Source organism: Arvicanthis niloticus, chromosome 6 (assembly GCF_011762505.2).
Source record: "Arvicanthis niloticus isolate mArvNil1 chromosome 6, mArvNil1.pat.X, whole genome shotgun sequence".
NCBI lineage: Eukaryota > Metazoa > Chordata > Mammalia > Rodentia > Muridae > Arvicanthis > Arvicanthis niloticus.
The window spans coordinates 51,871,208-51,932,513 of NC_047663.1; the positions used below are offsets into that span (position 1 = coordinate 51,871,208).

Consider the following 61,306-nt stretch of genomic DNA (forward strand, 5'->3'; position numbering starts at 1 on the left):
GGGGCGGTTAGGATTCCTAACACGCATGCGTTGAGACCCAGGCGTTTCCTTTGGAGGGTGTGGAGTGCAGGGTTCTGTATTGCGCAGTCGCAGGGGTCGCCCTGTAGAGCGAGCTGTCTATCAAGGGGAGGGAAGAAGAGGTTGAAGGGATTTAAAAAAAAAAAAAACCCGGTGAGCCTGCGCATTGCCGACTGGTTGGAAGCGCTAAGGGCTGGGAAGGGGCGGAGTCACGTGTGTGCGTCATTGGATGGGTAGGTGGGAGAGAGGGTGGAGATCGGGGAGGGTCCATGCGCTTGCGCAGTGCGGGGGTGGACGGTGGTGGAACTACCTAGCACGCTTGCGCGGCTGTCATAGGGCTGCTTGGTTGGTCAGTGGGGAGTTGGCGCCTGCGTACTAAGACCCGTGTGCAGCAGCGGCGGCGGCGCTAGAGGCGGCGGCGGCGGCGGCGGCAGCACAGTAGCGGGTTCGGAGGCAGCAGTTGGGCTCGCGGCGAGCGGACCAAGTCGAGTCAGTGCGTTCGCGCGAGGTGAGAGCGGACAGGGCGCGCCTGCGCGTAACCTCGGTTTGGGCCAGGAACGAGAGACGGAACTACGCGGGGGTCGGGGAGGGGGGCAAAAGGGAGCGGCGGCTATCGCCGCACGGGTTCGGGGAGGGAGCGGCGCGAGGTGTGGAGAAGCGGGCGCAGGGCCCGGTTGGCGCTAGGGGTGACGGTTGGGGCCGGCCGGGTGACGTTGGAGCGACGCAGGGCGGGGGACGGCGAGCCGCGAGGCCGCCACGCGGGAGAGGCCGCCAGGCGGCCACGCCGGGGCGAGGGCCGGGGCCCAGATCGGCCCAGACAGGGCAAAGGCTCCTGTGCTGTTGAGGACCGGCGCTGTGCGGCCACGTGAGGTGGGGGAGGGGGCTGTTCGGTGAGAGGGCATGTGGAGGGGGTTTGCGGCCGGCGGGGGGAGGGGAGACGGCATGGCCCTGGCCTGGCGCAGCTTTGGGGCAGGGGCGGCCGTGGCACCGGAAGTGTTCCCCATTGGCGGCTGCCCTCGGGGTCCGAGGCCATGCGGCCGAACATGGACCGGGGCCGCATGGCAGCACGGGGACCCCTCCCCCCTGGCCACCGGAAGCCCCGGGAGACCACATGGTGGGCGCGAGCCGGCAACCCCCAGCGCAAGGAGGTCTGGTATTTTTCGGGTTTCTCCGGAGCCTTGGATTTTGGTGTGCGGGAGAGACCCTACCCGTGGGTCTCAATCATCCCGCAGGGCCCGTTGCAGGCATATGTTAGTGCTCCCCAGCCTCATGGGCCTCTGGAGCTCATCCCTCAGCCTTCATGTGAACTGAGACGTCCAGCCATATGTAAGTGGTACTACTTTGCTTGGGAAACCGGGAAAAGTGGGGAAACTAAGGGCAGTTGGATTGAAGCCCAACTCTTTCTCGGCCCATGCCGACAGCGCCTGAAAGTAGTGAGCTTCTAGTTTCCCCTGCGGTGATCTTCAATCTTCACCTTGCCAGTACCTTCCCTGTTGTGTTTTGTTTGGGAGTTACTGTGTTTAAGAGTCCTTAACTCTACCAGCCTAGTACGATTTCTATTACTACTACCAATCTTTTGCTTTCATTTTATTGTCATTCACCACCCCTCACTCCCCCACTTTCTACTGACTGTACAGGCTGGGCCTGAAAAGCCGACAGAACTGGTGCATCCTGGGAAAAGTGGGAGGGCCATCGACAAAAGGCTGAGTTCCCTTCGGGAACTGAGATCGAAATGTTTGGCAGTGGGATCATTTAGGAAACTACTTTCTCTCCCTTGACTACATCTGCAAGTGCACGTTGGAGGCGGGAATCCCCCAAAGAGGCCTTGTGGTTTCCTGTACCAATGACTGGCTTGTGTGTGGACAGGGTTGGGGGGGTATAACAGCTGGGTGGGGCCTTGTCCTCCATCTCCACCCCTTCATTAGCCCCGCCCTTCAGCTGGCTCATAGCTGCTCACCTAATTATAGTCCTGGCAGTGTGTGGGGAAAGGGGGTGGTTGGTTTCAGTGGCGAGTAACACCTGAGTCCTACCCACGCCCGGGAAGTAGCCCTTTCCTCATCTCTGGGATTTGGCATCCCAACTCCCAGGAGACTTCCTTTCCCTAGCCACAACTTTAGATTTCATTGTGGGGGCCCAGGGGATCCCCAACTGTTTCCCCCCCCCCCAATACACCAGTTCTTCAGTATGTTTGACTCCAGTTTCAAAGCAGGAAACCCAACTTTCTTTAGGTGGGTAATGGAATAGGGGGAAGTGGAGGAGTGTCTAGGAAGGAGTGGGAGAGATAGCGTCTTGTTAACCTCCATCGTTACTGACCCTAGTTCTCTTCTTGGCTTTAGTGGGAATCGAAGCCTCTTAAAATGGCAGATGATTTGGACTTCGAGACAGGAGATGCAGGGGCCTCGGCCACCTTCCCCATGCAGTGCTCAGCATTACGTAAGAATGGCTTTGTGGTGCTCAAAGGCCGGCCGTGTAAGATCGTCGAGATGTCTACTTCGAAGACTGGCAAGCATGGCCATGCCAAGGTTAGACTCGCCTCCATCTTGCCTTCCCTGCAGCTCCACATCCCTGGGGCTCTGCACAGTGAATTGTTGATTCTAGTCTTGGTCCCTTTTGCTGTTGTAGTCCTTTGTTCAGCACCTAGCTTTTTGCTCCCATTCAAAGCAACTGTACCTAGTTTCTTTCATAGGGCACCCGTCATTCTTTCCTTTTCTCCCTCTTTGGGTTTGTGTATTTAGTTTCTTATTCTTGACCTTTTTATTCCTCGGGATTCTTGTCCAAGATTTCTCTAGTCAAGACCCCCAGGGCAGCAATCTGGGGGTGCTCCAGTTTGAATGCTCAGATCACTGTGCTGCTGCTCCTCCAAGTTCTAGCTTTCCTTTTGGGATTGTGATGTATCTCATATTCTCTACCTGCTGCTGATTGCCCTCTGTTCTTTGGCTTACTTAAGACTTGGCATTCTCTTCGCTTAGACTTTTCCTGTCTTCAGGAGTTGAACCTGACGAGTTGCAGTTTGTGTGGTTTATTCCCTATCCGTTTCTGACTTAACATTAACTATAACTAGGCTGCCTTGTTCTCCTTGCACAGACTCCACAGTTCATTCTGCTCTTCTCCTTGCTCATTGGCGTCTTCAGATCACTTACATTCCTTTGCTTCATTTTCTCAGCCTCTTCCACTTGTCTTTTTAGCCCATCATATGAATGTTGAAGAAACTTTTCCCTAGATACGTCCCCAGTGCAATACAATAGGGTCTTGTGTACTCCAGGTCCTCAAACTTGAACATCCTTCCACCTCTACTTTTCTAGTGCTGGGATTGCAGGCATGTGTCATCATGATTGCTTTATGTGTTAGTAGGCATTGGACCCACTGCCATGTGCATGCTGGGTAAGCATTACTATCACCTGAGTGGTATCCCTCAGTCCTTGCCAGTTGATTTGTATAAATTTCCATGTAAGTGAGTTCCCTAACACTGACTTTTCCCTCAGTTGTTAACCCTCAGGTAGTGGTCTTTTAGCTTCAGGACTTTTAAGGCTTTAGTATGTCTTTCTCACTTTGTTCATTTTCTAATTCCTTAATCTTTACCCCATAACATGGTATGCTCACTTCTGAGGCAGTGACACGGGTATTTGTCTCAAAGACTGATTTACTGGGTTTCTCCCTATGATGTATGTACGCAGGTCCATCTGGTTGGTATTGACATTTTTACTGGGAAGAAATATGAAGATATCTGCCCGTCAACTCATAATATGGATGTCCCCAACATCAAAAGGAATGACTTCCAGGTATGTTTTTAGGATGAAGATGGTTAGTGGCTTATGAAGGGTGGGGGGTGTTAACCTGCACCTTGTGGACCAAGGGAGGAGGGAGCTGGTGAAGGATATGTGTAGTGGAGGAAGTTGCTGTCACTGTAGTCGGTCCATCCATGCTCCATACTTAACTTACCTGTACCTGCTTTTTAACTTCATTCTCCCAGCTGATTGGCATCCAGGATGGGTACCTATCCCTGCTCCAGGACAGTGGGGAGGTACGAGAGGACCTTCGTCTGCCTGAGGGAGACCTTGGCAAGGAGATTGAGCAGAAGTATGACTGTGGAGAAGAGATCCTGGTATGATGCTCTCCCCTGCTTTATGTATGCCGCTTTGCTCCTTAGTTTAAAGTTCCTGACTTAAGGCATTTCTGGGTTGCCCTTTTGCTTTTCCAGATCACAGTACTGTCTGCCATGACAGAGGAGGCAGCTGTTGCAATCAAGGCTATGGCAAAATAACTGGCTTCCAGGTGAGTGAACAGCCTTCACTGTCCCCACACACTGTTGTCCTCATTTTCTGTTGAAGTTACTGTCCTATCTTAAACACGATTTCTTTCTCTTGCCCAGGGTGGCGGTGGTGGCAGCAGTGATCCATGAGCCTACGAGGCCCTTCCCCCAGCCAGGCTCTGCTCTGGTTGGGCCCTTGGCTGGACTCCTATTCAATTTATTTGACGTTTTATTTTGGTTTTCCTCACCCCTTCAAACTGTCGGGGAGACCCTGCCCTTCACCTAGCTCCCTTGGCCAGGAATGAGGGAGCCATGGCCTTGGTGAAGCTACCTGCCTCTTCTCTCGCAACCCTGATGGGGGAAAGGGAGTTGGGTGCTGCTTGTGGTTTAGGTTCCCCTCTCCTTTTTTTCTTTTTAATTCAATTTGGAATCAGAAAGCTGTGGATTCTGGCAAATGGTCTTGTGCCCTTTATCCCACTCATCCCAATCTGGTCCCCTGTTCTCCATAGTCCTTCACCCCCAAGCACCACTGTACAGACTGGGGACCAGCCCCCTTCCCTGCCTGTGTCTCTTCCCAAACCCCTTTAGGGGTGGTGAGGAGGGGGGAGGGGACACTATCCTTCCTCAGGCATCTGGGAAGGCCTTGCCCCCATGGGCTTTACCCTCTCCTGTGGGCTCTCTCCCTGACACATTTGTTAAAAATCAAACCTGAATAAAACTACAAGTTTAATATGAAGCCCCCCAACTCAAGTTGTTTATTTGTTGACTGATGAAAGATGCTTTAGAATCTGCCCTTTTGCCAGGCAGTGGTGGTGCAGGCCTTTAATCCCAGCACTTGGGAGGTGGAGGCAGGCAGATTTCTGAATTCAAGGTCAGGCTGGTCTACAGAGTGAGTTCCAGGCCAGCCAGGGCTACACAGACAAACCCTGTCTTGGAAAAAAGGAAAAATCTGGACTTTTGTGGTTTATGCAGCTGCATAGGAAGCAAATAAACAGCACTCGGGCGTGATGGTGGGTACATTTTGTACATTTTATTAGTTTGGGGCACATAAGACCCCACCCTGAGGGATGGAGGGTGGGCTGGAGTTATCTGGTGGTCACTTGTGATAGAATCGTGGGTTCTGGCTGTGTTGGATGAAAGGGAGTCGAGGGCCAGGTTGGCTGGTGGTGGCAAAGCCTGACTGGTAATGAATGATAAAAGAGTTTTATCAGTGGGTAAGTATTTCCTTGACTCAACACTCAATACAGGAGGGGAGGGGACGATGCAGTAGTCTATGTCGGTTTGATTACTAGCCTTACCTTTCCGGCTGCTTGTATCTGTACGGGGAGCTGGGGAGAAGCCAAGAGTCCAGGGGCTGGATGAAGAGCTTGAGGGTGCATGGGCCGCAAAGAAGACTAGAGGACAAAGCTGGCCTTAGGTATACTGGGGCTTCCCAGTACCAGTATCTTAGTACCTTGATTTCCCAAGGCTCCATACTCACTGAGTCAGAGAAGCTAGTCTGCTGGTTGGCATGTTCCATCTGTTTTTGCAAAGAGAGGGCACTACCAGGCTGGAGGAACCCTAAGGGGAGAAGAGAAGTTTGAACTGAGCAGACAGCAGTAGGAGTTGTGAGGCTGGGGCTTCTGCCCAGGGGTTATCACCTGTCTGGGTGGGCTGAAAGTGGCCGTGCACTGCATAGGGCTGTGGCTGTGGCTGAGATAGGTACTGCACCGCAGGAAATGCTGATGGAGCTGAAAAAGGTAGACTGTTAGCTTTTTGGTGTTCTTGCTGTTCTTCCCCTAATCTGAGGAGAACCAACACTCACCTCTGAGCTGCTGGCTAGGACTATAAGCCGGTTGTGTTGGCCCATAATGAGGTGGGGGCTGAGCAGTCCCATAAGCACCCCCTGGACTGCCTTGGAATTGTCCATGTTCTGGGGTTCCTGCAAAAGCAGCTGCTGATCCCACATAGTGCCTTGTCTAAGGGAAAACGAAAACTCACTGCTTAGAAAAAACCCCATATGTATATACCTTTATACTCAGCTCTGACATACTACATGCTTGGTATGTTTGTACTTCAATGATTGGGATGCCAGAAGATGGGTTTGGTGACAGATAATTGTAAAAAGTACAGGGGGAGACATGGAGGTAGGACCAGATTTCAAGACAAGTCTTGGTTAGTCTAATGACTTCAAAGGCCAGCCTGAAGAGAAGAGGTTAAAAATCCTAGAAGACTTTCCCTCACCGTAAGCACTTGTGGTCCAAACATCTGCTTGGCTCTGTCAGCTGCCATGAGAGTACCTGGGCGGTTGTGTCCTCCAGGACTCCCTGGAAAGGGAGAGACATTTCATGATGCTGAAATAAGCAGCAACCTCCAGGAGACCCCTTCTGTTAGGCGGTTCTTTAGTCCTCACCCTGCATGCTGAGGAGGTGAGTTCCTGTATGGACCGACAGGCTCTGCTGGTATGCAGCTGATGTCAGGGTGGTTAAGTCACTGGAGTGAAAGGAAGACAGGTCAGTTTAGGTGTCCCTCCTGCTATTAGATTCCTTTGTCACTGTGCCACTGCACTTTTACTTCTATCCATCCCATCACACCTCTGTTCCTTTCGCCTCCGTTTTTCTTCCTCATGCAAAACTTTTTTGAGCTGCAAGAAAAGCTGGTGCTTCTCCTCCTGTAGCGCTGAAAGCTTCTCCTGCAGCTTCAGAATCTGGAAGAGGAAGAGCAGATAAAGCAGGGAAAAGAAAGAAGCTAGAAACAGAAGTGATGAGAGGCTACTTACTTGTTCCTTGGTCTCTTCTAATGACATTCTCTCTTCCATTTCCTTTTTCTTTCTTCTCTCCTGCTCTTCTTTCATCTTCTGTTCCATCATCTTGTCCACCTCTTCCTCCTCTGAAGAATCAGAACGGGGAAGTGGCAAGGCGGTGTAAATAAGCTGAGCGTTAGACTGAAGACCAGCAAAAACCAGTTACTCCATCACAGCCACTGGGAGAACTTGGCTTCATTAGGTGCTCTCCAAGGTCCTTCCCAGCCCAGGGTTCTGGAACTTAGACTGGGCCTCTTCACTCACACCCCGAAGGCGCCGCTGCCTCCCTCTTAGCCTCGCCAGCAGGCGCACAGCTGGGCCCATGGATGGGGGCAAGTTCGTGGGTAGCAGAGCCACCCTGGGCCGAGTGTCTGTCCTCCCGCTCTGGCCCAGGCTCACCCTGCCGTTTGCGCTCCCGCTCCATCATGATGTGCCGGTGCAGAGCCCTGGCCATGGCGTTGGAAAGCTTGGGGCGCTCCAGGAGTGCGGGCATGATGCTGTTGGTGACGCCTGGGCAGTGGGCACCCGACTCTGTCACTGACTGCCAGACCTCAGGCGGGGCCTGCAGGGAAGTAGGAGCTCAGAGGGAATGCGACCCGCCGAGGCGGAAGCCCGTCCGCCGCCCGCTCGCCACTTCGATCACGTGTCCCGGGCACCAGCGTCCCTCCCGGGTCTCAGCCTCAGCGCCGGCGCGCGTGCAGGGGTCTTAGGCTCCGTGCCCCCGCCCCTCCCTCGTAGCCCTGGCGCCAACCCCCCTACCCGCCTTCTCGGCGCTTTCTCCGTGGCCTCCGGCGCGCCTTGGGCCCCACGTCATATCCGGCGGCCAGGATAACTCCTTCCGGAGTCACGACGGCAAACGGCTCAGCGGGTTGGACGAAAGGAAAGGCGGAAGCGCTTAGAGACGGGTGCCGGGATGTCCAAATTCCATGTGGGTTTACCGAGAGGCCTGGGAAGATAAAGCCCCTGGAACTCTTCACCTCGCGAGGCCGCAGAGACAGAGGCAGAGGCAGAGGCTCTGAAGACAGTATTTATTGGCTCCTTAGAAATCAGAGTCAGTAACAACTGTACAGAGGGCCCACAGCTTCCTCAGGCCGCCTTCCCTTACCCACTCCCGCCCCACGGCGCCCTGTGGCCACGGAAAAAGCAGCTTCTTGTGGGCAGAGAGACTCCTTTGGGATTCACAGTAACCAGAGACAAAAACGGAAATAAATTAAGTGATATGGGGGAGGGTAATAACGGGGAGTCTTGTTCCCCAAGTCAGTGCATGAAGGGGGGACCCAGAGACCGGAGCTGGGCTCCCTACGAGCTTCCTCTCAGCAGAGGGAGTGTGCTGGGCCCTGAATGTAGAGATGTGCTTCACACCTGGTCTAAATCAAAGCCTGTCTACGTGCTCCTCCTGCCAGGAAAGCACCTGTACATGCCGCAAGTCACTGGAATGAGGTGGAGGCAGTCGTCACTCAAGAGTCCTGGGCTGTGCTTGCAAGGAGTAGTGGTGTCTCGCCCCTTATTCCACCCGTACCAGCAGGGCATAGAGAATTGTGGCTCCCTTCTCCTTAGTGACCCACTCAAGTTCCGATGGGCTGAAGTGCTGGTCAGGAAGTTCTCTGAGGGCCGCAGAGGGAGGCCCAGGAGTATAGGAGCCAGGGCGCACACACACCTGAAAGGCCACCTGAGCCTGGTGTGTCCGCTGGGATTTTGGGTCCCGGAATCTGTTAAGACAAGCAGAAATAAGAGGAGAGTAAGGCTTCTAAGACCCAATGACTGCTAATTCTGCTCTGTCTACCCAGGCCTTGCTGTTTTCTGGGAAAAGCTCTCACCGTGAATGGCTTAGCACCAACTATTTTGTGTGTATACTACTCTCCTCCTGCTTAGCTAACTCCTCCATAGCCCTATTCATGTGGTTATTTACCCTGACACTCTAGTTCATGTCTTCCCAAACACTCCAAGTGCACTTCTCGTCTACTTCACCCACTTTCGTGAGACAGTATAGGGTCTCTACCAGGCTGGAGTCAGTCTCCCTAAATAAGGGGGGGATAACCTTAAACTTCTGATCCACTAGCACTGCCTCCTAGTGTTAGAAATTTATTACAATGCCCAAGCACATTTTATGCAGTGCAATGGGTCAAACCCAGCAACTGGTGCAGGACATTCTGAAAGACTTGGTATCCATATACATTCAGGAAAGCAGGCATACAGATGCACTCATCTAATCTACACTCAGCATGCAGGTGGAGACAGGAGCCAAGGCCAGGTGAGATATACCAAACATGAGTTTGAGACCAGCTTGGAATACCTGACATCCTGTTTTAAGAAAAAAAACAAAAACCACAAAGGGGGCTGGAGAGATGGCTTAGTGGTTAAGAGCACTGACTGTTCTTCAAGAGGTCCTGAGTTCAATTTCTAGCACCCACATGGTGGCTCACAGCCATCTGTAATGAGATCTGTTCCCTGTGGCCCATGCCTTTAATCTCAGAACTGGAATCTCTGGGTTCAAGGCCAACTTGGTCTACAGGATGAGTTCTAGGACAGTTAGGGCTACACAGAGAAACCATGTTCTGTCTCTGTCTCTGTGTGTGTGTGTGTGTGTGTGTGTGTGTGTGTGTTACAGGGAAGGGGGGAGGAATGATCACAGGTCACGGAGTGACAAGCCAGGGTGGGAAAAAGGAGTGTGGTGGGAATCCTAAGCACCCAGAAGACCCTGGGACCTTGCAGACCAAGCCCCTAGTGCTCTTCACATGTACTCACTGCACTTTGGAGGCCAGGGTCTCTGCCCCAGCATACTGAAGGGAGGGGGAGAGCAACACTGGAGGGGGCTGCTCTTCCCGGGGAGGTGCACAGTTCTCACCAGGCTCCTCAAATCCCACCCCAGGCTCTCCCTTCAAGGGTCGGCAACTCAGGATGGAGGTAGTACCTGTGAAGAGACCTGGGTGAGAGCAGCCCCATGATTCCTCCTAGGATCTGTAAGCCCAGCCCACTCTATGATACCTGCTCCCAACTCCCCTCGGTCCAGCACCCTCCGTACAACTGCTACACTGCTTCCATGATATGCCATGTGCCACTTCTTTGTTAGTGTGCCAGCTTCCAGATGAGGATTCACTCTAAAAGCACAGATAAGACAGACAAGTCAAAGGTCACTGGCTCCTCAAGATCATCCCACACACAAGGAGCTCTATCATCTTTTCCCTCTTGGGACTCTTCCTTTCTCAGGGAAAATAGCCCAGAGGAAAATACATGCCTGTGGCCCATATGTACCTAAGATTGAACCTGCACCATCCAAAAGGCAGGGCATATTCCCGGGGAGGCTCTCCTCGGCGCCTATGGGCCTCATCCCCTCGCAACTTCCGGCAAGATTCACAGTAGCATAAGCTACGCTTCGGTGGAGGCATAAAATAATCTTCTGTGGGACAATGATTGACAGACAAACTTGGTGCTCTGGTCCTGGGTCTCAACCGTAATACTGCCCTCTAGCCAGTGTCCAGATCCATGGGAACGAGGCAGGCTCTAGAGGATTAGGACTCACCAGGAAGCAACAGCAGTTCTTGGAAGCGGGAGCAAAGGGCATGGTATTCGCAGCTCTTTAAAGGGCTAGCAGCAGGCGGTGGACCCCAGCACACACTTTCTTTGATACCTGGAAGAGCAAGGGGAGGAAGTCATAGAAGGTGGGCTGGGAAGTACTGGATGGGGCATTGATGAGCAGACAAGGGCAGGATACCATCCCTTTGGGTTAGCGCACCGTCTACCATATCGGCTTTTTCCATGTCCCCTTGGGTTCCAGCAATCTTCCCACTGGCAGTCCCTGGATCAGGGCTCACAATTGTCACCTGCAGAGCAAAGTCCCGATTGACACATTCCCAGATTCCTTTGTGAACCAGAAGCTTCCCAGGCTCCCAAGACTCCCTTTTCCTCTTCTCTGTTGCCACTAACCTGCTCACACTGTCCATAGAGGTCCACAAGTGCATGGCACGGCTGGGGCACATCTGGTACAGCTACCCCTTGGTCAACCCCGTTGATGTGGAGATGGAGCCCTCCAGAGGAGTCTAGCCGCAGTCCCAGGATGGTGCCTTCAGGGCAAGTGTCAAGATTTGGCCCAAACTTCTCACAGATCTGAGAGGAAAGACCTACTGTCTTCAGACATCAGCCCCTTACCACCACCACACCAGTAGCCATCCTGCCCATTCACTCTTTCTAGCTGCCAGTCCCTAAGCTTTGCCTGTATCTTTGCCCATTGCCTAGGCTCTAGTCCCAATTCATTTACCTAGAGTGCCCCTTCTTACTTCCAACTTTAACACTCTCAATGGCAGGAGCACAGGAGGAAGCAATAGGCCAAAGGTTGTCCAGGTAATGACATGCACGTCTCCCTTTTGGCCAGCACCTCTCCATTCAGAAGCTTGGGTCACTTCATTCTTCCTGGCTCCCTCCTCACCTTCAGACCATTGTGGAAGACACCACGGCCCCGCAGGAGCCAGGCTGCCCGTTTAAGGGCACAAGCAGAGGCAGGGAAGTTAAGCCTTTCAGGTGGGCAGGTGATGACTCCCAGAACAAGAGAAGACGTCCACTGTCGGTTCAGGAAGTCTATTCGAACCTGCGTGAGAAGGAACTAGTCCATATGCACAGCAAACAGACAGAAGCCACCCACCTACCCAAATCAGTCTGTACCAGAGTGTGTGACCTGCCTGACACACTAACCCTTCTTGATGTTTGTAGAGAGCACAAACTATCAACTCACATATCTCTTTTCTTCTTTTGCTGCTGGGAACAGAATCCAGGTCCTTGTACATGTCAAACAAATGTCCTACACTGAACTACACCCCCAAAAAACATTCTTTCTCTTTGAACCCTGGTCTGCTCCTAGAGACTACTTTCAACTAGCTTTTGTTCTTTTAATTATTTTTGTTGTTGTTTTTGTTTTTCGAGGCATTTCTCTGCATAGCCCTGGCTGTCCTGGAACTTACTATGTAGACCAGGCTGGCCTCAAACTCAATAAAGATCTGCCTGCCTCTGCTTCCAAGTGCTGGGATTAAAGGCAAGTGCCACCACCACTCAGCTCAGCTGGCTAACTTCTTGCCTCTCACCCTGGAGTAGTAATAGCAGCTAGGCAGGAAGAAAGGCACACCTGAACAAGCATATGGGGCACCAGGGGCTGGCTGATGACAACGATGCCCTGGTTGTAGCTGGCCACCCGAGTGGCTGTACGGTTCCCGTTGGATAAGAGGATATTTTTCCCATGGTTCTCCAGGAATTCAAGGGCTGTGGGCATAATCCCCACTTGATTCTGGACCTGGTGTGGAAATACAGACTGAACTGCACAGAGTATCAACAGCAGGTTTTACCCACCACATTAAGTATACACAGAGTTCAACTATGAACTCTGCTGGACTGGTGAACATAGATCCCACTACCCTGGTAACTGGTAGCCTAGCAACGCAGCAGGCCCGACTGCAGCCTCTTACTCTCAGCCCATGATCCTCGCCCTCATCTTCTTCCTCGCCCTCACTGCCAGTGTCTGAGCTGGGAGAGGGTGGCTGGGTGCCTTCTGATTCCTCCAGCCTTGTGGAGCTCACAATGGCCACACTGCGTACTGGCCCGTATAGATCCAACACAGCCCACACATTCTGGGAACAGAGATCAAGAAAGCAAGTCAGAAATCAGCACAAGAACTCTAACCAATTAGTCCCTCTCCAAATCCAAAGAAATTCTTAGACCTACCTTGGCAATGCCAGTGGCAGCAGGCCCCATATCTTCTCCATCTACCAAGATGTGCATTGTGTCATCTGCACACCGACGAATGCCCACACGGCTTCCCACCTAGATCCAAGGTTCAACAAAGACATCGGCTCAGTGAGCTGTTTTTACTCTCACTCCCAGCCCCCAGTGCCTGCTCCAGTGCCAGGCGCTTTACCCCTAGTCTCTCGAGGTTCCGGCCATAGTTCATCCTTTGGAGGTGGCCATCACGTCTCACTTCACAGCTGGACACCATCCAGGTGGTCTTTGTTCGGAGTTCAGGCAAGGAAGGAGGCAGCCCCGGACCACTGCCTGCCCCAGGCCCCATGTCCTCAGGTGCAAGTGTGGTCAGTCCCAGCCGGAGGGAGCCTGCCCACTTTTCATCTAGCTCTTCCACTTTCACCTGTGCGAAAGGAAACAGTGGGTGGCCCTGTCTGATGGGCTGGTAAACCCCCTTCACTTTCCCACAGCCCACCTCAAAAACTTCTTCAGCCTTGAGCTCCTTGGTGCTGAAAACGAGGCCATGTGCATAGCCAGCCACACGGACTGCCCGTGTGCCATCCTCCTCCAGAGTGACATTCTTGCCACAAGTGCTATGGAATCGGTGAGCTACACCTGCCACTGTGGATAGATGTTTGAAAAGGGGGTAGGATTAGGGTAACTGCCTTCAGATAGGCTGCTGGTGAAGCTTCAGCTGAAAGCTAAAGGCCCATCTGCCATTATCCATCAAGTCCTCTGGACACCTTTCACCATAGTAAGACCCAAGATGCCCAGTGTGTGATCTTAGACTCTGGGAGTCAGGGAAAAAGTACCCCCCCTGCTCAAAAACATGTACTGAGTACTTGCCACCGAGCCTTTTCCCTCCTTAAGCAGGTACCTGGGGAATGCAAGGGGAATGACTTCTCAGTGGCAGTGTTGCTAGTTGCCAGGCTGTTGTCCATGGGGCCAGTAGCATTGGTGATAGACACTTGGACACACTGGCCATAGAGATCCACTACTGCATACACATCTGTGTAGGAAACAAGGCATCAGAAGCCTGAGGTCCTGATCGATCTGAGCAAAGTGGGGCAGGCTGGAAGCCAGAATAGTCACCTTTACCCGGAGGCAAGCCTGAGCAGGCAGCGCCTTGGTCCTGTCCATTAATGAAATAGTGCAGGTCGCCCTTAGCAGTTCGCATCATGCCAATGCGTGCACCTGTGCCCAGTGCGTCCAGATCACACCCATAATTGTTGCGCATCGTGTTGCCATCTTGCATGATAGCTGTGCCACTGAGAAGACAGGAGGAGGGATTTAGCTTCTCTGCTTTATCACTAATTGGCTCCTACTCAGTCTCGGCCTGTCAAAACCATACAGTGCTGTGGACATCAGGCATAGAGACTTGATCTTGGTCTGAGGCCCAGTCCTGTCTCCTTTGCCCCAGAATTCACACAGAGAAAAGCAGGAACTACTCCATGGGCTACTTTGATGGGAATTCCCAGAACGGAGGAGAAAGGGTATTAGGTCCCAGAGTCTTCCAGTGCTTATGGCCACCACAGGCCCAAACCATGCTTAGTTGTCTGATATATTACCTAGCTCCACCCATCCCTGCCAAGCTGGATTCAAGGGTAGACAGCCTAACCTCAGCATCCATGTATCATAGTCAATGTCAGTCATGGTGTTGGGAAATTCTAGGTCTTCCGGCCGAATAGCAGTCACTCCTGGGAGAAAATGGAAGGTGAGAAACGATCCCCAGGACACAGGCATCCGGTACCCTAAAACCCCTGCATCGATGGTCCCTCACCAGCTTCAATGGAGCCTGACCAGCGGTCTACCATTTTCTGGATGACAATCTCAAACAGTTCTCCGTCCCGCAGGGCTCTGTCAGGGAGAGTGGGGATCACTAAGGCCCTATGTAAGCAGGGCAGTGGGACAGTGGGAACACAAAGGTCTAGAGACTGACCGGTTAGAAATGACAATGGCATCATTGAACTCGCTGCGGCAGTTATGGCGGAGAGCAGTGCGGCCACCATTAGTGATGACTGCATTACTGCCATGCAGCTGGTGAAAGCGCAGGTCGGAGCCCCCAACTGCAGAGGATGGAGAACTGGGAGACATCTGATTGTTTCCTTCAGGGAGTGGCTCAGAGACTGGAGGTACCTCTGCAATAGTGATTATCACCCATTAAGTCTCTAGGTGTCTTTAAGGATTCCCAAGAGCACCCTAATCCTTTACCCCAGCCCTGTCGGGCCCTCACCCACGTCATCCACAATAGTAGCCTGGGCAGCCTGGCCATAGAGATCAACGACAGCATAGACGCCCGGGGGTACATTCCAGGCAGCAGGACCCTGAGTCATTCCATTGACGAAGAAGTGGAGCGTTCCATCTTCCCGCCGAACCACGCCCACTGTGTCCCCTGCCTTGGAAGAAGGGGCTGGAGTGAGAAGTCAGGCAGAGGTCCTGCCTGAGATGGTCCTGCATCTACCGAGTCTCCCTGACCCTCCACATGATATCCAGTTAGTATGACTGCTCTCTCACCTTGAGGCGGTCCAGGTTGTGTCCATATTCATCAAGGATGGTTGTCCCATTGTGCATTACCCCATTCCCAGTCATCATCCAGGTCCCTAAAGAAACGGAAGTGGCAGAAGATGAGGAACAAGGAACAAACCAGAACCTTGGAGCAGCTTCTTCTCTGGGACCCTACATCAGCCCCGCCCTTCTTGGGAGCTCACCAGAGCGTAAATTGGTCATAGTAGAGGGCAACTGGAGGTAGGCAGGGTTGTGGGTAGTGACACCAATCTCAATGGAGCCAGCCCATTTGTCCACCATCTTGTCAATGCGCACCTGGAACACCTCTCCATCCCGGAGGGCTCTGCTGCTCAGTACCACGCCATGATTGAAGTCATCAGTGGCACTGAGGACACAGCGAGTGGAGACTCAGCTCTCAGCACACTGAGTGTGTCAAGCCTTAAACCAGCAATGTTAGTCTGATACCCACTGCCCAAGACAACTACCCAGACCTCTTACTCCCGGAAGTCTCCACCTTTCTGTCCAGGACTTCCATACCAGACACCCTCCCATGTTCCCACCTCAGTGCTCCTGCACCCTTTTAGGGGCCCCTTGCAGGTATCTCCCCATTCCATGGGTCATACTGGGGCCTCAGGGCAGTGCGTCCCTCGTGGGTGATGGCTGCCTTCTGGCCACAGTTAGGATGGAAGAGCAGGCGTTCAGGTTCTGCCTGGGCTGCAGGGGCAGCACGGCGAAGAGCACCCTCAGGGGACAGAGCCCTCAGGATGGCATTGTTCCGGCGGAGACGGTCACTGTGGTTATTATTATGGACTATGGTAACTTTCACAGCCATTCCATACAAGTCTACTACGCCATATACAACTGGTGGTGTCAATGGAGTAGCTACACCTGCAGAACAGAATGTATGAAGACTCAAACAGAAGAAGAGCAAGCATCACAGACAAGGATGAGGTGTGACCCACTGATGGCCCTGGGCCAGCAGTCTTTCTTACCCTGATCGATGCCATTAATGAAGAAGTGCAGGGCAGAGCTGGACTTCCTGGTGAGACCGATATGATCGCCCTCCTAACCAAAGGAGAAAGACTCTAGAATTCAGCTACATTCGGGCTCAGGCTTCAGCAGTCCTGGCACTTTCTACCTCCCCACTCCACAGGGGCACCTACTGAAGAAGTTCACATAAAACCACTCTTGGGCAGGAGCCGGGTCCCAACAATTCCACATTTCCCAAATACCCAATGTAAAGTAGGTACTAAATTAAACTATTTTAAAAACAATCTTTTTTTGTTTTCCTCTAAAATGCCGACCTACTTAGTGGTACTTGGGCTAGAGATGTAACTCAGTGGTAGAGTACTTGCTAAACATGTCTAAGGTCCTAGGTTCCATTCCCAGCACAAAAGGGAAAAAGGCACAACAAGCATATCTGAGATCCTGTTAGATAGCCTTGCTTTCTCAGAAGAAGCTTCATGCAGAAAGGAACTTGTTCTTGGTTCCGGGGACACTGCCTCATGCCCTGCTTCCCTGGACTGGCCCAAACTCCTGTGCTTCACACTCACCTGCAGTTCATCCAGACTGAACTCACAGTACTCTCGGCGAGTACCCTTGCCATTGGTCAGAATCCCACAGCCACTCATCATGATGGTGCCTGTAAAGAGGGACACCCAGTTAGGGAAAGGCTGCCTTGATCTCATCACATCTCATCAACTCCAAGCCTGTGTTCCTACCCCTCCCCTGCTGGTACCTGACTGCAGGTTGGTCATGGTGGCTGGGTACTCCAGGCTATTGGGATTGTGGGTGGTGACACCAATCTCAATAGAACCAGACCACTTGTCTACCAGCTTGTCAATACGGATCTGGGGATGAGTGAGAACAGACATGTCCAAGAAATATAACAACAGAAGACAGAACCTCAAACCCTTGGTTCTTCACCAGTCATTGCTTTAGCTCTAAATCTTTGGCAGGAAGCTCAGCCAGACTCCAGGATTCTACATACCTCAAACATTTCATTATCTCGAAGTGGGCGGTTGGTCATGACAACCCCATTGTTGAATTCATCCAGGGGCCTCCGGCGCTCAGCCGTTTTATTATTGTTGCTGAGTTTGATGAGTGTTCCACACTTCTCATGAAAGAGCAGGGCGTCATTGGAAGTGAGGATGGGAGAGGTGGCAGGTCCACTGGGTGCCAGTCCATCCCCTGCTGGTGGGGAGCTCAGGTTCACATTAAGGAGGCCCCCATTGTAGGCAGACAGGATGGCGTTGCTCACCACCTCAGACAGCTCCATGCTGGCAAAGTCTGTAGCAGCAAGAAAAAAGGAAGTCAAGACGAAGTGCTATCCCCCCATAGCTAGCTTGGGACCCTCTTCTCCCTACCCATCTCTTAAATCCCACCCTTGTCCACCTTTCTACCCATTCCCCTGGGCCTCCCCGAAGCCCTCACCGTTATGCGAATCAAGGCTGTTAGGGAACGTCTCCGGCCGTGCCTGCGCTGGGGACACCATGAAGGCTAGGGACCAGGTAGGATGGAGGGGAATAAGGGTTCAGCCCATGCTTCAGGGCCCAGTCAGGAGACCATCTCTTCTAACCCCTATATTCCCCTGTAATAGGCTCTGGACTCAATGGCCCTCCCCTCCCCCAGCTGACTTGTGACTGCTTTTGCCCCATTTCTTCAGCCAAACCTCATGTTTCTCGGAAGTTGTGTTCTCACCTTCATCCACAGAGGTCCCCTGTTCCGACAGGGCAGAATCTTCTGGAGGGGCCAAGGGCTCAAGGGGAGGTGTGGGGACAGGAGTAGGAGGGCTGAAGCCTGGCTCAGGGGGCAGCACAGTGATCTGGGTGCACTTGCCATAAAGGTCCACAACAGCCCAGACACGAGCAGGCAGGCCTGTGGCTGCCACACCACAATCCCGCCCATTCACCCAGAGCCGGAGCTCCCCAGTGGCTGTGCGTTCCACACCCACACGGTCCCCTTCGACAAGCTGGTCCAGGTCCTGGCCATATTCCTCCAATACAGAGCGCCCGTCCCGTAGCACTGAGCAGCCTGACACTACCCAGGACCCTCCCTTCAGCCCAGTGGCACTGCTTGGGAAGTCCAGCACACCGGGATCCAGTGCTGTCACTCCAATTTCAATGGAGCCACTCCAGGAGTTGACCTACGAGAGGGTGGTGGACAGAGTTTCAGTATGGAATCCCATTGTGAGAAGCCTCTCACCCTGACCTCTGAGGCCACTGACATAGACACACAAATAACGTTTTGGACCTAGCCTCCATAACGATCTGGACCCACAGGCTCTCAACATCTGTGTGCTGTTGTCTGCTGTCAAGTGTCTTACCACACCACCCCTTTACCCATTGAACAAGCTGGTTAAACGCCCTGGTTTTAACCTGACTTCCTCTTATTTTTCAGTCTCTGTGGCTCCTCAACTGCTCCAACCACATGCTTCTTAGGTTCACATCACTCTTATTCCCAGCCCCAACCCTCTCGTAGGGTAAGGCTCCACCCAGATTCATTCTCTTCTCTTTCCAAATTCGTTTTGGAGTCGAGCAAGTCATACACATTTTTTCCCCACATCTCCTCATCTATCTTTCTGGCTTTGGACGTTTGTTTGTCAATAGTTTGTGCTTTTTACTCCTTCTCTACTCTCCCATCACATCTTGGGCACCTGTCTATCTTCCATCACTGAGATCGTGATAGACGTGTTCACTAGCCATTCTAATAACTGGGCCCTGTATCCCTGTCCTGCTTCTGGGTCCTGAGGAAACTCATTCTCCTTCAGAGTGAATGTGTCTGCTCCATGTTCTTTTCCTTTCTCTTCTCGGGTGCACTGTAGTCTGCTGGCTCGCTAGCGGTACCTGGAGACTTGGTTGGAAATGCAGACTTTCTGGCAGTTCTACCGCTTCTCCTTCTCGTCCACTCCCGCCACCCTCCACACCTCGCTTCCGCGGCCCCAGCTTTGCACCTTGCGGTCGATGCGGACGGTGAAGACGCGTCCATCGCGCAAGGGTTCTCGGCTCAGCACCAGCCCATGGTTAAACTCTTGGCCCGGCTGCTGCCGCCGCGCTGTGCGCCCACAGGCCGACAGGCTTACCAAGCGCCCAGTGCGCGGGTGCAGCTCCCCGCCACTGCCGAGACCCCCGCTGGACCCCAGTCCTGGTCCGCTGCTGCCAGGGCCCCCACCCCCACCTGGCCCCGGCCCTGGCCCGGGGCCTGCCCCAGAGCCCCCACTCCCACCCGACCCCGCCGCCATCGCCGCTGATACCGCGGCCGCGCGACAGCCGCGCTTGGCGGCACCGTGGCAACCGCGGTGGACAGACGCCCCGGGGGAATACGGCCGGGGGCTGGGGCCTGATCTGCTTTACGGCACTGAAGCATCCAAAGCTAAGGAACCAAGGTCTATCACGAGGGGAACGGAAGGACGACGGGGTCGGGGGTTTGCTTTACGGCACAGCGGAACGACAGCGGCTAGGAGAGACTGAGGATTTAGGCTGCTTTTGCGACAGTGAATGGAAGAAACGCCCGCCGCAGGCGTATTTGCGACGGAGGCGTGCGGCGCCCAGATACACTTTGCGACGTCGCCCGGCGCCGAGGTCCCAACCCTTGTTGGGAAAAGCGACATATTAAAGCATTCGCTTTAACATGAAGGATGGTGGCTTCCCCTCACACTGCACGCTTTAAGGCGATGTAAACGCTATCTTCGGGACAGAAAATGTATAAGTCCACGTCTCAGCCCTTCACAATACCGAGACCGGAAATGTCGCAACCAATCACGCATCACACCACTCCTTGTCCCAGTCCTGCACCACTCGTCGCAGTCTCCGCGATCCGACCCCACACACTTTGCATCACACCTCTCCTATGAAGCACAGCGAGCTGACTGTGGGGGAACCCGCACATAGTTCAAGACCAACTTGAGTCAACGAAACTCTTGGATCTTAAAGTTACTGATAAAAACCCTAGAGATGTCCCGATAGGTACATCCCAAGGAACAGAGCTGATACATCCAGGAGATTACCTGAGAGCTATTAACAGAACCCAAACCCACACAGAGGGCCTCGCTGGTGTTGTGGGGCTGTGACGTCACAAGGCTCCTCGCCTCTGGCCAGGCCCCTTGACTGTGATTGGTTGATTCAGAGAAGGGCGTGATGGAGAAGGGCGGGAACAAATTACAGAGACAAAGAAAGTCTTTGGGTGTAACAATTAGAGAAGCGTGTGCGGAGAAGCTCCCAGGCTGAAGTCTATATAGTCCTCCTTTCACCTGTCCCAGCGCCAGGGAGAGGAGGCGAAGGAGGTCCGGTCTGACCCGGAGCCCCCAGCGCCCACCGCCCACCGCGGTGGGGGCAGGGCCAACGGGCGGAGCTATGTGCAGCTAGAAGGCTAGGCAGAATAATTGAAGTGGTTACCAAGTTGAGCTATGGAGAAGCCGGAGTCTCTCGCACCTGTTAGTGGCCTCAGTACGGAATCCCCTGGCGGGGTTCCTAGGGCAGTACCTGGAGGTGTCAGAGGTATACAAACAGACACCGGATTACCCTCCGGAGTAGCCTTGTTTCGCGGTCCTGGCTCCCTCTTGCATTCCGGGAACCCTGTAGTCCGCAGTCCTGGTCCAATCCAACCCTCTGAAGGGCCAGGGACCCTCAATTCGGGACCCTGTCCGAAGTCCAGCACAACCCCTGGCACTGGAACTGGTGCAACTAAGACATCTACTCCTGGGCCGGAGGAACCTAAAGTGTACAACTCGGAGAGTAGTACACACTCCGGGACATCTTTCACGGAGCGGCCTCGGAGCATCCTAAAAAACAGCAGCTCCATTTTGATAAAGAAACCCTCCAGTTCAGAGAAGTAAGCAACTCAGCTTTTAGCCAGCAGCCCTGAGATGGGAGGGAAGGGGGGAGGAAGGAGTTCAGGACACCTTGAGCGGAAGCCAAGAAAAAACGAGCGGAGTCCCAAGGCCCTGGTTAGGGAGAGGTGGTGGGGTCAATTGGGTTAGAAATCTGAAGTTCCATGACTTGGAGAGGGCAGCAGGTGTCACAGAAATCCTAGCCACACAACACTGATTATCACTGGGTATCTGGCTCCCATCCTAGCCTCTACGAGGGAATATAAGAAGACATTTTTGAATGCCGGGAAGAATGAAGGAGACCGCTCTGTTAGGAGAGGGTCGCCAGAAGACCTTCCTCCTTTGCTGTGTCCTTCCCTCACCTTAGGAAGTCTCAGCGCTGGGATGAGATGAATATCTTGGCTACCTACCACCCTGCTGACAAAGACTATGGCTTTATGAAGGCGGATGAGCCCAGAACCCCCTACCACAGGTGCTAAGCCCTTAGCCCTAGCTTTTCCGCCTACACTCCTGTATTCTAACACGGGAATATGAGAAAGAGGCAGAGAAGCCTTGGGATACAAGCACTGCCTCCTCCACTGCAGGCTGCAGGACAATGATGAGGACCCATCTGCAGAGTCATCTCTCAAGGTGACTCCTGAGTCAGTGGCAGAGAGGTGAGAGCCCTCATAAGTTGAGCTGTGCCCTCTACCCTCATACCTTTGAAGGCAGTCTCAGCTTTGTTCTTTGGACCCTAAAATGGTAGGTACTACAGTCCTCCTCAGGCATAACCAAAACTGATCTGGTGAATCAGCAGCTTGGTCCCCCCACCCCCAAACACCTACCCCCACTGTTGTTTTTTTCCCTTCTGTACCCCCAACTAGTCTCCCTCCCCTTCAGGTTTGCCACAATGGACAATTTCCTCCCCAAGGTCCTCCAGTATGGAGACAACAAGAGCTCAAAGACCACAGACAGCTTTGCCAAGACATGTATGTGAGATGTGGGGTGGGCCTTGATGAACAGGGGAGCTTGAGTGGGGGTGACACTTCTGTGAAAGCCTGGGGGGAAGCCAAGCTTTCACACTGACCCACAGATTCCAGTGACTTTGACAAGCACCGAAAGATACACTACAGTGAAGGGAAGTTCCTGAAGAACCCGAAAAACCTGCCCTTGACCACTGAGGAGGACAGCCCTGGGGCCAGTGCCAGCATCAGCAGCAGTAATCAAGGTGTGGCGATGGACCTGAGGCCTGTGGAGAAAGTCTGGGCAGGAAGAGTGGCCACAGGAGTCAAAAATAACACTGTCCTGATGACTGATAGCCATGTCTTAAACACCAATGGTTAGTCACAGGGGCCTCCTCGGACAGCAGAATGGAGACAAGAGACTGTTCCAGAGCCCAGATCTCCTTGAAATTTGTGTTTTTTCAAATCTGTTCTCTTTGGCTCTCTGCTTCTCACGTCTCTGCTGTGTCCTGCTTTCTTCAGAGAGCATTGGCCTACAGTCCTGCTCGGCTGATACAGAAGCAGTGACTGGAGGGGACTCCAGGGAAGAAAGGGGGACAACTGGAGCTGAGTCTGTACTGGGGGCCTCTAGAGACAGGCTGAACACAGAGATTAGGAGACCCACTGGGGAATGCAGATTCACTACCAGTGTTCCAGCATGGGGGAGGGTGTTGGATGAGAACTTGAACTCTCACCTGGTAGTGGCCCACCAGGCACTCCTAGGACTCACAGGCACAGCAGGTGGCCACAGACTCAAGACTGTCTGGGGTGATTTTTCAGATTCTGCTACCTGTAGAAACCAGTGCCCCTCAGCCTCAGACTGTACCATGGGGGAGCTGGCTAATCTACAGCGCAAGGAATACTACAGCAAAGGAAGGTATCTGAGGTCCTGCTCCCATCCAGAGCTTGGAGAGGACATAAACAATGAAGAACAGGACAGTGAGAGACTGCGGAGACAGCCTGGGGGGGTCGGCTGGGGGGGCAGCCGGGGGGGGGGGGACAGCCTGGGGGCAACCTGGGGGGACCCCCAGGGGAGGCAGCGCGGGGCTGGGGTGGGGGGGGGAAAGCCTGGGGGGAGGGTGGAAGGATGGAACAAAAAGCCTACTGGGTGCCCCAGCCCTCATCTCGTGTTACTTCCAGGTCCTTCAGGTTTGACCTGGGTTACTGAGAATCCCAAAGGTACTGTTGGAAGCCCCTTTGGGTATGACAAAACCATTTAGGGCTCTCTGGGCATAAACCCTGACTCTAGTGCACCTGGTGAGGGCACCATCTCTCTAGGCCTGGCTCTTACAAGCTCCCACCTCACAGCCTCTCAGTCCCTATTAAGCCAGTGCTTCAGCCACAGGCAGCAGAAGAGGCCTTAAACATTCTGGAGTTGAACACCTCCATTATAGAGAACAGGCACTGGTGACTGATGCTCGGAGGAAACGAGAGCCCCTCCAGCCTGGCATAGCCAGCAACAACTCCATGCCCTCTCTTCGACTCCTCCCTGCCACCACCCCACTCTAGTTAGTACTATGTCCTCCACAGTCAATGGTTCACAGGCATCCAACTGTTTGACTAAGGGGCTGAGGTGCCGAAGCCCAGGGAGCTCAGAAAAGGAACGTGGAAGTAACCAGAACCAGAACCCTCCAAGCTGGAATGGACGTAGACGTGAGCCTGGGCCAAGGCAAGGGGGTAACTTGCAGTGCTCAGGGAGGCAGAGGGGTTAAGTGGGTAGGTTCTAGAGATGTGAGGGTCACATGGACAAGAGCTTACCCCTGCTGCAAGAACGCCTAACCTCTTCTTTCTCTAGATGAAAGCTTGCGACTCCAGTGGACTCAGGAAAAAGAACCTAGACCATGGAAAATGTAGTCAACTGGGGGTGGGGCGAGGGTAGCCTTCCCTCCTCTCACCTCTCTAATGGACAATAAAGAACATCAGGAATCTGAGTGCTGGGAATTGGATGTCTAGACCTGGCCTGCTCTGGGAGACTGGGAGAGTCGGAGGGGTGTCCATACACAATAACCCAGGAAAGCAGAGCGAGAGAAGGAACAGAGAACAACCCAAGGAACTGTACTCCTAGGAGCAAGCTCTTAGGGGCTAAAGCATCAAGGTCACTAAATTGAGCACAGTTTGTTCTATGAAATGAGATCCTGTCTCAAAACACAAAACCAAACCTAGGGTTTTTAAAACTCACTATTGGTTTATTCCATTAACATGGTATACCTGTGGAGGTTGGAGGTCAGAGGAACTTTTCAAAATAAGTTCTACTGTGGCTCCTGGGGTCAAACTCAGGTTGTCAGACTTGATGTGTGATAAACACTTTTCTACAGTGAGCCACTTCGCTGGTCCCAAAATCTAGGGTCTTGAAAAGGCCCAACCTCGTGGCAGGATGTCAATGTCTGATAGAATCGATATACTATACATTTATTATTTATTAACACTATCTTTGGGGCAGGGGGTTGAGACAGAGTTTCTCTGTGTAGCCCTGGCTGTCTTGGAAATAACTCTAGACCAGCTGGCCTCAAACTAAGAGATCCACCAGCTGAGTGGACCTTCCTTCCCCCTCCTTAGTCTGATGGACCTGCACACACTTACCGGAAGCAGGGTGAGTCCTTGAGACATTCTTCAAAATCTAGCTTGACCGTCATCTCAGATGACTTGCTTTGGGCACCCCCCCCCCCAACCAGCATTCCCCAGGCAGGACCAGCCTTAGAGCCTAGGCCACAGAGACCAGAGGGAACTGGTGGAAAATAGTGCCTCTGCTATTCAATCCAAGCTCTCAAATCAGGCATAGTGTCTCTGGCCTGTAACCTCAGCACTTGGGAGGCTGAGACAGGAAGGTTGTGAAGTGCCCCAGACTAACCTGGGCTACAGAGTGAAACCCTTTAAAAAAACAAACCCACATGCTCTCCAAAGCTTGCTAGGATGAAAGGCGTGTGCTACCCCTGTCTTTGTTTCAGGGTTTTGGCTCCCAGATGAGGGAACTGAAGGGTCAGAGAACTTGTCCAGCGTCATACTGTCTTTTGTTTGTTTATTTTTTGTAGACAGGGTCTCACTGTGTAGCCCTGGCTGGCCTGTAACTTGCTATGTAGATCACACTGGCCTTGACCTCTCAAAGATCTGTCTGCCTCTGCTGTAATTAAAGGCATGTGGTACCATGCCCTACTAATCACACCAAGTCTTAAGTGACAGGGACACTATCTGACTCTAGATCATCATTTCCCCCTCAAAAAATTTATTCACCAAAGGAGAAGGCAACATAGAAACACTAGTGTCCCAGAAGGAAGGTGACAGCAGGCAGTCTCTGGGGGAGGGACTGTGGTTTCTCTGATCTCAGCACCCCCCTCCGCCCAGGCCCCACCCCTACATCTCCCAGAGCTGCCTAGAAGTGGTGAGGTTAGAGCTCCTCCCAGGTCACCCCTTTCCCTTTGGGGAAAGAATTACAGACCCAGGCCTTTCCTACCACAGGACTCTTCTCCATCAACACCCCTCTTGGGGGGTGGGGAGTGCATCTGCCTACATCCCCATCTACCTGACCTCCAGGGCCCGGGGCCCCCAAAGCAAGTCATCTGAGATGACGGTCAAGCTAGATTTTGAAGAATGTCTCAAGGACTCACCCCGCTTCCGGTAAGTGTGTGCAGGTCCATCAGACTAAGGAGGGGAAGGAAGGTTCCACATGCCCCCACACACACCCAGCATTCCCCAGGCAGAACCAACCTTAGAGCCTAGGCCCCAGAAACCAGAGGGAACTGGTGGGAAATGGTGCCTCTGGTATTCAATCCAAGCTCTCAAATCAGGCATGGTGTCTCCAGCCTGTAACCCCAGCACTTGGGAGGCTGAGGCAGGAAGGTTGGTTGCTAAGTGTCCCAGACTAACCTGGGCTACAGAGTAAAACCCTTTAAAAAACAAACCCGAATGCTCTCCAAAGCTTGTCAGACACTGCCTTCTGCACCTTCTGGCCTTTATAATTGTCATTCCTTCTTCCTTCTCACTGGAACCCCTCCCCCAGCACCTGCCCAGGGGTGGTTAGCAACTTCCTGCCCAGGCCACATCCACCCTCCTACTCTTCCTGCTCTGGTCTGGGTTATTGAAGCTTAGAATGTGCACAGTAGCACAAGAGCAGAAACTGGCTCCACTCACAGCTTGGTCTGTCTGTACCCACCACCCCATGACTCCAACCCCGACCCTGACGCTAAGCAGAGGGCCCTGTGGACCTAAGCGCTGTTCCGATGACCCTGTCCCTCCTTTCCCAGAGCCTCGATTGAACTGGTGGAAGCTGAAGTGTCAGAACTGGAGACCCGCCTGGAAAAGGTGACCAAGTCATGGAGAAAAGATCCAGAATCAGATTACAAAAAAAAAAAAAAAAAAAAAAAAAAAAAGATTAGAACAAAATTAAAATAAAAGATCAGGGAGACATCAGGAGACTGGGAATGAGTTAGTCACTGAGAGTTAATTGTGCCTGGCCACACTCGAGCATGCACATGCACATGCATACACAATCACATTTAAAATCTGGATGTACTGGCTCATGCTTTTAATCCTAGAAGTGGTGGTATATACCCAGGTCCCACCACTTGGGAGGCAGAGGCAGGTGAATCTCTTATGAGTTCAAAGATAGCCTGGTCTGCTCTACACAGTAAGTTCTAGGACAGAAGAGAGACCCTGCCTCAAATTAATTATTAACATTATGTTAATATATCATATATAATATCTTTTTTGAGGCAGGGTCACATGTAGTCCAGGCTAGCTTTGAATTTACCATGTATGGTCTTGAATTCCTAGTCCTCTGACCTCTACTTCCATCCTGGAAATGGAATTCATCCTTGTGCATGTTAGACAGGCCCAACCCTACCACCAGCTACATCCCCAGAGCAAATACTTCTTAAAACATTACTTAATATTATTTTATTATATATGCATGGCTGTTTTACCTGGGTATATGTCTGTACACCATGTCCACACCCAGTGCCTGCAGAGACTGGAAGAGGGCATTGGATCCTCTAGAATTGGAGTTACAGTTGTGAGCCACAATATGGGTGCTGGGAATTGAACCTGAATCCATTGCATAAGCAGCCAGTGTGCTTAGCCACTGAACCATCTCTTGAGCCCATCAAATGTTTCTAATTGAACTTTTAAAATTCAGGGTAATCATACGCTTGCAGTAATTGCAAAATGAGGCCATGTCCCTGCCAGCTCCCCTGAGTGGTAATATTTAATGCGATTTTTCCTCATTCTCACAACCAAAAATTAAGCCGGGCAGTGGTGGCACACACCTTTAATCCCAGCACTTGGGAGGCAGAGGCAGGCAGATTTCTGAGTTCCAGGCCAGCCTGGTCTACAGAGTGAGTTCCAGGACAGCCAGGGCTACACAGAGAAACCCTGTCTCAAAAAACAAAACAAAACAAATTAGCATTGGCACAGTCCAATTAACAACGAAGACTGCAGGGACCAAGGGCTGGTCAATAAAGTGCACCCCTTGGAAGCATGAAACCCAAATGTGATTCCCTCCTAGGTAAAAATGACAAGGTATATGTATGGTATACATTAATAATACTAGTATTGAAGTAGAGACAAGAATCATTGGGGCTTTCTGACCACCCAGCCTAGTTAGCTCAGAGGCGAATGAGAAATCCTATGGTAGACCTTGTTCTTTTTTTTTTTTTCTTTTTCTTTTTGCAAGGTCATACTATTTATCCCCAGCTAGACTGGAACTTGCTATGTAGACTAGGCTAGGCCTCAAACTCACAAAGACCTGCCTGCTTTTGCCTCAGGAGTTGGTCTGTCTGTCTGTCTGTCTGTCTGTCTATCATTTATCTAATCTAGTGTGTGAGTGTGTGCCTGTAAACGTAGTGTGTGTGAGTGTGTGTGTGTGTGTGTGTGTGTATGTGTGTGTGTACACCCATGTGAGTGCATATTGCTGTAAAGTATGTGAGGAGGTCAGTGGACAACTTTCAGAAGTCAGTTCTCTCCTTCCACCATCAGCTCCAGAATTGTACTTAGGTTGCTTGGCTTACCTGTCACATGTCTTTATCAGGTAAACCATCTCACTGAAGCTGGCTTTTCTAAAAACCTAGAAGTCCCGTGTGGACATGCCTTTAATCCCAGCACTCAGGAGGCAGAAGCAGGGGGATCTCTGTGAGTTTGAGGTCAGCCTGGTCTACAGAGGGGAGAGATTCAGGACAGCCAGGGTTACACAGAGATACTCTGTCTTGCAAATAACAAAGTGTTTCAAGTCTATTCAAGTTGTCTGGTACATGGACAGTTCCACTCTATTGCTGACTCCAATTCTATCTTAGAGATGTGGTAATTACTGGCTTTGATTTGTTTGTTTGTTTGTTTGTTTGTTTGTTTGTTTGAGACAGAGCCCTTCTATGTAGCCTTGACTGGTCTAGAACTTGCTATGTTGACCAGGCTGGCCTCAAACACACAGAGATCCACTTGTCGTTGCCTCCTGAGTACTGGAATTAAAGGCTTGTGCCACTACACCCAACTAGTTATTGGTTCAGTTTTATGGAAGGTCTTTTTTCATGTTGGAGAGGGGTTTGTAGACATAGGAGGGCTAGGCAGTCTACTGATTCACACTGTGAGTTATAGCCATTTTCCCTCCTTGTCTTGGACTGCCAGGACTTGATCTTGGTCAGTTTCCTGACCATTGCTGATCCCTCTAGCCACTTTCAACCCAAGTTATATTTCTCAGACACCTCCACAAGCCTCCAGAAAAATGTACTGGGAAGACATGGAGCCCGGGCTCCCAGCACCCTGCCACCTCTTCACAAAGCCTCTCTGTAGCCTCTCACCCTGGACCACTTAGAAAGACTCCACCAACACTTGGTCTATTCAAGATATGACAATTCCTGGCCAAAGTCTAGCATAGCATCTTTAGGGTGATGCGACCACAGCCATGTTTGGGATTCTAGCTCAGTCACCTGGCTTTCCCTTCTCAGATCAGTCATAGCTTGACCATTACACGGGCACTGAAAAATGGACAACTGAGTACCCCAACATCTTACTTAGCCCTGATCTTGAGGCCCAGATGACTAGTTAGTATTTGAAAGGGAATGTTTAGAGAATAGAGAATGAGACACACTCCCCACCCCAACCCACAACAAAGGCCACAGTCGTGAACACAGGCAGACAGGGACTGGGTACGAGTAACAAGACAGTGCAGGAGGATGGGGTTACAGGGGTGCCACTTATTTAAACAGGACACAGAAGGGCAGGCAGGATTGGACAGGGAAAGGTATTTGGGAAGTAGAGATGGCAGTGACTTTGGGAGCAAACTTGGAGGAATGGCAGGAACTTTGAAACAAATGGAAGAGGAAGCTAGGAAACAGATAATGACATTGTTTGTAGCTGGGAGTTTGACATGGAGGTGGGTGGAACAGTAGATGAGGTTGGGAAAGGACTGTACAGCCTTGGGTTAGGAGTGAAGTGGAGCAGAGGGGACATCACTCAGTGTGCTGGCCACTGGTGGTAGTCTCTCTTGTGCTTCATTTTTCCCAGCTACTCAAGCTGGGCTCCTGCCTCCTGGAGAATGGCCGTCATTACCTTGCTGCCAGCCGTGCCTTCATTGTCGGCATTTGTGACCTGGCTCACCTGGGTCCACCAGAGCCCATGATGGCGGTATGTGATAATTCTGAACCAGGGGTGTGGTTGCTAAGGAGCAGAGGACTGGGGTACAGAGATGCTGTAGAAGAGGAGGGCTGACTTGGGGTCTGCAGAGTCCAGGCCAAAGCAAAGCTGGGGTGATCATCCAAGATAGGTCCCTCTGGCCCGACCTACCTAGAGTTGGATGGAACCTTGGTGTCTCTGTGTTTTGTTTTGTTTTGTTTTTTCTTGCCCAGGAGTGTCTGGAAAAATTCACTGTGAGTCTGAATCACAAGCTGGACAGCCATGCTGTGAGTGGGGAGGCCTGACGGGGAGGGAATAGATGGAGTAGGGTTGATCACCATTCTGACTGTCACTTGTCACCTTCCAACAGGAGCTCCTTGACGCTACACAACATACATTGCAGCAGCAAATCCAGACTCTGGTCAAGGAGTGAGATGGGAGAGAAAGGGGCGGGGCTTATCCCCCAGAAACTAGCCCTCCACCTCTCTTCCCACAGGGCCTCCCTCCCCCACAGGAGGAGCTATGAGGGTGGGTGGGAAGTAGCCTGATTTTGGTCTTCCCATCCCAGGATTCCCTGGATTTCCCTCTCTACACAGGCTGACAGGATATAGGTGGGCCTTATCCTGAGATTTCTCTTTCCTAGAGCAGAAGGGTAAATCTGTGGTTTTGTTTTGTCTCCCCTAACTCTAGAGGTCTCCGGGGCTTCCGAGAGGCTCGCAGGGATTTCTGGCGAGGGGCTGAGAGCCTGGAGGCTGCCCTTACCCACAATGCAGAGGTCCCCAGGCGCCGTGTCCAAGAAGCAGAGGATGCTGGAACTGCTTTGAGGACCGCTCGAGCTGGGTATCGGAGTCGGGCATTAGATTATGCCCTGCAGGTAGGTGCCTACCCCAAGTCATCCTCCAAGATAGCTGTATACCTTGAGGTTTCCTGGAGAAGGGGAGTCCCTAGGGTGCAATGGGAAATTCTGTGACTTCTACACTGACCTGAGGTCTTTTGGGGCCTTCAGGTCAATGTGATCGAGGATAAGAGGAAATTTGACATCATGGAGTTCGTGAGTTTCAGGAGCAGCCAAGATGGAAAGGAACTGGCTGACAGCGGGAGGGAAGAGGGAGAAAGAGGGTTATCCTTCCTCAGTTCTGCCCCCTGACCACCTTGTCCATCAGGTACTGCGTTTGGTTGAGGCCCAGGCTACCTATTTCCAGCAGGGCCATGAAGAACTAAACAGGCTGGCTCAGTATCGGAAGGAATTGGGTGCTCAGGTAAGAACTCTAGAAAGTCGGTGCAGAGAGGTTAGGGTGCACAAGATGACTCTTCTGGGATGGTTGGGGCAAACTCAGACATCTGAGAGGACCCTCCTATGCCCAGTTGCACAACCTGGTCTTGAACTCAGCTCGTGAGAAGAGAGACATGGAACAGAGACATGTGTTACTGAAGCAGAAGGTGAGGGCTGATATGGGGGCAGGAGGAAAACCAGCCTGTGGCTTTGGCTCGCTCTGTCCCAGTTGTTTTTGATCCTCTCATGCTTCTAGGAGCTGGGTGGTGAGGAGCCAGAGCCAAGCCTAAAGGAGGGGCCTGGTGGCTTGGTAATGGAAGGACATCTTTTCAAACGCGCCAGCAATGCATTTAAGACCTGGAGCAGGTAAGAAGACAACTGTCTCAGCTAAATCCAACCAATTGAATATTCTTGGATTGGTAATAATTGTGTGTTGTGTATGAAGCACATCAAGATACAACCCTCAGTCAGCAAAGACAGACAAACAGAACACCTAAATAACTTCATATTATGTTAGAAGGTAATAATAAAACATCTGGCACAATGATACACTCCTTTAATCCCAGCTGGCGGGGGAGGGCGGAAGCAGAAATAGGCAGATCTCTGTGAGTTCAAGGCCAGCCAAGTTCTAGGACTGTCAGGGATACACAGAGGAACCCTATCAAAATAATAATAATAATAATAATAATAATAATAATAATAATAATAATAGGTGTGGTGATACATACCTGTAAGCTCAGCCCTATGGAGACTGAGGCAGAAAGATTTGGAATTAGAGGTTTCAAGTCAGGCAGAGTTTCATAGCAAAAACCTGTGGGTTTTTTGCTATGAAAAAAAGTAGGGGTGGGTGGAAAAGATCTTGGGAAGAGAGGGTGAAATTTAGAGGGTTTTTGTTTTTGTTTTGTGGGCTGAGGATTGAACTCAGGGCCTCGACCAGGGATCTACTGCTGAGCTACATTCACAATATGGGGTTCCCAATTCTAAACAAAATGTAAGGGGCTAGGCTTGATGGATCATGCCTGCAAGCCTAGCACTTGGGAGCAGCAGGCAGGAGGATTGGAATTCTGTCTGCAAACAAATATGGAACAGAACAGTCACTTTATTTTTTGACACCCACTCTTTTGGGGGAGGGGGGACAAAATCTCTCAGCAGTATCCAAGCTGCTGATGTTAAAACTTACAATGTAGCCAAGGATGACCTTAAACTCCTGATCTCTCAGCCTCCACCTCCCAAGGGTTGAGACTAGGTGTTCACCATCCTGCTGGCTAAGAAAGTAACTTCCGAGTAGATATCTGGGTGAAGGATGCTGCAGTCAGGGGATGAGTTAATAGGAAGGAAGACCCTGAGTTCCCTGAGGGTTTGCAAAATGAGCTGTGGGCCTGCACAGAGTGAGGGAGGAAGGAGGAGGAGCTAAAGGGGTTACAGAATCATGCTAGAACTTTGCAGACATTGGGCAGGGCTTTTAAGACTACTCTGAGGAAGATGGGGAAACCCTACGGGGCTTGAAGCAGAATGCTGAGGAGTCTTGATCTTTCAGAACCACCCCCAGCCCATAAGGAACCTTGGTACAAATTAGAAAATGGACCCCCTTCCCCAACATAGTTTCATTGGCCAATCACTCTAGCAATAAGCCTGGCGTAATGCCAGCAGTCAGGAGCCTAAGGTGAGAGGATTACAGACTTGTGGTCAGCCTAGACTACAGAGCAAATTTTAGGCTTGCCTGGGTTACGTGGCAAGATCCTAACCCAAACAAATACTTGTAGAAGTAGAAGGGGTTCTCATTCCCTCAGGAGATGCCCAGAAACAGTGCCCATCATTGTTACACATCTTCACAACCCTTATGGCTGTCTCTCACTGCTAACATTGGCTACACTGGAAAAAAAAATGCTGCAACAATGAACTTAATTTTAAAAGAATCGAAAGAAAACTGGGTGTGGTGGCATATCCTTGTGAGCCTAGCTTTTGAGGTGGAGGTAGGAAGATCAGGAGTTGAAGGCCTTACTGCCATCTGCTGGAAGATATGTCCAATCTCGGTTGTCCAAGGTGTGCAGAGCACCCCTTAGCTGTCCCATTCTGCATAACTTCCCACCATTGTCTGGAGTGTCCCATGGGACTGTCAGCCCACACCTCTCTCCTCAGTAAGCTACTTAAGGGGGCAAAGAGCACAGTTTCTCTTCTGTCCACTCCTGAGCCTGTCCCTGTGCTGAGCCTGTCCCCGTGCTGGGCATGCATTTAACCACTTCCGTCTCCTCCAGACGCTGGTTCACCATTCAGAACAACCAGCTGGTTTACCAGAAGAAATATAAGGTGGGTAGGCCCTGGGTGCCTGGGCTCTAGATAAACTCAGCCTTTGTTCACTATGGCTGGTTCATGGCCTCCTTATCACTTTCTGCCAGGACCCTGTAACTGTGGTGGTGGATGACCTTCGTCTCTGTACAGTGAAGCTCTGTCCAGACTCAGAAAGGCGTTTCTGTTTCGAAGTGGTGTCCACCAGCAAGTGAGTACAGTTCCTGGGGCGATGTTCTCATATGTCTGAATAATATTTATAAACCCAAAAGGCAGGGCCACCAAAATGAGTCTCCCTGTGCCTGGCCAGGGCTTAACCCTTTGGTGGCTGGGTTGAAGCAGGGAGCCTAGACTGAGAGGACAAGGTGATAGCAGATATTTTGGAGGCTGCTCCCAATCACTACAGAAGTACAGGTGCTTATGATGAGACTTGCATTCCAATAATTTCATTATCAGTTGAAAAGATACTGGAAAACCTACTTTACACATAGCTTAGCCTAGACTTAGCTTACCTTCTAGAAACTGTTAGCCTACAATTACAAGGGTCTTTTATAATAAAGTGTTATTGAATACTTTACTGAAAACCCAAGCCAGTTGAATAAATATACTTTTGTGCATTAATATTGAAAAATATTGTCAAACTACCATAAGTTAGGGACCACCTGGATTTCAGTGTAGCAGATAACCAGGTATAGAACACACCTGTAATGCTAGCACTTGGGAGCAGAATCTTAAGTTTGAGGAACATAGGGCTGGAGAGATGGCTCAGCAGTTAAGAATATTGACTGCTCTTCCAGAGGTTCTGAGTTCAATTCCCAGCAACCACATGGTGACTCACAACCATCTTTAATGGGATCCAATGCAGTCTTCTAGTGTGTGTCTGAAGACAGCTGCAGTGTACTCGTATAAATATAAAATAAATAAATCTTTAAAAAAAAAGTTTGAGGAACATAGCCTGTTCCTGTCTCAAGAATAAAAGAGGCTAGTGAGATGGCTCAGCACTTGTGCCAAGCTTGATAATCTGAGCTGCATCCCCAGGACTCACATGGTGGAAGGAGATAACCAACTTCATAACATACGGTGCATATGTTTGCACAGATACACACACACACACACATATTTGAATATAATGTAGTCTCTCTCCACCCCAAGAAGGGGTTTTTCTGTGTAGCCCTGGCTGTCCTGGAACTCACTCTGTAGACCAGGCTGGCCTCAAACTCAGAAATCCACCTGCCTCTGCCTCCCAAGTGATAGGACCAAAGGTGTAACCACCACCAGGTTAATGTCATCTTTTTGAAAAGTTCAAGGCCTGACAGGTCTACTAGCAAGTTTGAAGTCAGTCTAGACAGTTTATCAGACCCTATCTCTAACTAAAATAAAAAATGGCGTAGACGTAACTCAGAGGCAGCTTGCTTACTTAAGCACGCACAAAGCCTTGGGTCCAAGTTCATTAGAAATAGATAAATAAGGAAACATCTTTCAAAATCTATATATCCAGTTGGGCATCCACAGACTGTCAGCTTGCCCCCCCCCATCACCAGCCCCCCCCCTTCACGGCTCTCTGGCCTCAGACTCCTAGTCTTGTCACTCTCAACACCACTTGCAGGTCCTGTTTCCTCCAGGCTGACTCTGAGCGTCTCCTGCAGCTGTGGGTCAGTGCTGTCCAGAGCAGCATTGCCTCAGCCTTCAGCCAGGCTCACCTGGAGAACAGCCCCCGGGGGCCAGGCCAGGTACCTTAATATGGGCACTTGGGCCGCTGCCCTGGGAGGTGAAGCATCCTTTACTCTTAGGCCCTTGCTCATCCTTTCTCCTGTCTCCCTCAGGTCTCAGGATACCACGCCCCAGGCTCCGCTGCTACTCTGGGCTGTGGTGGGACAGCCAGAGGACGGGAACCTGGGGGAGCTGGGCAGGTGGCAGCCCAGGTACAAAGTGTGGATGGAAATGCACAGTGCTGTGACTGCAGGGAGCCGGCCCCAGAGTGGGCCAGCATCAACCTTGGTGTCACTCTCTGCATTCAGTGCTCCGGCATCCACAGGTCATTCCCTAAGACCCCAAGCAGAAACCCTGCTTCCAACTGCAGTATGGCCCCTCTTATGCACCCTACCCTGGCTTTTTCTTACGTCCTTCTTCTCTGTCACTAGTCTCCACGTTTGCTGCACAAAGTGCACATGGGAGTTGGGTGTGGACAGGCTTGGGGGCCTCCTTGACGAACTGATTGTCTTGATCAGAAGAAGCCTGGGTTACAGTTGCTAAGGGTGGGACAGCCATCAAGAGGGGGGGTGGGGTGGGGAGGGGGGGGGAAGGTGTTGTGAGATCCTAGCAAGTTCTTAAGGTCTCACCAACAGTCTGAAGTATACAGAGGGAAAAGAGATACATACAAAGAATGTTCCAGACCAAAGCACTATTAGCAAAATGAGGAGGCTAGAGAGTATGAGGTCTTAAAATGAAGTGGAAGACAACAGCCGCCATGGTGAGCAGGCCAGAGCCAGGTAGAGGCTATATGACCTCTGCTGCCTTGCTTCCTGGCCTGGCTCTGCTGTGCCCCAGACAGGCCTGGCCTTTGAGTCTTCAGAGGCAATAGCTTTCCTAGGCTACTGCCCACACAGGGCATGACTCTCTCTGGCCCTCCAGGAGCCTCGGCGTTCATTTCTCCAAAGTCCGCTCCCTGACCCTTGACTCCTGGGAACCAGAGCTAGTGAAGGTAACTAGGGATACTTGGGATATCGTGAAGACAGAGGACTGAAGAGTCTTGAGGGCTCTGATACTCACCCCATTACCCCACCTCTTTCTTTTGGCCTCTTTCGGGCCTCCTGAAGCTTATGTGTGAGCTGGGGAATGTCGTCATTAACCAGATCTATGAGGCCCGGGTGGAGGCCATGGCAGTGAAGAAGCCAGGGCCCAGCTGTTCCCGGTGAGGTTGGGGTGGAGGTGCCCAGGGCTTCCTTACAGTGGAGAGGAGCAGCAAAGGGACCGAGGGACCAAAGGCTGTCTCCTCTTATGTCCAGGCAGGAAAAGGAAGCCTGGATTCATGCCAAGTATGTGGAGAAAAAGTTCCTGACCAAACTTCCTGAAATTCGAGGGCGAAGAGGTGGCAGGGGACCCCCAAGAGGACATCCTCCTGTGCCCCCAAAGCCATCCATCAGGCCACAGCCAGGAATTGTCAGATCCAAGTCAGGTAGAGAGTCTGACTCATTGCTGTCTGCTCAGTACTGGCCGGGCCTATAGGGAGGCAGAATATGAGGTCCAGGATGTCCCTTGGAGGAGGTTGGGAGGACCAGACCAGAGTCAGGAGGTTACAGTAGGGCATGACATTGACATGAGGAAAAGTGTGGGGTGGAGTATGTCAGAAGGAGCCATAAAAGGGGGCATCTCCAGAGAGAGGTTGAGCTTGGTATCGCCAAAGGTTTGAAAAGAAGGGTTATGAGCCTGGGGGGCGGGGGGAAGGTAAGCACAGAGTCTGTCAGGGAGTTGGCTCACCTCTGGCATCCAGCCAGTCTGGGGAGATGAGCAATACTATCTCTTCCACACCCAGGGCCCTGCACACACACATACCAACACGTATACCATAGCGCTCGCATTTCTCACCACAGCCCTGAGTCACAAGGGCCTCCCCACAATTTGGACGTGACTTACTCCACTGCAGCATCCGGGGACTTTGCTAAAGATTTTCTTTCCAGACATGGCACTGATTCTCTTTAACAGAATTAAATCCCCTTAACAGAGTCCCCATCTGATGACATAGGGAGCCTGCACCCTGGGGCCCTGCTGTTTCAAGCTGCTGGACAGTCTCCATCTCTTCCCACCATGGCCGATGCCCTGGCCCATGGAGCTGATGTCAACTGGGTCAATGCAGGCCAGGGGAATGCCACACCTCTGATCCGGGCCACAGCTGCCGTGAGGACCATGCTGCCCTCCCCTACTCTCCCCTAGAACTCCTCCTGTCTCTCCCTGGGGTCTCAATCCCATAGGGAAAGATAAATAATATAGACTAGGTGTTGGAAGTGTGATTTGGAGGTGGTGAATTGGATTTTAGACCCACCACTTACATGAGATTTTAAACAAGTTGTCAATATCTCCGTGGCTTAGTCTCCTCAATGTAAAATAAGAATAGCAGGAGACCGGAGAGATGGCTCAGAGACCAGGAGCACATGCAGTGTTTGCTCAGGACCAGTTTCCAGCACCTGCAAGGCAGCTCATAACTGTAACTCCAATGCCCAGCACCCTCCACTGCCCCCTCATTCACTGCATGTGGTACACAGACAATCTCTATTTTTTTTTTTAAAGAGGAATAACATGCCTCATCAGGGTGCAGGATATGCTTTGGGGAGAAACAGAGCTTCTCTGTGTAGCCCTGGCTGTCCTGGAACTCACTCTGTAGTCCAGGCTGGCCTTAAACTCAGAGATCTGCCTGCTTCTGCTCACACCTGCTGGCCTTAAGATTAAGACATATGCTACCACCGCCTGGTTTTTTTTTTTTTTTTTTAAACAAATGCTATCTTATTTTATTATTTTTTTTTACGTGCATTGGTGTTTTGCCTGCATATATATGTGGGAGGTTGGGTCCTCTGGAACTGGAGTTGCAGACAGTTGTTACTGTGTGGGTGCTTGGAATTGAATCTGACTCCTTTAGAAGAGTAGCTAGTGCTTTTAACCACTGAGACATCTCCTCAGCCCTGAGATAGATTTAATATACGAGCATATAAAGATGGATAGCCAAGCCTGACACTTCGTTGTACCCTGAATACCACACTCCACACTCCCGTTGTCTCGATTACACCTCCCTAAATCATCCCCAAACCCACCTCTAAAAATGCCATCCCCTTCTTGATCTCTCCATGCAGAATTCTCTTCTGGCCTGTGAGTTTCTCCTCCAAAATGGGGCGAATGTGAACCAAGCAGACAGTGCTGGCCGGGGCCCACTCCACCATGCCACCATTCTTGGCCACACAGGGTACAGGGCTGTGGAAATGGCACCATGGGGAGGATGCTTTCTGGGAATGAAACTGGGGGATGGCTGCAGCTGACTTTAGCTATCCTCTCTAGGCTCGCTTGCCTGTTCCTCAAACGGGGTGCAGATCTGGGGGCTCGAGACACAGAAGGCAGAGACCCTCTGACTATCGCAATGGAAACCGCCAATGCTGACATCGTAACCTTGTGAGAATGCTGGAGGGCCAGACTAATGCTTGGACAGTCCATTCATCTTTGGGGTGGGACTAATGCCAAAAACCAGACTTGGGTGAGGTCGGGGAGGGGTGTGTGGAGTGGGGTGTAGAGCAGGTGCATGGACCAGTAGGGTGAGATATTGAGAGTTCATCTCAGGAGCCATTATTAGGACACCCACATTGGATAGAAAGTTCGTGTGTTTAAGCTTTCTTAAGGACTAGTCGTGGACAGGCATTTTTAAAGGAGTGATGCAGCTCATGGGAGTTGGACAGAGGATGGGGAGTTGCAGGAGAAGAGTGCAAGGTCTTTTACTTCTTACTTCCTAATTCCCACCCTTCAGGCTACGATTGGCAAAGATGAGGGAGGCTGAAGCGGCCCAGGGCCAGGCAGGTAAAGTAACCACGCATTCCCTCCAACCCCAGGTCCATACCGGAATGCTGGCCCTTGCATACCTGCCCCCTTAATACCCAACTGCATTAATACCATTGTTGATTCAACATGTTTTGGGCACAGCGAGCGTGCCTGACCTTTGGAACAAAGGAAAAGGTGCTGGTCCTGTGCTTAGGATGCACCCACACTTAAAGGACTTACCCTGCCAGAACCACCCCTACTGCGTAGCCCAGCTGTCTAGCCTCCCAGCCTTTCCTCTGTCTTCTTTAGGAGACGAGACGTATCTCGACATATTCCGGGACTTCTCCCTCATGGCGTCTGACGACCCAGAGAAACTGAGCCGTCGCAGTCACGACCTCCATACTCTTTGATTCCAGGCCCCTCCCCACCCTGCTGTGGCTCGTTCTCCATTAAAGTCTCTTAGCTTGGCTTCTTTCTCAGTTCATTTACTGTGCGCCACCTGGGGGCCTGGCAGGGTGTTTGGCACACTGGCCACCCGGGTGCGGGTAGCCGTGGTTACTCAAGAGGTTAGGGTTTCTCTAGAAAAGGAGGAGGCTAACTAGCACCCGGTGGCTGGAGGGACTTTCGAGCCCAGGCGACCAGGGAAGCCACCGCGTGGGAACCTGGGCTCGCTGGGATGGCCCGAAGGCATCCCGGGAATGCCATGGCTCAGCATCCGCCCCCTCGGGAGTTCCCGACCGGGATCTAACCACCAGACTTGGATATTTTTGAGAATAGAGGGATGGACTGGAGACTCCAGCCCCAACCAAGTTGTACTAGTGAGGTCATGCACACCTGCAGGGAACGCGAGGCCGTCGCAGCCACATCCGCAACGAAGCCTGTGAATCATCCCACCCCCGCTCGGGTCGGCCGGTCCAGCCCGTCCGCCCCATCTCTCCCACTGGCAAGGCCCGGCTCCCACCCATAGCAGAGCCCAGCCAGCCCACGGGGGCGTAGGGCGGGGCGCTAAGGGGCGGGACTGTCGTTTAAAGGGCCACTGACCGCTGCCCTTAGGCCACTTCCTGGGGGTGGAGAGGACCTCAGTGGCTGCTGCGACAACCCAGGAAGGCGGTAACGCCCGAGTCCTGAGACTCTGTTTATTCCCAACAGAGTCCTGGGACACTCTCAGCTCTGACTGCGGGAGCATCGTCTCTCCTCAACCATACAGAACTGCTGGCCACCGGCTCCCATCAGTTGCGCCTCCATCTTTTGGGACACGCGCCCCTAACCCTGGCTGGGCCTTTGGACAGGTCCTCGAAACTCAGCGTGGACTCTACTACTACAAAAGTTCAGAAACTCAGAAGCTAAACCCTTCAGCGTCCGACCGGTGCTCGCCACCGTCACCTGCTGGTTGAATTCCGGAAACCCACTGTCTGAAGTATACAGGAGGGAATTGCTGACCACGTACAATCAGAACTATTTGGACCAAAAACTCCCTGATCCTGTCTGGCTGCCTTCTGTTCTTTACATCGGTTCTTTCATCCTCTCGGGGATTTCTGTGTTCTGAAGCCCCCAACCACCACCAAAGTAGCTTGGGTGAGCTACAAACTTTTCTGTCTTGTTCTCCAACCTCTGCCTTCAACTTAGCAAGTCTGAACGTTACCACCCAATTCTTTCCAAACCCTAAAAATCTGCTTTTTCCTTCTCCTTGTCTGCCTCCTATATTCCCCAAAATTTCCCCCCCTCCTGTGTCCTCTTCACCCCCTTCCTTTGGGGGCCCCGTGACCCTAAATGTGGGGGGAACATTATATTCCACTACACTGGAGACCCTGACACGCTTCCCAGACTCCATGCTGGGAGCCATGTTTAGGGCTGACACCCTAATGCCAGCCAATCTCAATCCGAAAGGAGATGGCCATTACTTCATCGACAGGGATGGCAAGGCTTTCCGGCACATCCTCAATTTCTTGCGCCTAGGCCGTCTGGACCTGCCCCGTGGGTATGGAGAAACTGCTCTTCTTAAGGCAGAGGCTGACTTCTACCAGATCCAGCCCCTCTTGGATGCCCTTCGGGAATTGGAAGCCTCTCGGGGTACACCTGCATCCACAGCTGCCCTGCTCCATGCAGATGTAGATATTAGTCCCCGCCTGGTGCACTTCTCTGCTCGAAGGGGCCCTCACCACTATGAGCTGAGCTCTGTCCAGGTGGACACCTTCCGAGCCAACCTCTTCTGCACTGACCCTGAGTGTCTGGCTGCCATGCGCAACAGATTTGGTGTGGCCAGTGGGGACAGGGCAGAAGGAGGTCCACATTTTCGGTTAGAGTGGGCCTCTCGCCCCCAGGAACTCCCTGAAGTAGAGTATCAAAGACTGGGGCTGCAACCATTGTGGACTGGGGGACCAGAAGATCGGCGGGAGGTAGTGAACACAGCTTCATTCCTGGAGGAGGTATTACGGGTAGCTCTGGAACATGGCTTCCGCCTGGACTCTGTCTTCCCAGACCCTGAAGACCTTCTGAACTCTAGATCCTTGCGTTTTGTGCGCCACTGAGGGATGCTACCTTCACTTGACTATGGAGAGGAGGGGGAATGGGTCAGCCAAGGGACTGATGGCTTGTCTAAAACCTCTTTCTAATTCTGGCGTGGGAGCTATGAGAGTCAGGGATCCCACCACACCTGGCTGGAGCTTAGAGCTGGGATTTCCAAATCGAGCTGCCCTCACCCCCCCAAGACTCATGAATGGTCCAGAAGATCTACACTGGGGCTTATCCCAGGGAAGCACCGTGGACTCTCTAGCCTGTTCTTGCTGGAGGATGGGTCCTCTGTATTCAGAGGTGTGGAAAAGTAAGGAAGCACCTCTTTGCCCAGGCTAAAGCTGGCAGAGCTCTGGAGGGCGGGGCACTATGTGGAAGGATATTTTTGGAATTATCAAATGTAATCTGTTCTCTAGACTGGTTTCCCTACTGGAGCTGGCACCTTATCCTACCATGACCATTAAGAGGCCAGGACACTCTGGGAGGTTTCTTTACTATGTCCCAAGCCACCTACTGTGGGACACCCTATCCGAGGATGACATAGGGGAGCTAGGAGAACCTCCATCAGCATGGCGACTAGAGCTCCCTTCTGGAATTCCCAGTGTTTTAGAGGATCCCGTATGGAAATGGGGCCAGTCCATGGTGTCCAGAGGCCTCTTTGATGTGTATGTGTGTGTGTGTATGTCTGTATGTGTGTACATGCCAGCTAATGGCTCTGACGATGCTTGGCTCCCTGGTGTCTTGTTCCCATCAGTGTTGCTGACTCCTGTGTTTGTGTGTTGGTCCTTCTGTGATCTTGGCATGTCCAGGCCTGTTTGGGGTTGCTTAGCAACCCTCCAGGCTCAGGTATGTGTAAGAGCAGATTCAGATTTAGTTTAATCATAGGGTGTGTGTGTATATATGTTTGCATGTGTGTTTATGTCTGCATCACCACGTAGGCAGGAGGGCCTTGTTTGAGTTTGAGTCACTAGGCTCTTCCTATGAGAGGTAAAAGCCACTGGGCTTAGCTGGGCCTCTGAGACCTCTGGGAGCTCTTGGTTGCTGAGACAACCATGAGCCTGTTGCTAGGAAATAGCTGGGTAAAGCCTAAGGTTGTCCTGGGCAGAGAGGAGATAGAATTGGGAGAGTTGAGGGGGATTTTGGAAGGGTAGTATTTCTGGGTTCCTGGGTGGATGGGATACACACATAAATGCCTTCATCATTGGGTGGAGTCATTCATCTATCACTGTGACTTACAAGAAGAAAAATAAATTGCTTTCAGAACCACAGACGTGTAAAGGCCACTATCCCCTTGGAACAGAAACCCTGATTTATTCTTCTAGAGATATTTTTTTTTTTTTTTTTTTTTTTTTTGGTTTTGTTTTGTTTTGTTTTGTTTTTTCGAGACAGGGTTTCTCTGTGTAGCCCTGGCTGTCTTGGAACTCACTCTGTAGACCAGGCTGGCCTGGAACTCAGAAATCCGCCTGTCTCTGCCTCCCAAGTGCTGGGATTAAAGGCGTGCGCGTCCACCGCCTGGCTCTAGAGATACATTTTAACCTCCAGTTCTTGGGGTCCCAGGGGCAGCTCTTTGGGAGCCCAGGGATAAGACAATGGCATTGTTCTAGATCAGTCTAGAACCTCCTAAAAGAAGGGCGAGAATCCAAACATCAGAGAATTCTGAATCTTCCCTGGTCTGAGGGGTCCAACTCCTACCCGCTGCTACCAGGCCTAATGTGGGCACTGGCTGTCGGTGGGGTTTTCTTGGCTGTGGCCAAGGCTTGTATCTTTTGTCGTCTCCCAGATCATGCCTTGCCAAGCCGACTGGCTCAGCTCAATAGCCAGATAAAGCCACAGTGGAAGGAATGGGCTTCCCCTGATTTCTCAGCCTTTGCCTTAGGTAATATCAGACAGACAAGGTTAGCTCAGCAATAGTCACCCCTATCTCTTAAGGGGGCTGGCATGTGAGTTCCTAGCTGTGCTCCTCAGTCATTGCTTCAGTCCATAGCCCTTTGTGGACACGCTAGCTTCTCTCTTTGGAAGAACTCTGTTCCCTAGGAAATAGGAAAAACAAAAGAAAACAAAAAACCAAAAACCCTGGAGCCTACTCTAGCTCACTCTTGTCCATCTCCACAGATGAGGTGTCCATGAACCAAATCACAGAGAAAACTCACCGAGTCCTGAGAGTCATAGGTGAGGTCTGGGGGGAAACTGACACCTTGGGACCTAGGAAGATCCAAGACGGGGGTATGGGAAGAGAGGGGGCCGATCTGGGAGGAGACATGGAAGCCAGCTCTGATGAGGTCTAAGGCGTTATGGTTGTGCTGTGCCTCTCCAGAGATAAAAAGATCCATCTTCTTGCTTCCATCATATTGGCAATGGCTTCAGAAGACCAAGATCCCCCAGTACACCAGGGAAGGTATTGATAGGGGCGGGCATCAAGGGGGTGTCTAGGATTTGTAGCCAAGTGGGGCGTGACTGAACAGGTCAGCCACTCCTCCTCGCCTTTCATTTCAGATCTCTGTGCTCCTATCTGCCGTGAGTAAAAGAAAAGGCCGTGGAGCCTCCTGGGGAGCGAAGAGAGTAGGGCGACTGCCTGAGAAACGTGGGTGGCTGGGAGGAAGGGTTGGAGGCGGCCGTGGCTTCGCTTGCCAGCGCTGCTCTTGTTGTCTCCTGCAGGGGGCAGCACCATCCTGTACAACTGCTCCACCTGCGAGGGCAAGGAGGAGTCTTGTTGGCCCCAAAAGCGCTGCTTCCCAGGTTCTTTAGTCCTTACCCTCTTAAGATCCCCTAGGTTCCTTGGTGTGATCCACAGGATCATCCACGTCCTCCTGGGTTCCTTGCAGGTAGTCACGATCTGTGGGACGCTAGGATTCTGCTTCTATGTATCTTCGGAATTGTCCTGCTTTTGGGTGCTCTGAGCCTCCGAGTGGAGTGAGTTGTGGGGAACTTCCCAACCCCCCTCCCTGATTCTCTTCAGGCCTCCCATCCGCTGTTTCCTTTCAGGTACCTGCAGCTGCAAGCAAAGGACTTGTGACTGACGTCGACAGCTTTCCCAGTTCCCTCCGCCCCCCCCCCCCCCCCAACAAATTTGTGCCCACAATTTCCGCATCCATTAGGGTGGGAACCAGCCACTTTTTAGACCCAGCCCCAAAGCCTGTTTTTCAGACCCTAAACCTCAGACTTCTGCTATCAATATCCGTGTCGAACGGCCTCCAGGAACCCAAGCACCCAAAGCTGAAAAGTCCCTCCCCTTCTGTGTTCCACCAATCAAACCGAGCAGTGGATGATGCCAGGAAATTATCTACAGAAGGAAAGAATCCCTTACCATCACCACTCCCACATCCCCTCTGTCCATTCCCGGAAAGCGGGGGACTGTTGGCCTGTAGATGTTGCTCTAGGCCCTCCAATGACTGATCCCGAATCCGGGAATGAGGGTTCTGGAAAACTCTCTCTGTCTGGGGTGAGACCACATCAGTCAACCCGCTGGCATACAGTCCCTCCATTGTATTAATAGTGTGCAGCCTGGGCTTCCCCCTCCTACTGGGCCTGTGTAAATCTGCTGTGGGATGTTTTCCCATCCCTGCCTGGCTCTATCAGCAACTTGGGCAGGCAGATGGGATGGGGATTCTTAGGAATTCTAGTTAGGGGTGCCCCCCCCCCCCAATATATATTTAGCAATGTCTGGAGTCAGTTTTGTTTTAATTGGAGGAATGTGTGGCTGGCACTAGTGGGTGGAGACCAAGGCCGCTTGCTAGACATCCTGGGACACACAGGAAAATCCTGTCCTAATGTCAACAATTTATGGTGGAGAAACTCTGGTGGTGCCAGTCCTCTTTGTATCAGGGGCTTGGGGTTTGGAAGACCCTCTAGAGGTGCTAGGATTAAAATTGTGTGCCACCATACACAGTCCCAAATTTTGTTTTTAAATTTTGCTTGCTCTCTGTGTGTGTGTGTGTGTGTGTGTGTGTGTGTGTGTGTGTGTGTGTGTGTGTAGGCTTATGTGCACCATATAGCACATATGTGGAGGTCAGAGAACAATTTGCAGAAATCAAGTCTCTCCTACCATGAGGGTCCTGGAGACTGAACTCAGATCATCAGGCTTGGTGGCAAAGCGCCTTAACTGGCTGAGCCTTCTCTATTGCACATTGTTCTTGTTTTTGAGACAGGTTCTTGTCAGCTTAGCCTGGCTTTCAGCTTGCTATAAGGTCAAAGATGTCCTTGAGCCTCTGACCTTCCTGTCTCTGCCTCCCAAGAGCTGGGATTGTGGGAATGCACCCCTATCTGGCCCTCACATTCTAGACAATCCTGTTTTTTATACAGGAAGATACGAGAGACAGAGGCCCCATGAGAGCACAAACATGTCCAAGATCATAGGGAAACCTATCCTTAATTTGACAACAGTGAATGCCCACCAGTTAACAGGCAGCCTCATTGCCCAAAAGGAATAAGAAACCTCTCTCGATGTCCTGACCTTAGAGGCGGCACGCCTCTGCTCTGGATGGAAGCAGCCCCGTACATCCTGTGCTCAGCCTCACTTTCCAGGACCAACACTTTACAGTTGTTCCTGTTCTCCTGCCCCAGTATTCATAGATCAACAACACCACCCATTATTCAGGGACCTGTCTTCCCCTTCTCCTCTGGCGATCTCCAGCCCACCACAAACCTTTTAGAGTGGACATTAGGCTCCCAGATGCTCCACCTGGATGAGAACGCTCCTCTTGAACCCAAGTCACTCTCCATGGTTACATGGGTCCTCCTGAAGCAGCACACCTCTCACTGCCTGTGATGAGCTTGGTTTTTGGAGTTATGCCTGACTTCAAATCCTTGGTCAGCTCTTACTGGGCCTTGGGCACTTTTAACCTCTCTAGTTACCATGCCTTTTGTATTTTGTTTTTGACACAGTCTTGTTGTATAGTTGGGATTAGAGGCAGGTGCCACCAGCCTTCCCAGTCCCAAGCATTTTATATGAATTTGTTATGACTGAAATATTGCTTTAAGGTAAGTACTATTGTGTTCCATTAAATATATGATATTAGGGACTAGAGATGGCTCAGCAGTGAAGCACTCTTGCAGAGGACCCAGGTTCTGTTCCCGGCATCCACATGGCACAACAACTGTTCAAAAACTACAATTCTGGGGGTCCAGTACCTTCTTCTGGCCTCTGTGGGCCCCAGGCATGCATGTGGTACATATATCTACATGTAGACAAGACATTTATTTATACACATAAAATGATAACAATCTTAAAAATAAAATAAATATAACATGTATTTTTATTATATGTTAAAGAAAAAATACCTATCACTAAGCTGTAGCCTAACTAAAATTGTCTTGACTTCAAAGATATTAAAATGTAAAAAAAATCAATAGAATTTTTTTAAAAAATATTTTTTTGTATTGTTTTTCTTGATGTTGTTTTTGTTTTTCCAGACAGGGTTTCTCTGTGTAGCCCTGGCTGTCCTGGAACTCACTCTGTAGACCAGGCTGGCCTCGAACTCAGAAATCCGCCTGCCTCTGCCTCCTCAGTGCTGGGATTAAAGATGTGCGCCACCACTCCCCAGCAAATTATCTGCTTTTAAACAGTAAGAGGGGAGTTGTATATGGCGGCTCATGCTAAAACCCAGTGCTTGGGACTAGGAGGGTAGAGAATCAGAGTTAAGGTCATTCCTGATTGCACAAAAAGCTCAAGGCCAACCTGTATTCTAAGAGCGCCTGTTTTCTTTCTTCCTTTCTTTCTTTCTTTTTCTTTCTTTCTTTCTTTCTTTCTTTCTTTCTTTCTTTTTTTAAAGATTATTTTATGTATATGAGTACACCATTGCTCTCTTCAGAAACACCAGAAGAAGGCATCAGATCCTATTACAGATGGTCGTGAGCCACCATGTGGTTGCTGGGAATTGAACTCAGAACCTCTGGAAGAGCAGTCAGTGCTCTTAACCACTGAGTCATCTCTCCAGCCCCGAGACTCTGTTTTCAAAAATAAAACAAAGCGGGGTCTAGAGAGATGGCTCACTGGTTAGCACTTGCTGCTCTTACAGGACCTGGGCTTGGCTCCTAGCACTAATCTGTAACCATAGTTTCAGGGGATCCACACCTCCTCCTGCAAGATTCCTGTGTTCGTATGTTACACAGGTGCACACACATAAATAAAGTAAAATAAAATAAATGTAAAAGGCAAAGAATTAAACATGAGAAGGAGTTTGGCAGTGGTGGCGCACACCTTTAATCCCAGCACTCAGGAGGCAGAGGCAGGCGGCTCTCTGAGTTCCAGGCCAGCCTGGACTGGAAGTTCCAGGACAGCCAGGGCTACATAGTGAGACCCTGTTCCCTATCTCTTCCCTGTCTGCGGAATACAGACTGCACTTGGTTACTCCAGCTCTCAAAGCTCTCTGTCAACATCTCTCACATCTTCATCTTATCTGCTACTTAGGCCAGAGCTTTCTAAACAGACCTAACTAGAATTTCCAAAATGGTCCATGAGCATCTCAGACTTCACAAGCAAATCTTCCCTCACTGAGATCCCCAGTGCTCTCTTGCGATCTCTCTCATGATCCATGGCAAAGCCCACGCACCCTTGTCCTCCTCCTTTGTAATCAAGCACTCTTCTCACCAGTAACCAAGTGGCTTCTCCTTGTACTGTGTAGAATCTGGCTGCCATTTGTTTAGCGTGTTATCTCCCATGACTGTCCACTCTATAACACTCTCCACCGTCAAATCGAATCACTGCAGCTTCCTAAACACATTCTCTTTCTACCATTGCCCGGGCCTGTCCTCCCTCTGGACTGCCTTTCTGATTTGGCACAGGTCAGACTCATGCAAAGCCACTCTGAGTTATGCTAGAGGAGAGTGGACCCCTTCCCCAGGCATCTCTCAGCTATGGCACCTGTTACATCAGGATGGTGTGTATGTTTGGGGGAGGAGTGGAGAGAATGGGGGAAGAGTTGAGACAGGACCCCATCTAGTCCAGGCTGACCTTGAACTTACTATGTAGCTGAAGATGATCCCCCTGGTCCTCCTGCATCTACTACTGGTATTACAAGTGTGACCACCACTTCCGGCCTGTGTGTGAGTGTGTGTTCAGTATTTATTAAAGTTATTGCTATTGGAAATACTGTATGCTAATAAGATACACAACCTGAGAGGTGGGGTGTGAGTCTGTAGAGAAAACAGGGCAGAAGTCACGGGCAAAGACTAAGAGCTTTTTGGAATAGACTGGATCTGCTGGTTTTGCTGACCACCTTCTTTGTGGGAACAGAACAGGCCTGCCCTAAGGCCTGCTGGGAGCATATAAACCCAGAGGGAAGATTCTCTGTTCACACAACAGTGGAAGGTGCAGAATGGTTTCTAATACCTAACTCCTGCCAGCATCAGAGTGAACTCAGACTGCCCCATTAAGGGTTTGATGGCCTCATTGGACCCAAAGCTGCTTGCAGTTTTGTGTCTGCCAAGCAAGGTCCAAAAGTGTTTTTGATGATGTGGACACCTTCCCGGGGAGAAGCTTTCTGAGTGACATCAGCCTTAGTCACGGCTGTAGTCAGCCAGGCTGGTCACAGTGAACACCAGAGGAGACTCTGACTCGGTGGTCTTTTTTTTTTTTTAACCCCTCTAGATCATGTTCTTCCTATGAAGCTATTATAGAAAGGGTCTGTGATCTCTATTTCCACTGTGCCTGGCACATAGTTAAAAAAAACAAGAGACATCCATGATGGCCCCAGGCCTTTCTCTGGCTCTTATGATATACACACTCTTGAAGCAATTCATGAGCAGGGTGCATAGGAGGCCATGTTGCTTTTCTCGTGTGTGTGTGTGTGTGTGTGTGGTGTGTACATGCTCATGTGCATATGTGGGTACACATGCATGTATAGAGGCCAAAGGTCAGCTTTGTGGGTCATTCTCTATAGCTGTCTACCTTATTTTTGTCACTGTGTTCTGTGTGAATGCTGTGAAGGCCCATATGTGTACCACTGTGAGCTCATGAAGGCCAGAGGAGGACCCTCATAAGTCAGCTCTCCCTTCTGTCCTGTTGAGGCAGGTCTCTCTTGTTGTTTGCCACCCTGCCTACTCTAGGGTAGCTGACTTTTAAGCTTCCAGGTGGATTCTCCTGTCTCTGCCTTCCATCCTACTGTGGGGTTGCTGGTCTTTTATGTGGGTTCCAGGGATTAAACTGAGTCATCTGACTCACCTTGCCAGTCTCATTCGCCTATTTTTGAGACAGAGACCTGGAGCTCACTGATGGGCTAGGATGGGCTGGCTAGGGGCCTCCAGGCATCTGCCTGTCTCCATAGTCTTGGAGCTGGGCTTTCAGAGGCCTGCCTGTTTATGAAGATGTTTGGGGATCAAACTCAAGTTCTTATTCTGGTGCAGCAAGCACTTTCTCCACTGTGTCTCCCCTGCCCCAGGGCTGGCTTCTCTGAACTCTTCACCAAACAAGAATACTATTTGTCAGCTGTAAACAAGGAAGATGGTGCCAAAGGCCCTTAACCACAGTGTACTCAGGGTACACAAACAGGCAGATCTCTCTAAGTTTGAGGCTAGCCTGGTCTACATAGTAAGTTCCAGGCCAGCCAGAGCTACAACATAAAATTAAAAATGAAAGAGCTGGAGAGAATGCGCACATTTGGAGAAGCTTTTGCACGCGGTCCTGGAGACCCAGGTTCTGTTCCTAGCACGAACAATCAAGTATTTGCAATTACCTATACCTCCAGCTCTAGCTAATACAACACCCTCTTCTGGCCTCCGCGGGCACCAGACATGCATATATTTCACAAACATATGTGCATGCACTCACACATATATGTTTGTATTAAAAATAAACACATCTTAAATATAAATAAAAACAAAAAAAACAAAGAAAGCCAAGTGTGGTGGTGCATACCTTTAAACCCAGGCAGAGACAGGCAGATCTCTGTGAGTTTAAGACCAGGCAATCTAAAGAATGAGACCCTATATTGTGGTCCCGCCCCCCCAACAATGGATTGTCATCTGTTAAGGTCCACAAGGACAGTGGGAACAAAGGGGATGACCAGGATGTGTGCGGTGGGTGGGGGATGGGGTGTTCAGAAGCCCCACATGTACTTAAGGTGAGTGACCACACTGAGAGCGGCTAACAAGAGGCAGATCAACTTTACATAGGGTGATTCAAGGCTTATAAAATAAAGTTTTGGGGGACTGAGGGTAGGAATATCCAGGATGGGCAATTGGTTGAGGGCTTAGGGCACCAAAATGGCTCATCAGCATGGGGAAGTATTTCAGGAATCTCAGGTGTTAGCTGAACAGGCTTTATCAGGAGAAAGGACATTAAGCCTGTAATCTAACTGAAGCTACATGACCTTCCTCAGGAAGAGGCATGTATGGGGGCTTAGAATTCCCAAGACAAGGTCAGAGGAGAGACCCCACGAAGGAAAGGAGTCTCCCATGTTGCTCGGAGCACAGAGGCTACCCAGTCACTGTAGACTTCGACCTTAATTAGCAGAGTTTTCTCACACTATATAGAAGAAGAAGAAGAAGAAGAAGAAGAAGAAGAAGAAGAAGAAGAAGAAGAAGAAGAAGAAGAAGAAGAAGAGGAGGAGGAGGAAGAGGAGGAGGAGGAGGAGGATGAGGATGAGGAGGAGGAGGAAGAGGAAGAGGAAGAGGAGGAAGAAGAGGAAGAAGAGGAAGAAGATGACGACTCTCGGGCAGGCAGTATAGCTCAGTGGTTAAGAGCACTGGCTGCTCTCCCAGAGGACTCTGGTTCCATTCTCATCACCTATATGGGGCTCACAGTCATTAGTAACTCCAATCCCAGAGGCTCTAACTCTCTCTTCTGGCTTCTTCAGACACTGCATGCCTGTGGTGCATAGGTATACATGCAGGCAAACACATACACGTAAAATAAAAACAAAAGAAATAACTTTTAAAAAGAAGAAGCCCAAATTCTTTTTTTTTCAAGACAGGGTTTCTCTGTGTAGCCCTGGCTGTCCTGGTAGACCAGGCTGGCCTCAAACTCAGAAATCCACCTGCCTCTGCCTCCCAAATGCTGGGATTAAAGGCGTGTGCCACCACCGCCCAGCGAAGCCCAAATTCTTGGATGCACATGCCAAGGAGAGGCGAGTCTCTGCAGCCTCCTTCAGTCCAGGCTCCCCGGTGGGCTGTTGGTAGAACACTGGACATGGCACCGCTCTTTGAGCCCAGGCCCCAAGGATCTGGCATCTTCTACTCCTAGTTTAGTTCCCAACACCCACAGGGAAGTGTCCAGGGACCAAATGGGTATCCTTAACATGGCTACCTCCTCCCAAGACTACTAACACAACAAGAAGTTTGAAGCCACACTATTTTCATGGCCTAATTAGATAGTCACACACTTGACTGATGACACACACGTATTCTCCTAATACCTAGGAAACTGAGGCAGGAGGATTGAAAGTCTGAGGCAAGTCTTAGATACACAGCAATTGAGTTCAGGCCAGCATGATTTATATAGCAAGTCTCTGTCTTAAAAATAAAAGAAAACACAAAGATATCACACAGCATTCTTTCTGAAATATCCTGATGATTATATGGATGAACTCCTGTTAATTTTGGGAAGGGACTGTTCAACATGTTGAATGATGGGGGTGGGGTGGGGAGGGGGAATCACTAGAAGCCAGTTCAGAGGCTAACTACTCCATGCAGACACACAGTTATCCAGTGATGCCTTCAGGTAGGTGCTCCTCAGGTAGGTGCTCCTCGGGTAGGTGCTCCCGGAGGTTCATCCTGAAAGGGTAGAAACAGATCAAATGACAGAAAGTAACTTACTCATGTTCACAGCCTTGTAAGCGATAAATCTGAAGTTCTAACTCAGTCATCACGGGCCTGGGAGAGACGGCTCAGCAGTTAAGAGCCCCTACTGCTCCTGCAGAGGATCCAGGTTCATGAAGTTCCCAGCATCTACAAGGTAGCAGAGTTTTGTATCTCCAGTTCTAGGGGATCCAAATGCTTCTTCTAACTTCTACAGGATCCTTCACACAGGAAATCTACATCCATATATCAGACACGAGCATCCATTCACACACACAATTAAAATGTTAAAAAGAAATAAAAAAATAAAAACAAAAAGCCAGTCGGGCATGGTGGTATATGCTTTTAATACCAGCACTGAGGAGGCAGAAGCAGGTGGCTCTCCCTGGTTCCAGACCAGCCTGGTCTACAAATTAAGTTCCAGGACAGCCAGGGCTGTTACACAGAGAAGCCCTGTCTCCAAAACCCAACCAACCAACCAACCGACCAACCAAAAAACTTCCTCAGGCAGACTCTAGGGCTGAGGTCTAAATGATCATATTGTGATGGTTTTTATATCTGTTGCAAGCTTGAGGAAACAGTAACTGTGAACAGAAGGTGTCTACCCAGTAGTGGGCAGTGATAGGTTATTTCTCTGCCGCTGGTGAAAGGAGCCAGTTTAAACCAGATTAGATCAGATTAAAGTCAGGTTTATTGGGAAGCAGGCGAATTCACTGGCCAGAGAAGTCGCCATGGGGAAACAGGGGTGAAGGGGTGGGGGAGTGAGGGAGAGAGAGAAGAGGAGAAGAAAAGAGAGAGGGAGAAAACAAAATGTCTAGTTTATATGGGGAGGAGCCTTTGGGGAAAGGGCAGCCCAGCTCCTGGGTTGGAAAGTTCAAGGTTGGGGGCAGGGTATGCCGAGTAGGGACTGAGGAATGCTGGGAGAACAAGGAGGTCAGGCTGCTTTGATATGTAAAGTATGCACCTCTGCCGCTCATTCGGGGTCTTGAACCAAACAGGTGGAAACTCTGGAAAACAAGTGAGGCAAATGTAAATTTGAAAAAGAAGGGGCTTCTGGGTCCTAGGAGGTAGTAAAATGATAACAGGGAGGTTAAAAGCCGGCGGTGTGCACCCAAGGAGCGCCAAACTGGGGAACGGGCAGTGGCTGGATCCGAAAGAGAATACGTGTTGTTAAAGGTTGGAAATCCCCATCTGTACCAATTCTAGAGAAGGAGCACTTGATCTCCTTGGCTTTACCAGGAGATGCTGTGTCCCACCCAAGTGTTCAACAACAGTTATTGAGCACGTATCATACAGGAGCCAGGCACGGGAAATGATAACGCCCTAGCAAGACAAAGCATTTGTTATCAAACGAGGGAAGTTACTGGCAGGTTGGTGAGGCAACCGTGGAAGAGAACAAAGGTCTTGGGATGCAAAGGAAGAGATACGATAAATTAGGGACGGGTTTTTGGCGCACAGTTAAGGCCTGGCTGGAAAAACAATTCCAAGTAGGGGGACTAACCTCAGAGTGGTGAGGCAGTCTGTCGAGGTGCGTCTCCCTGGTGTGATACTGCCACGGGTGAGGTGGCCTGAATAGAGCAGAGGAGAAGCTAGCAGCGCAGCGCTAATGCAGTTCCAGGAGCAAGGGTCTTGTGGATGGACCCCACTCAAGCTATGTTCCTTTGGCAACCAGCCTCAGTCAAGCCAGGGGCTTAAGGGAGTATTCAAGTGCCCTTTCTGTTACTCTTCCTGGATCTTTGTCCTCTGCAGGATGGTCCTGCTGGTGTAGATAGATGTAGATCCTACTCCGAGGGTCTGCAGGGAATATAGAGGCTGGGGAAGGGGTGGTGCCCAACCTGAGACTCTGGGTTTCAGGTGTTAACCGGAAGCCCATCCTAGCTGGGAGGAGAGGCTTCCTAAGGGTGTTTAGATGGTCAAGCTCCCATATCCCATTCCCCTTTACAGGCAAAGGTGAGGATGAAAGGGGTAAAAAATTCTAAGTCGGAAAGGAAGAGATAAATAGGATGGGGACGTCAGGGTGGGGGTGGTGGTAGGCACACCAAGAGGCTAATTCTCTGGATTTTTTCCCTCAAGCTAAAGATGGAAGTTGGGGGGGGGGGTAGTAAGCCTCTGTCTGTGTTTCCTGCTGAGGCATGATGGAGTGTGGAAGACCTAGGCCAGGAGTCCAAGCTATAATGCCCCCAATTCTCAGCCTCCTCTCCATCTGTCATGTTGGGATATAATAAGAAATGTATATTTGGTCTTTGTCCCAGTTCCTGCCACAGAGATCCTAAAACCTTCGGAATTTCCCGAGTGATAGCAACGCCAGGAACATCTGTTGCTGTTCGGATTAAGCCCCTTTCAGTCCTACCTGAGTTTATGTTAATGAGGAGGCTCCAGAGAATGGGGTCTGTGGCCAGATGGTTGGGACTTTCAGCCTCAGTCCCCAGCTGCTGAGATGGGAAGGATGGTTAGAGGCTGAGTGCATCACTGAAGGCCAAAATACGATGCCTGCACGATGTCTATATAATGGAGCTGCCATTATGAACTCAGCACAGTGCTGCTCAGCCGGCTTGGTGAACACAGGAAGGCTGAGAGGAAACCTGCTACAGAGACCACAGGGAAACTCCTGCTCCAACCCTGTACCTCACCTGATGTGTCTTTCCAATTGACTATTCATCAGTAGCCTTTACAGTGCTATTTGCTTATTTGCATATATTTGCATAAATCATACAAACACATGTTTACATATTAATTTATGTAGACTAGGGTGACCTTGAAGCTTCTCCTTCCTCCACCTCCCAACTTTGTCTAGTCTGGAGGAAGATCTCCGTAGCTGTACTTTTGGTTTTGAGTGAGCAATCTTATTAAGTACATAGCAAGCAAAAGTAAGAGCACAAATAGCGAGTGGAGTAGCAGGCAGATCGAAGCTGCGGATGGACAGCAAGACATCAGTGCGGGAGTTTATTACATCCAGCAGGGAGGACTAGAGTAGCTTTAATTGAGAAACCAATTAAATCTGGGGCTTACAAGCTGCCAGCAGAAGTCACCTGGGAAAGCTGAAGCAGTTGGCTAGTGTTCTGCCAGTGAGCTTCTAGCTTCCACCACCTCTTTCCTATTGCAGGTGTCTCTATAACACGAGGCAAACAATGGTAATCTCTGCTGGAAACGGGTCGCCTTCCAGTTGTTCTCAAGGGCAGGATGCGTTATTTATATTGATGTTGTTACTTTATGGAGACAGGGTTTCTCTGTGTAGCCCTGGCTGTTCTGGAACTCACTCTGTAGAGTAGGCTGGCCTCGAACTCAGAGATCTGCCCCCCACCCCCACCCCTCAGCCTCCCAAGTGCTGGGATTAAAGGCGTGCGCCACCACCACCCAGCCAGCACATGCCTATTTACCAATATAATTTACATTAAACCAACCAAGTGCTGAGATTATAGGCACATTGTACATCCAGTTTTCTTTTACTTCTCTTGCCATGACTACATGTCTCTACATGTCCCTTATGTGTTAGTTCAAGTCCCAGAGGAACTCGATGATGACCAGATCTTGGACGACATTGAGTGTTCAGAGGAAAAATCTTATTTTCCCTCAGGAAGCTCATGAAACCATCATGTTTCTCACTGAGAACATGGACATTATTTTTTTTATTACATTTTTTACTTGTTTAGTTATTTTGTGTGTGTGCATGGACACGTGTGTGCAAGTTTCAGAGGACTCCTGTGGAGGTCAGGAGACAGTGGTAAGAGTTGATTCTCCCCTTCTACTATATAAATCCCAGAAACTGAGCTAAGCCCATGGAGACTGGCAGGAGATCACCTCTCACCATAGTCATTTCGTTGCTCCAGCTTAGACTGGGATGGATGCTCTGTCTCTTTGGTCTGGAATGCCTTTTCAACATCTAACTGGTACTTTGGGGCTCAGCTCATACTTGTTCTCCCACCATGCCTTCATAGCTTTATCCAGTCCAGTGAGAGCATTCACTCAGGGTCGTGGCTATAGTTCGATGGGAGAGTAGTTGAGGAGAGTGCATGGGGCCTTAGGTTCAATCTCCGGCACTGGGAGGAAAAGAATATTCACATTTATCCATTCTTCTGTATTATCATGTGCCTATTTGTTTAATTCAGGCAGTGTTGCTATTGCATACAAATTCGTTAACTTCCTTTCAAGGTCTGAGGTAGACTGAGGCTGCCGCAGTTATCTGGAACTCCTGAAAGATGACTCAGGGTGCTTATAAGCTCTGGTTCCTGGCAGAAACAAAAGAAATTTCTCACTGGAGAAAAACATCCCAGGTTTTGGCCCTGTGATTCCTATAGATTAAGATCAATAGTAGATCACCTTAGATCATGAGTCATTAGACACACAAGGAATTAATTGATCATAATTGAGAGTCAGCAGAAACAAAAATATATATCTGTAAGAATGTATAATTAGAATCTAAACATCAAATGAAGCCAGGCATGTTGGCTCTTCTCTGTAAACCCAGTACCCAGGAGGCACAGGCAGGCTTGAGGCTAGCCTGGTCTACATAGGGATACCTGGCTTCAAAACTATATAAGTTTAAAACATTTATGTGTGTGTGGTATTTTTATTATGTATGCATATGGACTGCATGTGTGTGTGCATGTGTAAATGTGAGCGTGTGCACCTGCCCATGGGTGCTCAACGGGAGGGCAGAACCATCACACATACTCAAGAAAGGACTTATATAGAGAATACAAAAAGATACAAAAAGTATCACACATACTCAAGAAAGGACTTATATAGAGAATACTACTCTGTGATAAGAAGAGCAGGCCACTAAAAAAGTGGGGGTGAGGGACAGACAAACGTACAGACTCTTCACTTTAAACAATGGGTGCCTGGCAAAAAAGCATGTGAAAATTTGAGGACAGCTTTTGGGACTCACCCCTCCCCTTCCACCTTTGAGTCTTTCTGGTTTCAGCTGCTGTGTTGTGTACTCCAGGCTAGCTGGCCTACAAGAGCTTCTTGGCAAGTCTCCTGTCTCAGTTTCACATCGCCCCGGTAGAATGTTGGGGTTACAGATGAATGTCACAGCATCCAGTTCATTTTTTTTTTTAAAGATGGGGTCTCTTTATGTAGAGAGGCCGGCTTGAAACTCACAAAAGTCCTTGTCAGGATAAATATCTAGCTTTTTAATGTGGGTTCTAGGGATAAAAGTCAGGCAAAGTCAGGTTATCAGGAATGCTTGCCAGCCCCTTTACTTGCTAAGCCATCTCCCAGGGCCTCAAAATGAGATATATTTAGTTTTTTAAAATTTATTTATTTCTGTGGTTTTGGCAATTAATCTTAGGGCTTTGCACATGTTAGGAAAGTGTTCTACCATTGAGCAACATCTCCAAACCATTAGGTCGCTTTTGGTAGACACCAAACACCGATGGTGTTTTGAGACACAGGCTGTGTTTTTCTCTGTAGATCAGGCTAACTATGTGGTCACTATTGGCTCCAACTTGAATCCTTCTGCATCAGCCTCATAAGTGCTGGGACCAAAAGAGTGGACCATCACATTCAATTAATATATTACCTTTTAAATCTAATACCTGACAAAAGGTGTTTGGTTTGCTCTTATTTGTTGGAGTTTTAAAATAACACCTTTATTAATGTGTAGTTGGCATTCAAGAAACTGGTGATATTTAAAGTAGGTAATTTGGCAAGTTTGGATGGGTATGTACCCAAGAAGCCTTCGGTGCAATCAAGATAATGAAAACAACTGTCATCCCTGCATGTCTCCTAGTTTCTCCACAATCGCATCCTTATTTCTCTTCTTCTTGGATTTCCTAAGACTTTATACAAACAGATTCATAAAGTACATTCTCTTCTGTCTGTCTTCATTCACACAGCATAATTACTCTTTTAAGTTTTAAGTTTTTCTTCCTCTAAATTATATGTAGCCTGGGGTGTTAGTGCAGACCTTTAATTCCCACACTCAGGAGGCAAAAGCAGGTTTGTCTCTGGAGTTCCCAGTCAGTCTGGTCCACACAATGAGTTCCAGGGCAGGCAACATTACATATCCAGAATCTAAAATATGTGTACAGGAGGTTAGTTCTTGTGGGTACAGGTGTCTGCAGAGGCTAGAGGCATTGGGTCCTCTTAGAGTGACACAGTGAATCTCCAGGCAAGCTTGACCTACATAGTAAGACCTTGACTTTCAGAGACAGGGTTCCCCTGTGTAGTCCTGGCTGTCCTGTAGATGTCTAGCCTTGAACTCAGAGATCCGCCTGTCTCTGCCTCTCTAGTGCTAGGATAAAAGGTGTTGCACCATTGCCACCCAGGCAGCCTAGAGTGTTTTGCTTGCATGAGTGCATGCTTGCTGCCAGAAGACAGTGTTGGATCCCCTGAGACTTGAATTATAGATCAATGTGGGTGCTGAGAATTGAATCACTCTGAGATAGCTCAGCTCCTAACCACTGAGCTATCTTGACAGTAAGTCCTTGTCTTAAGGAAAAAAAAAAAAAAAAAAAAAAAAAAGAATAATAAGAAGAAAGGTATGGGATGGAGAGATGGCTCAGTGGTTAAGAGCTCTGGCTGCTCATTCAAAGGTCCCGAGTTCAATTCCCAGCAACTACATGGCAGCTCATAACCATTTATAATGAGATCTTGGGCCCTTGTCTGGCATGCAGGCATACATGCAGATACTCATACATTAAATAAAAAAAAATCTTAAAAGAAAAATGTAATGTATCAGTATAATTGCATTTAGCCCACAATAAAGTGTTTCTGTCAATATAAACAACACTGTGAGTTATTCATTTTGTTTTGTTTTATTTATGACAGGGTCTCATTCTGTAGCCTAGGCTGGTCTGGATCTTACTAAATAGCCCAGGCTGGCTTCAAATTTAAAATGACCTTCCTGTCCCAGCTTCATCAATATTTAGATTACAATTGTGGGTCACCATTCTGGGTTTCATCGATAATTCCTAAAAGCATTATATGAAATTAAGGGTTGGTGGTATGGCTCAGTGGTAGAGTGTCTTTCTAGTGTGCATAAGGACCTAGGTTCAATTCCCTTGCCCTCCCCCCAAACAAAACAGCAAAAAGTTATATGAATTGAAATAAGCTAAAAGCAAATAATAATATCAGTGCAACAGTATTTCATTTTTAAACACTTATTTATGTATTTGTGTATGCACAGAGACCAGAGAACAACTTGTAGAAGTTGTTTTTCTCCTTGTTCTATGGGTCCTGGGGATTGAACCCAGATCATGGGACTTGGCATCAAGTGCCTTTACCTGCTGATCCAGCTTGCTGGACCTGCAACTCTATTTATAAGACAGCTATGAGCAGGCAAAAATGATCTATAGCTTATAGATTTTGTTTCACTCTTTCTTGTGTTGTTTGTAGTTGGGAGTACAGCCCCACATTCAGATTATGCAGGGCTGGGATCAAACCCAGAACCTAGTAGATACCAGGCAGCACTCTACCTAAACTACAGCCCCAGCCCCCTCTTTTTTTCCAGGAAAAGTATTTATTTATTTTAAAGTGTATTTATTTTTATGTATATAGGTGTTTTATGTACACATTTGTGTACCACACCACCACACAGATGTCCAGTGCCCTTAGAAGCCAAAGGAGAGGGACTGGAGCTACAGTTGTGGGGTACCATATGGCTGTTGAGAACTGAAGCTGGGTCCTCTCAAAGAACAGCCAGTGCTCTGAACTGCTGAGCCATCTCTCAAGCCCAATATTATTAGTTTTAAAATTATGTGTATATACGTATACATGTGGGTTTGTACACATGCAGTGCCCAGTGAAGACCAGGAGAGGGCGTCTGATCCCTGGGCTGAGGTGGGTTATCAGCCACCTGATGTGGGTGCTGGGAACTGAACTCCCATCCTTTGTAAAAGCAGCACATGCTCATAACTACTAAGTCATCTCTCTGGCAACTTAAAATACTTTTTAAAGATTTATTTATGGGCTGGAGATATGGCTCAGTGGTTAAGAGCACTGGTTGCTCTTGCATAGGACTTGGGTTCAATTTGCTGTGCTGGCATGGTGGCTCACAACCATTTGTAACTTCACAGGTATGTATGTGGGGGTGGGGATGTATAGACAAATATGGAAGAAAAACATCCATACATGTAAAATCGTTTTAAAACATTTAAAAATAAAAATAATAGCTGCTTTGGAGCTGCCAATTTTTTTTTTTCAGTGCTGTGATTACTGAACCTCGGGCTTCACACAAGCCAAGCAAGCCCTCTACACTGGGCCTCATTCCGACGCTTTTCTTGTTCTCTTTGAGAGGGTCTCACTATGTTGTTCAGGCTCACCTTGAACTACCCTGAACTTAGGATCCTGCCCCAAACTCCTGAGTAGGTGGGGTTCCTACACATACATAAAGACAAACCTCTCATACACATACATTTAAAAATAAAAATCTATGGTTAAAAATGTCTTTTAGGGCTGGAGAGATGGCTCAGTGGTTAAGAGCACTGACTGCTCTTCCAGAGGTCATGAGTTCAATTCCCAGCAACCACATGGTAGCTCACAACCATCTGTAATGGGATCCGAGGCCCTCTTCTGGAGTGTCCAAAGACAGCTACAGTGTATTAATATACACATGTCTGCAGTGATGGTTGTGCACAGGTATTACACTTTGATTGGCCTGAATCTTTAAATGTTTTACCAGGTTCTGCACATAAGTTGGACCTCAGGAAAGAGCTACCATTGAGCTACAGCCCATAAGTTTTGTTTGTTTGTTTGTTTGTTGAGACAGGGTCTTTCTATGTAGCTCCAGGCTGAACTTAAACCCTGCCTCAACCTCTGAACGATGAGATTACAGGAGTTTGTCATCATCCCTGCAATATGGTCACTTTAGTATACTCCTATGTCTATAGAAATGTGGACTAGGCATGGCAACACACACTTGTAATTATAGCACTTAGTAGGCAATAAGAAGAGATATTACCTGCTTTTAATCCCAGCACTTGGGAGGCAGAGGCAGGCAGATTTCTGAGTTCGAGGACAGCCTGGTCTACAGAGTGAGTTCCAGGACAGCCAGGGCTACACAGAGAAACCCTGTCTCGAGAAACAAAACAAAAACAAAAACAAAAGAAGAAGAGGAAGAAGAAGAAGAAGGAGGAGGAGGAGGAGGAGGAAGAGGAAGAGGAAGAGGAAGATGAAGAGGAAGAAGAAGGAGGAGGAGGAGGAGGAGGGGAGGAGGAGGAGGAGGAGGAAGAGGAAGAGGAAGAAGAAGAAGAGATACTACCGAGAATTCTCCAAATCTGGTAAAAATTCTGAGTTCATAGAGAGAAGTATAGTATAGCAGAGCATAGAACAAATAGAAAAGGATCGTTATCTAAGTACTAAACAAGAA

General features: G+C 50.0%; 7 protein-coding genes across 28 annotated transcripts; 5 read left to right on the forward strand and 2 right to left on the reverse strand.

Moving 5' to 3' along the window:
- The first annotated feature begins 304 nt into the window (after window positions 1-304).
- Window positions 305-5,012, forward strand: Eif5a (eukaryotic translation initiation factor 5A). 4 transcript variants are annotated; one of them, XM_076936493.1, is made up of 7 exons: window positions 342-526; window positions 1,251-1,344; window positions 2,355-2,540; window positions 3,693-3,797; window positions 3,989-4,120; window positions 4,217-4,290; window positions 4,388-5,012. In XM_076936493.1, the coding sequence occupies exons 3-6, from the start codon at window positions 2,376-2,378 to the stop codon at window positions 4,277-4,279; spliced, it is 465 nt and encodes a 154-aa protein (XP_076792608.1). In that variant the 5' UTR covers window positions 342-526; window positions 1,251-1,344; window positions 2,355-2,375; the 3' UTR covers window positions 4,280-4,290; window positions 4,388-5,012. The 4 variants fall into 4 exon arrangements, with proteins under 4 accessions (XP_034361683.1, XP_076792608.1, XP_034361685.1 ...); XM_034505794.2 differs by lacking the exon at window positions 342-526 and adding an exon at window positions 742-888; XM_034505792.1 differs by lacking the exon at window positions 1,251-1,344 and having other exon boundaries at window positions 305-526.
- Window positions 5,013-5,272: 260 nt separating this feature from the next.
- On the reverse strand, window positions 5,273-7,985 carry Gps2 (G protein pathway suppressor 2). Of its 2 annotated transcripts, none has more exons than XM_076936488.1 (11): window positions 7,813-7,985; window positions 7,449-7,611; window positions 7,026-7,135; window positions 6,841-6,953; window positions 6,660-6,739; window positions 6,491-6,573; window positions 6,072-6,225; window positions 5,908-5,997; window positions 5,748-5,827; window positions 5,566-5,661; window positions 5,273-5,447 (listed from the first exon to the last, which is right to left on the reverse strand). In XM_076936488.1, the coding sequence occupies exons 1-11, from the start codon at window positions 7,861-7,863 to the stop codon at window positions 5,364-5,366; spliced, it is 1,104 nt and encodes a 367-aa protein (XP_076792603.1). In that variant the 5' UTR covers window positions 7,864-7,985; the 3' UTR covers window positions 5,273-5,363. The 2 variants fall into 2 exon arrangements, with proteins under 2 accessions (XP_076792603.1, XP_034361681.1); XM_034505790.2 differs by having other exon boundaries at window positions 7,809-7,955.
- A 78-nt stretch (window positions 7,986-8,063) lies between these two features.
- On the reverse strand, window positions 8,064-19,530 carry Neurl4 (neuralized E3 ubiquitin protein ligase 4). 5 transcript variants are annotated; one of them, XM_034505788.2, is made up of 29 exons: window positions 19,228-19,530; window positions 17,976-18,420; window positions 17,709-17,774; window positions 17,266-17,564; window positions 17,014-17,125; window positions 16,829-16,917; window positions 16,268-16,340; window positions 15,899-16,163; window positions 15,479-15,660; window positions 15,285-15,370; window positions 15,004-15,166; window positions 14,710-14,908; window positions 14,551-14,627; window positions 14,389-14,467; window positions 13,869-14,038; window positions 13,648-13,779; window positions 13,246-13,391; window positions 12,949-13,173; window positions 12,756-12,854; window positions 12,500-12,661; window positions 12,163-12,327; window positions 11,473-11,631; window positions 10,974-11,153; window positions 10,783-10,870; window positions 10,570-10,677; window positions 10,302-10,446; window positions 10,035-10,147; window positions 9,795-9,960; window positions 8,064-8,758 (listed from the first exon to the last, which is right to left on the reverse strand). In XM_034505788.2, exons 1-29 carry the CDS (start codon window positions 19,513-19,515, stop codon window positions 8,554-8,556), a joined length of 4,686 nt encoding a protein of 1,561 aa, XP_034361679.1. In that variant the 5' UTR covers window positions 19,516-19,530; the 3' UTR covers window positions 8,064-8,553. The 5 variants fall into 5 exon arrangements, with proteins under 5 accessions (XP_034361679.1, XP_034361678.1, XP_034361680.1 ...); XM_034505787.2 differs by having other exon boundaries at window positions 13,863-14,038; XM_034505789.2 differs by lacking the exon at window positions 17,709-17,774.
- Window positions 19,531-20,303: 773 nt separating this feature from the next.
- LOC117711426 (uncharacterized) lies at window positions 20,304-24,013 on the forward strand. Of its 9 annotated transcripts, XM_034507059.2 has the most exons (10): window positions 20,309-21,104; window positions 21,470-21,574; window positions 21,687-21,758; window positions 21,982-22,070; window positions 22,175-22,420; window positions 22,863-23,021; window positions 23,223-23,266; window positions 23,526-23,529; window positions 23,613-23,759; window positions 23,878-24,013. In XM_034507059.2, exons 1-10 carry the CDS (start codon window positions 20,680-20,682, stop codon window positions 23,934-23,936), a joined length of 1,350 nt encoding a protein of 449 aa, XP_034362950.1. In that variant the 5' UTR covers window positions 20,309-20,679; the 3' UTR covers window positions 23,937-24,013. The 9 variants fall into 9 exon arrangements, 7 of the variants coding, with proteins under 7 accessions (XP_034362952.1, XP_034362950.1, XP_076792602.1 ...); XM_034507061.2 differs by lacking the exon at window positions 23,613-23,759 and having other exon boundaries at window positions 20,304-21,104; window positions 22,013-22,086; XM_076936483.1 differs by lacking the exon at window positions 23,526-23,529 and having other exon boundaries at window positions 20,313-21,104; window positions 22,175-22,309; window positions 23,223-23,261.
- Window positions 24,014-25,443: 1,430 nt separating this feature from the next.
- Window positions 25,444-39,236, forward strand: Acap1 (ArfGAP with coiled-coil, ankyrin repeat and PH domains 1). Of its 2 annotated transcripts, XM_034506086.2 has the most exons (22): window positions 25,444-25,694; window positions 26,321-26,378; window positions 29,571-29,690; window positions 29,912-29,965; window positions 30,049-30,107; window positions 30,369-30,552; window positions 30,685-30,729; window positions 30,842-30,937; window positions 31,044-31,118; window positions 31,208-31,317; window positions 33,207-33,258; window positions 33,348-33,448; window positions 34,844-34,967; window positions 35,061-35,272; window positions 35,869-35,938; window positions 36,054-36,148; window positions 36,243-36,412; window positions 36,959-37,131; window positions 38,079-38,188; window positions 38,281-38,391; window positions 38,741-38,790; window positions 39,061-39,236. In XM_034506086.2, exons 1-22 carry the CDS (start codon window positions 25,642-25,644, stop codon window positions 39,159-39,161), a joined length of 2,223 nt encoding a protein of 740 aa, XP_034361977.1. In that variant the 5' UTR covers window positions 25,444-25,641; the 3' UTR covers window positions 39,162-39,236. The 2 variants fall into 2 exon arrangements, with proteins under 2 accessions (XP_034361977.1, XP_076792597.1); XM_076936482.1 differs by lacking the exons at window positions 35,869-35,938; window positions 36,054-36,148.
- A 1,202-nt stretch (window positions 39,237-40,438) lies between these two features.
- Window positions 40,439-42,530, forward strand: Kctd11 (potassium channel tetramerization domain containing 11). Its single transcript, XM_034504263.2, has one exon. It carries the CDS (start codon window positions 40,581-40,583, stop codon window positions 41,277-41,279), a length of 699 nt encoding a protein of 232 aa, XP_034360154.1. The 5' UTR covers window positions 40,439-40,580; the 3' UTR covers window positions 41,280-42,530.
- On the forward strand, window positions 41,302-46,521 carry Tmem95 (transmembrane protein 95). Of its 5 annotated transcripts, none has more exons than XM_076936491.1 (7): window positions 41,302-41,572; window positions 43,375-43,431; window positions 43,577-43,657; window positions 43,756-43,776; window positions 43,918-43,998; window positions 44,085-44,172; window positions 44,245-46,520. In XM_076936491.1, exons 1-7 carry the CDS (start codon window positions 41,302-41,304, stop codon window positions 44,273-44,275), a joined length of 630 nt encoding a protein of 209 aa, XP_076792606.1. In that variant the 3' UTR covers window positions 44,276-46,520. The 5 variants fall into 5 exon arrangements, with proteins under 5 accessions (XP_076792606.1, XP_076792605.1, XP_076792604.1 ...); XM_034504264.2 differs by lacking the exon at window positions 41,302-41,572 and adding an exon at window positions 42,609-43,138 and having other exon boundaries at window positions 44,245-46,521; XM_076936490.1 differs by having other exon boundaries at window positions 43,918-44,172; window positions 44,245-46,519.
- Window positions 46,522-61,306: the final 14,785 nt, after the last annotated feature.

What these genes read in the sequence shown, in the direction of transcription:
- Eif5a (XM_034505792.1), top strand. Translation starts at nt 2,376, where the DNA reads ATGGCAGATGATTTGGACTTCGAGACAGGAGATGCAGGGGCCTCGGCC. An exon ending in TCAAAAGGAATGACTTCCAG is followed by an intron (nt 3,798 to 3,988) that starts GTATGTTTTTAG and finishes TCATTCTCCCAG; the next exon opens with CTGATTGGCATCCAGGATGG. An exon ending in ACTGTGGAGAAGAGATCCTG is followed by an intron (nt 4,121 to 4,216) that starts GTATGATGCTCT and finishes TTGCTTTTCCAG; the next exon opens with ATCACAGTACTGTCTGCCAT.
- Gps2 (XM_076936488.1), bottom strand. Translation starts at nt 7,863, where the DNA reads ATGACGTGGGGCCCAAGGCGCGCCGGAGGCCACGGAGAAAGCGCCGAG. An exon ending in AGACTAGCTTCTCTGACTCA is followed by an intron (nt 5,662 to 5,747) that starts GTGAGTATGGAG and finishes TTTGTCCTCTAG; the next exon opens with TCTTCTTTGCGGCCCATGCA. An exon ending in AGATACAAGCAGCCGGAAAG is followed by an intron (nt 5,448 to 5,565) that starts GTAAGGCTAGTA and finishes ATTCATTACCAG; the next exon opens with TCAGGCTTTGCCACCACCAG.
- Neurl4 (XM_034505787.2), bottom strand. Translation starts at nt 19,515, where the DNA reads ATGGCGGCGGGGTCGGGTGGGAGTGGGGGCTCTGGGGCAGGCCCCGGG. An exon ending in GGGGACCTCTGTGGATGAAG is followed by an intron (nt 17,775 to 17,975) that starts GTGAGAACACAA and finishes CCTGGTCCCTAG; the next exon opens with CCTTCATGGTGTCCCCAGCG. An exon ending in ACAACCTGGACCGCCTCAAG is followed by an intron (nt 15,167 to 15,284) that starts GTGAGAGAGCAG and finishes CCTTCTTCCAAG; the next exon opens with GCAGGGGACACAGTGGGCGT.
- LOC117711426 (XM_034507059.2), top strand. Translation starts at nt 20,680, where the DNA reads ATGGAGAAGCCGGAGTCTCTCGCACCTGTTAGTGGCCTCAGTACGGAA. An exon ending in CCCAGAACCCCCTACCACAG is followed by an intron (nt 21,575 to 21,686) that starts GTGCTAAGCCCT and finishes CCTCCACTGCAG; the next exon opens with GCTGCAGGACAATGATGAGG. An exon ending in CCTGAGTCAGTGGCAGAGAG is followed by an intron (nt 21,759 to 21,981) that starts GTGAGAGCCCTC and finishes CCTCCCCTTCAG; the next exon opens with GTTTGCCACAATGGACAATT.
- Acap1 (XM_034506086.2), top strand. Translation starts at nt 25,642, where the DNA reads ATGACGGTCAAGCTAGATTTTGAAGAATGTCTCAAGGACTCACCCCGC. An exon ending in GAAGTGGTGTCCACCAGCAA is followed by an intron (nt 33,449 to 34,843) that starts GTGAGTACAGTT and finishes CACCACTTGCAG; the next exon opens with GTCCTGTTTCCTCCAGGCTG. An exon ending in ACCATTCTTGGCCACACAGG is followed by an intron (nt 38,189 to 38,280) that starts GTACAGGGCTGT and finishes TATCCTCTCTAG; the next exon opens with GCTCGCTTGCCTGTTCCTCA.
- Kctd11 (XM_034504263.2), top strand. Translation starts at nt 40,581, where the DNA reads ATGCTGGGAGCCATGTTTAGGGCTGACACCCTAATGCCAGCCAATCTC.
- Tmem95 (XM_076936489.1), top strand. Translation starts at nt 41,302, where the DNA reads ATGGAGAGGAGGGGGAATGGGTCAGCCAAGGGACTGATGGCTTGTCTA. An exon ending in CCGAGTCCTGAGAGTCATAG is followed by an intron (nt 43,432 to 43,576) that starts GTGAGGTCTGGG and finishes GTGCCTCTCCAG; the next exon opens with AGATAAAAAGATCCATCTTC. An exon ending in CCCCCAGTACACCAGGGAAG is followed by an intron (nt 43,658 to 43,755) that starts GTATTGATAGGG and finishes CTTTCATTTCAG; the next exon opens with ATCTCTGTGCTCCTATCTGC.